Source organism: Xenopus laevis, chromosome 7S, assembly GCF_017654675.1.
Source record: "Xenopus laevis strain J_2021 chromosome 7S, Xenopus_laevis_v10.1, whole genome shotgun sequence".
NCBI lineage: Eukaryota > Metazoa > Chordata > Amphibia > Anura > Pipidae > Xenopus > Xenopus laevis.
This window is the reverse complement of record NC_054384.1, coordinates 49,886,436-49,953,052: the sequence shown is the minus strand read 5'-3', so window position 1 is coordinate 49,953,052 and position 66,617 is coordinate 49,886,436. Positions and strand designations below refer to the sequence as shown.

General features: G+C 42.4%; 1 protein-coding gene across 1 annotated transcript; it reads right to left on the bottom strand.

Annotated features, from left to right (window-relative positions):
- Window positions 1-15,498: 15,498 nt before the first annotated feature.
- Window positions 15,499-35,551, bottom strand: LOC108697536 (pre-mRNA-processing factor 19). Its single transcript, XM_018227666.2, has 16 exons — window positions 35,340-35,551; window positions 34,813-34,962; window positions 34,379-34,455; window positions 33,246-33,387; window positions 32,620-32,693; window positions 32,483-32,545; window positions 32,342-32,383; window positions 32,146-32,220; window positions 30,806-30,881; window positions 30,582-30,691; window positions 30,082-30,237; window positions 29,883-29,952; window positions 28,851-28,936; window positions 28,141-28,311; window positions 17,263-17,368; window positions 15,499-16,626 (listed from the first exon to the last, which is right to left on the bottom strand). The coding sequence occupies exons 1-16, from the start codon at window positions 35,356-35,358 to the stop codon at window positions 16,529-16,531; spliced, it is 1,515 nt and encodes a 504-aa protein (XP_018083155.1). The 5' UTR covers window positions 35,359-35,551; the 3' UTR covers window positions 15,499-16,528.
- Window positions 35,552-66,617: the final 31,066 nt, after the last annotated feature.

Here is a 66,617-nt window from a genome sequence, read left to right as displayed (position 1 = left end):
CCCTGTGAAAAGCATTTCCCACTTAATATGTTGCAGAGATGCCCTTATACTGTCAAAGTTTGCACGTTTGAAATTTAGTGTTTTAGTTACTCCCTTATAGAATTGCTTCTGCAACAGAATCTCAAAGGAGACCATGTTATGATCACTATTCCCCAAATACTCACCTACACAAATGTTAGAGATGAGTTTAGTCTTATATTATTTTAGAACTCTGCTAGTCCTCATCCTAATACTGGGAATAGAAAACTTACCACAAATATTTACGAAATTTATTTGGAACTCCAGTCCCCCCTGGGGTTTTAAAGCAATGATGATAAAAAACTTTCCAGCATTGTATGCTTGACAGTTTGATGCCCAAACATTTGATGTGCATAGGTTTACCAAAATATCTAGTGGGCCTGTGTACAAGTATGTGAACCCTCCTGATCCCCCAAAAATGTTTGTTTGTGTGTGTAAATGTGTAATAGTGCAAAATGTGTGTGTTTATTTGTGTGTGTTACACTAACCTGGGGAAGCCTGGCTGAAGTCCATTGAAGAAGAGGCAGGAGGTTCCCACGATGACCAGGAGTACATCATGCGCATGATCCGGTAAGGAGGGCTTGTGTGGGGGGTCCAGGAAGTAGATGATGCAGCAGCAGGCACGTGGTCCGCACCTATGGTGTCCTTGTGGCGATCTCGCCCAAGGGCACGCTTATTTCCCCTCCTGCTCTTGCCTAGGGATGGGGGAATGAGCAGGGAGAGAAAGCGCAGTTTAAAAAGCCATTCCTTCGCTTCCCCAGAGTGAAATGCTGCAGAACGTAGAATCTATGTTCTGTGGAATTTCAGCACGTAGATTCTACGTTCTGTAGCATTTAAAGGGGTTACATCTTTATTCAAACAGGGTATAAAGTACTATTACATTGGTATGTGGTCCTAACCAGGCGACAAATTAAATAATTAATTAAAATTAATTTTATTATAATCCCTAGTGCTTTAGAGGCTGTGGGAGTGAGAGTACTGACATCAAAAATGTTTCTGAGGCAAAACTAAGAAATGCAGAAGAAATGTAACAGGTGCCAGAAGTTGGTACACAGATGTGCAGCAGTTTTCAGAAACAGTGGTTATACACCTAAATATTAGTTCAGCGATTCAAAGGAAATCATAACCTTGAAACATTGAATGTTTGAGTTTGTAACGAAAAATGCAGAAACGACTATTTTTTGGAACATCCTAATAATTCCCTTTCTTGACTTTCTGTAAAGGAATAAAACAAATTTGATAAAAAGTTCTTCATGTTTTGATTTGGAATAGAATGTTCAGTGTTCCCAATGCACTTGTGTATGGAAATAAAAGCTGTTATAAGGATTTTGAGCTTTATTCACTTTTTTAAACACTGCTATTATTCTAAACACAGCAGACACCTCTGGCCCTGGTTCACTCCCATTGCTGTACATCTAACTGCAAGTAGGGCAGGGCTTTGTTTAGCTGTTATCTATATGGCCCATCTGGTCCCATGTGATCAGTATAAGCCATTAGGCTGCCTATAAAGACCCCAGCCCTGCACTGAAACATTGCCCAATATAGGATATGTTTACTAGTTCCTGGGTGTGATTATTTATATTGATATCTGAGTTTGACTCTCTGCCAAATCTGACTGATGTTTCACTGCCTGTCCTGACCCTGGCCTGTGACCTTGACTACCCTTCTGTTCCTGATTTGGTACCGTTTTGTCTGATCCTTGCTATTGACTCGGCCCGTCCCTTGACTACACTTCTTGCCCTCCATTCCAACCACGCACAGTTTCCGTGCTAAGACCTGGCGGCATCTGAGTAGCTGAGGGCTCCTCCCAAAGGCGGTAGCTACAGGTGGAAGACTGAGCCGTGACCAGGACATTGGGGTTGATCTGGGTTTGCGATACCAATTGTTACATTATATTGGGCCAGAAATGGACGCCGAAGGAGAGGCTGTTACCCCTGCCACCAGAAAAGCAATCCTTGTAAATCTCCTCCAGCGTCTCAGGGAACAAGAGGCAAAGCAAGACCATCTTACCCAGTGCCTGCAACTACTAACTGCCCACCTGGATGAACTGCAACAAGCACCTGCCATTCAAGAAACACAACGTAAGTTTCCCTTTCCTGATTTTCTGGGGATCGAAAACAGTTCTTTTCATTCCGATAAACCTGTAAGATTTATTTTAGTTTGTTGCCACAGTTAAATTTGCAATTACTCTCCTACGGGGGGATTCCCAAATTTGGGCTTTAAATTTACCAGCTTCTGACTCTGCAAGAGTCTCCTTGGAAGCATTTTTAAAGCCATGGCTAAAGACCCTGATCGCTGTGCTTCAGCAGATCCTGCTATCCGCAACCTGCGACATGGTAAGAAATGACAATTCCGAGTGGGGCTCTCTGATGCTATTAGAGATAGTTTATTTAACTTTCCTCCACCTACCTCCTTGAAGCCTTAATGTACCTGGCTATACAGGTGGATTGCAGATTAAGGGAAAGGCATCAGAAAAAAGTCTTGCGATCTGGTTATGCTCCTGCCAGTAAGGTCTTTATTTTCCCTGAATCTTTTTCCCCTGCTCAATCCCCTGAGGAGCCCATGAAGATTGGGACAACTGAATTATCACCTGTAGAATGATTCTGCATACATTCCCAGGGTCTCTGCATGTACTGTGGTGCTAAAGGCCATTTTGCCTGTACCTGCCCAGTAAAAGTGGGAAAACTCCCGAGTTTGAGTGAGGGTGAGGAGATTCATTCAGGGTGTATTTCTGCTTCCTATAACACTAGTTCTAGGATTTGTGTTCCTGTCACTCTGTCCTGGTATAATACACCTTTTTCCTTAAATGGCTTTTATTGATTCTGGGGCTGCTGGGAATTTTCTTGATCCTTCTTTTGCAGCTAAAATGTTTGTCCCTTCCATTCCTCTCCTGCCAGACTCCTGACCATTAATGAAAATCCCCTTGGTAATGGGTTAGTTAAATCAGTAACTCCTAAACTTGAGATGTATGTGGGAGGCACACATTCTGAAGTGATTGATTTCCTCCTTATCCAGTGTGCATGCACTCCTGTGGTGTTAGGCCTGCCCTAGTTAAGGCAACATAACCCACACATTGATTAAAGTACTGGGGAGATTTACAATGGGGTCCTGGCTGTAAGTCAGTCTGCATTAAAAGCCCTTAACATTTTGCTGCCGCTGTCCTTGAGAGTCTGCCTGATTGCTTCGGAGATTTCCCTTATATTACTGAAAAGGCTACTAATGCTCCCAGGTCAGTGATTACTGCAGTCCCAAGTCCTGCCCTGATTTCCAAAAATTCCTGCTCTCTTGTATCGGTGGAGTCTCATGTTTTGGAGAAACCTGGTCATCCTGGTATTAAGAGCGCTAAAGCCATTTCCCTTCCCTGTTCTCCCTCTGAAGCCCCTGTTGTTCAGTCTATCTAGCATATGGCTAATGGTAGGCAAGCGGTACTGTTCCACAGTTTACCTGTTGGTGCCCACCAGAAAACAGCCACTAATAGACATCATAGGACTGCTCATAGGTACCAGATGGGAGACAGGGGTTGGCTGTCTATTATAAATGTCCTATTCCAGGTGCCCTCTGCCCAGTTATAGTCTAGTAGCCCATACAGAATCCTTGAAATTCTAAGTCCTGTTCTGGTTTGTTTAGAGCTAGCAGCATCGGTTAAAATGGGTAATACGTTTCATGTTTCTCTGTTGGGCTGCCCTGGACCACCATTTAGGGGGTGTTTTGCGACCGGAACCTTGGGGTTTGTTCTGGGTTTGGGATACCAATGCACAAATACAAAGCATAATGCCTCTAAACATTTCAAAGAAAAAACAATTAAAATCCTGTAGTAATGATTCTTGTTGGCTGCATTCTACAAGCAGAAAACAGTGGATCTTAAACTTTTCTAAAAGTATGTAAATGATTAAAATCCCACACCCCTGGCTGAACTTACAAACAAGATTCTTATAGTCCCGTATGTGATCAGCAGAACATACAGTATGTGGTAAAAATCCTGTTCTCTAACAAGCATTATTCATTATGAATTTCTGCTGTCATGCCTCAATTCTACCCTGTCAAAGGCCAAACAAGCCTGTTACACTATTCTCATAAATAACAAATCCAACCCAAAATGCCTTTTCTCTATCAGGACTTTATACACGTCACACAAATAGAATCAACTTCTTACACTCTACTTTGTTTCTGAAGAAATCTGAGGAGAGTTTCTGAAGAAATCTGAGGAGAGTCCATCCACAAGCAGATACCCACCTCTACTAAAACATACTCCTTACTGAACCCCCTTCTGGTTACCTTACTCCTTTCTATCCTTTAACAGCCTCCAAAGTCTCTGATTTCTCACCATCCCCACTCACAACTTGTTCTCTTGGCTCTATGCCTTAACTGGGAAACGGAACGGCATATGTCAAGCATATTCTTAAAAAGGCCATGCTTGACTTTTCCTCTCTCTCTAATTATTGCCATTTCTACCTTTTACCAATTGCCTTTTTAATTTTGGAATATATTGTGTTCTCTCAGATTGTTCACTATCTAGATCTCTTAGACCCCTTGCAGTCTGCACACTATACAGAGACTGTCTTGTGTTGAGTTAAAAATGATATTTACTGTTCTGTTTCAACCCACTGTCCTTAGTGATAGTTCCCTTAGAACTGGGCCAGGACCTTTACAGGACACAACTCACTGTTATTAACAGATCTCCACAGACAGTTGAACTCAACCGGACTGACACAAGTATACAGATATTGCTGTAGGTTATTCCAAAACGGTTATAAAATCTCACATACGTTGATCAACCTACTAGGTCAAAGAATATTTTTATCACCAGGGTTTGTTAGGCAGTTAGAGAGCACCTAATATGGCTGCTAACTGTAAACTGGGATCTGTTAAAGAGGGGAGGGGGGTTAATGGTCACAGCAGCTTCCTGGACTACAGGGAAAGGTGTAGGACAAATAGAAAAAGATGCAGCACACAACAAGAACAATAATATAAAGACAAGTTGTGGGTAACATAACATTCTCATTGCCAAAGTTCACTATTTTAATGCTCCTTGACCTACCATCTGCATTTGATGACCCCTTCCGCTTTATGCAAATTCTGAATTTCCTTGGTATCTAATCAGGCTGCATCCTGGCTCTCTTTCTCTGTCTCTTATGCTATAGAGACCTATAATCTTAGGTAGTAAGCCCTCGCAACGGTGTGGGGGCAGGGTTTAGTGCAACTGTAACTGGATCCAGTGTCTGTCACTCCTAGAGTGACCTATAAGGGTGAGTAGCCTATTCTTACTAGACCTGATCTGTCTAGGTTCCACAAAGCTCTACCTGCCTGTTCAGGTTAGAGCCAGCACAAAATGGACCCTGAAAGCATGGCTTCAGAGCCTTTTATATCCTAGCACAATGCCATCTGCTGGTCAGTGTGAGAAACAGCAAGGGCCATATCTTAGAGCAAGAAGAGCAAATTTAATTAAGATTAGAGCAAGATTAAGATTAAGGCCATAGTTTAGAGCAAGAAGAGCAAATTTAATTAAGATTTATTAATCTTAAATTTCCACACAACATGTTTCGGGCACCAAGGCCTAAAGGCCTTGGTGCCCGAAACATGTTGTGTGGAAATTTAATAAATTTTAAATGCAGTTATTCTGCCTACAACGTGTGATTCCCATACTTCGACAAAATTGTATTTTAGGACCCAGTTAGGTGTCTATAACGCCTGCCGATAATACTAGGGGTGGCTATTTTACACATCCCTACACTAACAAAACCTAATTGCACTTCCACTAAATATAGTGGCGCCAGAAGGTTTTGTATTTGGTTTGTTGTTATTCTCCCTAATGTTTTTGTGCCTATATAATAGTCTTTGTAACTTAATACCCGATTATTTGTGTGTTTTGTTTTTATTTTCCCCGGCATTCTGGAAAAGGGTGAAAAAGGAGGGGGGGTTAGGGGTGGGGGGTTTGCATAGCTTTGATTCAGAGCGGGAAGGTGCTCTGATACCCAGGGTGACCATATACATTTTTTTAGGGCAACCTCTCTGCAAATAGAGCAATTGGTAAGTAGGAACCATGCTGTTAACCATTTAAATCTATTTTCTTAGGGGAAATGGTTTAGCTTCCACTGCATGGCAATAAGTATTTTTGGGGGGTTAGTTCAGCAAATGTGGAGGCTGTCTCCTCAACCTGGTTCAGTAATAGAACTTCAGGACTTAAAGGGATGATAAGTGCTAAGGTGTTACTAATTAGGTCTGAAACTTTTTTCCAACATTTTTTAATTACCTGGCCATACTAGGTGCATATAATTTGCTGGGGAGTGGGAACATTTAGGACAGATATCAGGTATAAAAGGATTTATGAGGTGCAGTCTATGGGTGTTAAATAGGTTCTGTGGAGGTAAAGAAGTTGAATCATTTTGTATTAAGCAGTGACCAGTTTAGAGGAATGTTTCTAAAATTTCCATCCACATTTCTGAGGTGAGTTGGGAATATCTAGTAACCATTTCTCAAATAATTTGTTTTGGACAGGGTATTTTGGTGTATTTGTAGCATAGTATTGTGACACTGGTTTAGCCAAGTTTGGTGTAAAGGCCTGGGTGAAGTGTCTGGGTGAATATTATCAAATTGTGTTGTGAGGGCTTGTCTGAGTTGCAAAATTCTAAAAAACTTAGTATAAGGTAGTGTAAATGTAGCTTTTGTCATCAAAGGTAATTAATTTTCCTTTGGTTATTACTTGCCCCAGGTATTTTATCTTGTACTGGGCCCATATGGAAAATCTTTGCTATGAGGAAAGACTGGCCAAATTGGGGGATGTTCATGCTGGAGAAGAGGCACTTAAGGGGAGATATGATAACTATGTATAAATATATAAGGGGATCATATAATAATCTCTCTAATGCTTTATTTACCAGTAGGTCTTTCCAGCTGACACAAGGTCACCCATTACGATTAGAAGAAAAGAGGTTCCGTCTAAATATTCGGAAGGGGATTTTTTATATTGAGAGCTGTGAAGATGTGGAATCCTCTCCCTGAATCAGTTGTACAGGGTGATACATTAGATAGCTCTAAGAAGGGGTTTGATAGCTTTTTAGCAAGTGAGGGAATACAGGGTTATGTAAGATAGCTCATAGTACAAGTTGATCAAGGGACTAGTACGGTTGCCATTTTGGAGTCAGGAAGGAAATTTTTCCCCCTCTGAGGCAAATTGGAGAGGCTTCAGATGGTTTTTTTTGCCTTCCTCTGGATCAACTAGCAGTTAGGCAGATTAAAAAAAAAGAGTAGAAGATTGAACTTGATGGACGTGTGTCTTTTTTCAACCTTACTTACTACTATGTTACTATATTTTTGGATCAGGGATGGTACATAGTTGGGGAGGTTGTGGGTTATGCCAGAGATTAAGTTGAAGTGCTACTTTCCATTTAGACTTTAGTCCCCCGATAAAAGAGAAAATCAATTCATACTTACCGAGATTTTCTTTTCCTGGCCATTCTCCCTCGGCTCGGCTTCACCAGTAGTATGACCACCTTTGGGAGGAGCCCTCAGCTTACTTGGGTGCCACCTGGACTTAACGAGAGGTGCAAGGCGAGATGTTCTGGCTGGCAAAGGGGCACTGCTGTTAGCAGAGTCTTTTGGGCCGAAGGTCACGGTACAAATGGAGCAGGCAAGAGAATCGTCAGACAGGCTGGGTCGTGGCAGGCAGATATCAAGAATCGTCAGGCAGGCAAGGGTCAAACCGGGTTGTCAATCAAGGGGTTAAGCAGGAAGAGTTGTCGTAGGCAGGCAAGGGTCAGGATACAGAATGCAGAATAGTCAGGAACAGGCTGGGTCAAACACGGGTAATCAAACAGACAAGATACAGAACAGATCGGATGCGCAAGGCTCAGGAAACCACTAGAAACAAGTTCTATCACGGGCATCAGTCAGCAGTCAGAATGGGCCTTTTATAGGGGAAGAATTCCACGCCCAAGAACGTGCGTTTTCACACCAAAGCGCGCTGGCACAATCACGCCAGCGCACCTGCGCCTTTAAGAGGCGCACAGGCGCGCCGTAAGAACTCTAATGGCGCCGGGAGGAGGAAGGAGAAGGAGCGCGGCAGCGTGGCAGCCGTCCACGCCGCCGTACCACTAGACCACCAGGTATTTTTATTACAGAAAGGTTAATAAAGCAATGCATTTAATACCCATCCCTTCCTGTCCTCCCCAGCCTTTGCCTGATGTTCTGGACAGACCAGGAAAAGGGGGGGTATGCTGCCGGGGAGGATGGCCAGGAAAAGAAAATCTCGGTAAGAATGAATTGATTTTCTCTTTTTCAGGCCATCCCCCGGCAGCATAACATTTGAGTTCATACCCAAGCAATTAAACTGGGTGGGAATAAAGACAACATTATGCTGATAACAGAAACGTTTATTCAACTCCAGCTACTGCCTGGAGAACCGATCGCCCAAATTGCAATGAAGCAATTGACCTAACGTCTAATTTAATGTCAAATAAAGGTATTAAAGGTTGCCCATGTAGCTGCCCAGCAGATTGCTTCAGGTTAAGCTCCCACTTCTGCTGCCCAAGATAGTAGTTACATAGTTACATAGTTAAATTGGGTTGAAAAAAGACAAAGTCCATCAAGTTCAACCCCTCCAAATGAACACCCAGCATCCATACACACACCCCTCCCTACTTTTAATTAAATTCTTTATACCCATACCTATACTAACTATAGAGCTTAGTATCACAATAGCCTTTGATAGTATGTCTGTCCCAAAAATCATCCAAACCATTCTTAAAGGCATTTACTGAATCAGCCATCACCCGGCAGTGCATTCCTGTCCTGACTGTGAAGAACCACCTACGTTGCTTCAAATGAAAGTTCTTTTCTTCTAAGGGGTGGCCTCTGGTGATGCAATACCCCTCTTCGAATGTGCTTTGATTCCTTGAGTTACTAGCTCCCCCTGCTCTTTGTAAGCTTTCTGATTTGCCAAGACAATCCATCTTCTCAAAGTTGCTGTTTTTGCTGGTTCTCCCTTTCTCGCTCCTGCCGGAATGAGAAATAATCTATCCGTCTTCCTCACACTCTCGATCTTCTGTAGATACATCTGTAAACAAATATGGAGATCCATGTTGCCCCTTCTTGGGTGTTCATATCTGGAACAAATGCTGGCAGAACAATTGGCTCATTTATATGTAATGATGAAACTACTTTAGGCAAAAACTGCATATGGAACCCTCACAGATAATGCAACTCACATACTCTTCTAGCCAATGTTAAGGCCACTAATAGGACAGCTTTGAGTGTCACATCCCAGAACGTAGCCTGGTCTAATGGCTCAAATGTTTTTTCAGTGAGAGCCTTCAGGACTAATGGTAAGTCCCACAGTGGAGATAAGGACCTAATGGGTGGCACTATCCTTACTGCTGTTTTAAAAAAATTAGAAATCAAGGGTTCCTCAATAAGTCTTCTCTCCAGGATAGCAGACAATTCTGACAAGTGTACTCTCAATGTGCTCAGGCTAAGGCCCCTGTCCAGGCCCCTTTGTAGGAACTCAAGAATTTCTGGTGTCTTTGGATTCCAGGGATCTATGCCATCTCTAGTTGCCCAGCCCTGAAACACACTCCATGTGGCATAATATCTCTGAAATGTATTCGGTTTTTCTAGACTTCAATAATGTACTGATGACTGCCTCCGAACATCCCTGCTGTGCTAACCTTCTCCTTTCAGCCGGCAGGCCATCAGATTCAACCCTGAAGGATTTGGATGCCACAGATTCCCCTGGGACAAAAGATACTCCCTGATCGGCAGGGGAATTGGCCTGCTCTGGACCATTCTTCTCAGCAGAGGATACCATGGCCGGCATGGCCAATTTGGCAGAATTACTAAGGCCTCCATCTGAGTGTAAAACATCTTCTGCAACACTCTGAAGATCATTGGGAAGGGGGGAAACACATATGCCCGCAGGCCTGTCCAATCCTGGACTAAGGCATCTGCCGCCTCCGCCTGGGGACAAGGAAACCTGGAGGAGAACGTCTGCACCTTCCAGTTCTGTACCATTGCCATCAAATCTATTGTTGGGCATCCCAACCTGGCAGTGACCCAGCTGAAGACTTGAGGATGGAGACTCCATTCCCCACTGTTGATTCTCCTTCTGCTGAGCTGATCTGCCTGAAGATTTAACTTGCCTGGAACATGAAGAGCTGTAATATCTATAAGATGGGCTTGTGCAAATGTCTTCATCAACTCCGTCATCATAGCATGACTCCTGGTTCCCCCTTGTCTCCTGATGTATGTGACAGCTGCCACATTGTCTGATCGAATCCTGACAGGGAGAGAAAGCAATTCGCTCTGGAAAACCTCCAGTGCACAACTCACTGCCCTCAGCTCAAGTATATTGGATGGCAGATGAGACAGATCCCTGCCCCATTCTCCCTGGGCTGAGAGATTCTCCACATGAGCTCCCCAACCCTGACCTGAGGCATCCGTGTAGAGTTCCACATATTCTGGCTCCTGTAAAGGAAAGCCTTCCTGAGGTTGACCGTTATTGTCCACCACTGCAGAAACACCTGTTGGATTGGGCGACTCTGCCATCTTGCCCACTTGACTAATCCAATTGTGGACGTCAGGGTGCTCAAATATCTCATGAATTGCCTTGCAGACATCTGATTCAATTCGATCATCGATGACATCTCTGTCACCTTCAAAATTCTGAGGAAGAGAGATAATCCCTATGTCCGTATCTATTTCAGCTCCAAGATATACTAGCCACTGCGTTGGTTGTAGATGACTTTTCTCTCTGTTGAGGACCCAACCAAACCGTTGTAGAGTAGCTGCTGCTTTGTCCCTGTGTCTTTCCAAGGTCTCTCTCTCTCTGGCAACTAACAAAAGGTCGTCCAAATACTGATATATTTCTAGACCATCTTCTCTGAGCTTTGCAATGACAACTACCAACACCTTTGTGAATGTCCTGGGGACGTAAACAAATTCGATAGACAGACAGCACCACACTTGAGATATATTCTTAAAAGGCCTTTATCGCCGACACAGCTGCATTCACTTACAATGGTAATAAATGTATACATTGTTGCAACTTAAATATAAAACATTGTATCAAACAAGTCCATCTTGATAAGTTATTGGGACCTGTCCACTGATACATCAATCCAACTGCCTGTAACGAAAAATATATAACAAAAGTTGTTTTTCTTTAAAATTACTATGTACAATAAAATATTTTATCAAAAAATTTTGTGCAATTCATACTCTCTATTGAGTCCACGGGGGGTGAGTGTGCCTAATGTACGAATCCACATGGCTTCCCTTTTAAGAAGTTCTTTTTGTCTATCACCACATCGGTGAAGTCTAGGAACCCCATCTACCACCTGATATTTTAATTGCTGGACCCCATGTCCTTTCTCCACAAAATGACAAGTAACTGCCTGTTCTAACTTTTTGGTCTTAGTAGCGGACTTGTGTTCGCGGATACGATCTTTAACCATGCGGGACGTTTGCCCAACATACTGCAAGCCACACGGGCATTTAATCACGTAAATCACAAATGTGGAAGAACAGGTAAAATGTCCCTTAATTTTTATCAGGGTACCTTTGTGTGAGTGATAAATTACTTCACCACGTTGGCAATTGGAGCAACAATTGCATGCTAAACAGGGGAAAAGTACCATTTTTTACACAGTACCTGCTGTTTCCTTGATATCCCCAATATCAGATCTAACTAAACTCGACCCCACTGTTTTACTCCTTTTACGATATCTTTGCTATATGGACGGGACCACATTGTACTCTGGATAAGTTCTTTGAGGAGATTAACAGTGCATCACCCTATATCAGGTTTACCCTTGATGTTAAAACTGACTGTATTTCCTTTTTGGATACTCTGATAATTTTGAGGGATGGCGTACTTTGGTCAGATCTTTACGTTAAACCGACTGACAAAAATACTATGCTTCATTTTAATTCATTCCATCCGCCGCATATTAAAAAATCCTTACCTAAATCCCAATTTGCTCAGGTAAAGCGCATTGTATCTGACCAAAGTACCCTCAAGGAAAGAATGGATGAGATGACCATTAAATTCCAAGAGACGAAATCCACTAGCCCTATTGAAAAAACAGCGGGCTCAAGTGGAAGCCCGCAATAGGAGTCATGACATCAGGGGTAAGCCTGAAAAGGGTGACCGCTTGACATTTGTTTCTAAATATAATCCCCTGTCCTCACATATCACTAAGATTGTGCAGAAACATTGGGGTTGCTGAGAGATGGTATTCCGAATGTACAGGAATTTAAGTTACCCCCCATTATGGCCTTTAAAAGGAGTAAAACAGTGGGGTTGAGTTTAGTTAGATCTGATATTGGGGATTTCAAGGAAACACAGCAGGTACTTAGACCCATAAAAAATGGTACTTTCCCGTTTAGCATGCAATTGTTGCTCCAATTGCCAACGTGGTGAAGTGATTTATCACTCGCACAAAGGTACCCCGATAAAAATTAAGGGACATTTTACCTGTTCTTCCACATTTGTGATTTACGTGATTAAATGCCGTGTGGCTTGCAGTATGTGGGGCAAACGTCCCGCATGGTTAAAGATCGTATCCGCGAACACAAGTCCGCTATTAAGACCAAAAAGATAGAACAGGCAGTTGCTTGTCATTTTGTGGAGAAAGGACATGGGGTCCAGCAATTAAAATATCAGGTGGTAGATGGGGTTCCTAGACTTCACCGACGGGGTGATAGACAAAAAGAACTTCTTAAAAGGGAAGCCATGTGGATTCGTACATTAGGCACACTCACCCCCTCTGGACTCAATAGAGAGTATGAATTGCACAAAATGTTTCAATAAAATATTTTATTGTACATAGTAATTTTAAAGAAAAACAACTTTTGTTATATATTTTTCGTTACAGGCAGTTGGATTGATGTATCAGTGGACAGGTCCCAATAACTTATCAAGATGGACTTGTTTGATACAATGTTTTATATTTAAGTTGCAACAATGTATATATTTATTACCATTGTAAGTGAATGCAGCTGTGTCAGTGATATTTTGATTAGCCACTAGATGGCAGTGTGACAGAAGATATAAAATGCTTTCACTAATTTGTATCCAGTAGCTTGAAAAAAGGCGATTGTGATCCTGAAACGTCGCTGCTGTTTGTCTGTCCTTAAATAAGCCCTTTTGTAATAAAGGCCTTTTAAGAATATATCTCGTGTGGTGCTGTCTGTCTATCGAATTTGTTTACAGAACGGGTGGAAGCGGCCACCTCAGACCTGCACCTGCATCCAATATACCCTAAGGGTGAGTGCTGACTTCTAATCTCCTGTCCTGGGGGACGTGGAAAATCCAAAAAACAGGCACGTAAATTGCAAAACGCTTCTGGGCTGGTGGAAAGTCTGTATCCCTTTGGAAGAACAGGCCTTTTACAGGATCTAACATCCTTATCTTGTGACCTCTGTCTTTTTCTGGCAGTCTCTTCAACAGGGGTAGTGAGCCTACAATCGATAAAACGCTGTTAGTAACACACTTTTTTCGTTACAGCACAACTGACAACAGGAACAGAACTCACCGAGTAGCCTTTGGAGCAGCACTTTTCTCAGCAGCCGGATCCATCTGGGAGCGTTCCTGCTCAAACTGATCTGCAGGCACATAAGGCAAAGCAGACGCCGGCTGCTGGCAAGAGAAGGCTGCGCTTACTGATGACATCACCTCCTTGCCTGCTTAGAATGGCATCTTTCCCCCGGCTGCAATAGGGGACCCGCTCCTGAGAAAGCTATATAGCAATCACAATGGAGCAGGCATCAGGTGTATGAAAACTGCACCTGGAATCCGGCCCTAAAAAGAGCCGAGTGAGTTCTAAAAAAAAAAAAAAAAAAAAAAAAAAAAAAGAAAAATTATCTGGTCCTGGACAGAACAGAAGAAAAAAAGACTGGGGAGGACAGGAAGGGGTGGATATTAAATGCACTGCTTTATTAACCCTTCTGTGTCCTGACAGTACTGTAGAGAATAAACCCAAATGTTATGCTGCCGGGGAGGATGGCCAGTAAAGCATATTTTTTAAGGGCTACGTAGGATCCAGCAATTTGAGCCTCTAAGGTAGTGGCTGCATTTTGAGTGGAGGGGGCTGCCCACCAACCAGCGATCACCAGTTTGGTGGCCAGGTAATAGTATAGGTTATTCCACCTGCTTCCACCGGGAGTTGCAGATATTGCTATCGGGGGGGGGGGGGTTGTGGCTGCGGGGGGTTATCTACTTGAAAGTATGAAATAGTACAGATTTAGCCCAATTTATCTTGACAATCCACAAGAGGCTGGATCACAGAACTCAGTAGATATATAGTAAATACTATAGCATGTAAGAGACCTCTAGTGACCAGAGGTAAAACTACAAATTCTAAAATTTTTCTATATCCATGCATTTTATATAGAAAAAAGTTTTATTACATCATATTAAAGGCTTCATGTGAGGTGTTTTTTTTTTATTTTTTAATGATGTAATAAAAACTTTTTATATATAAAAAGCATGGAAGATTTTTGCATTTGCAATTTATCTTAAGCCCCGGATATCTAGTTTGGTGGTTTGTTACGGTTAGTGCGGATGTAAGATTTTCCAGGAACAGAATAGTATCATCAGCATACATCGTTACAGTTTCTGTTTTAAGGCCTAGTTTCAAACTTTTGACCCCTTCTGTGGATTTCAGGAGCTCCATTGCAAGTGTAACAAGCAGGGGGGAGAGAGGGCATCCTTGCCTTGTACCTCTAGTAAGCGAGATAGTATAGTGCCCATTTTATGAAATTGGGTCCAATCCCCATTTTTGTCATGGTGGCCCATAAAACATTCCATTAAATTGAATCAAACACTTTTTCATTATAAAGAGACGCTAGGACTCTAGCCAGACTTGTCATGGTGGGTCACTATGTTAGTAAATACTAATAATACTAATACTTATATTTATGTTTGTAGTACGACCTGGGATAAAGCCTGTTTGATCCAGGGATATTAGTTTAGTGATATGTTGGTTAAGACGCCCAGCCATTATTTTGGCTAGAATTTTGGCATCCACATTGATTCATGATATAGGCCTATAAGAGGCACGATTTTGGAATTAAGGTTATTAATGTCTCGCTCATGGATACTGGCAAGTCTGCCCCCTCTAACACATTATTAAATATGGAAGTTAATAATGGAGTTAAAAGTTTAACATGTTTGTAGCTCTTAATTTTTATTGCACCTGTACTTGTAATGACCCCATGTTTGTTCTATTAATTTACAGTATTGTTCTGCTGTGCAGTGCTACATAGAGAAGCAGCACTATACAAATAAAAATATACATACAAGCCCGTACAGTTGTAGGTGCTAAGATGTACAATGTGTGTGCTATGTATGTAAAATAGGTTTGACTACTCAGGCTATAATAACAAAGAACAGACACTTACAATGAAGCAATAAAAAAGGTACACATTTTGTGGAAAGATAATTTGTGTGATAAATTTTACATAATTAACTGGTACTTTCAAATCACCATTTTAAATCACATTTTATTACTTAGAAATACAAAGAAAAACATTACAAAATGCAGAGGTTAAAAGAACAGAATAGAAAGGGAGCTTAAAGAGGAAAATGTATATTGAAAAAAGTGGTGTAGAATTTTAAAATACAAATCAAAGTGTTCACCCAGACTTAAGGCAGCCTATGTGGAAGATTTAATCTGCTGTTTCAGCCCCTTCAGACCAAGATGCCAATTGGCCAGAAAATCCTGTGAGACAAGGACAACAGTTCTCTGTAAGCCCTAATGAATCGTCTTATCGTTGGCAGTATTGGGGGCCCGATTTGTGACAAATGGAGGTAGCTCCAGATACATTTATCCTGCAGTTTTCCAGCTTTCTACTGTCAGGTTGAACCTTATCAGGTCATGACTTTACTGACAGACTGGACTATAAAGGAAAATGCATAAAAATATAGAAAATCTAGTTTGTTCCAAGCAACCTGAAACAGGCTGGAGATGGCAAAACTGAAGAAAATACTATAGATAACTTCCTCTTTAGAAAGGCAACGGTTCTAAATATGAGGCTTGAAGCAAAGGATTGTTGAGTGCCTTTTAAATAACATGAAGATCTATTATATTTGGTACAATCACACTTAACTATTCAGGAACCATGAGACTGAGGATATTTTGACTAAAAAAGTAAGTAGGAGCTCAAGAATAAAGAGGCTGTAGACAACAGATATAGCAGACAACCACTAAGGCTATTGCAAGAAAAGAAGGGAGATTGTTAACCCCAGTGATCAGACTACCAACATGCTACACAGCTGCAGTGCACACTTCTAGCGCCACGCAATATTTGAAGTATATTGTTCTGGCAGTATGTGCATTCATGTAAAAAGCTACAGCTTGAGCTGTTATACAAAGTGCATGTATTGAGTAGCTGCAAAACAAGGATAATACAACCAAAATATTTGACACTGCAGAAATGCTGCAGTACAAGCATGGTGCAAGCTTGTTATACAGATATGCAAATTATAGACTGCAGAAAGTAGACTCTGATCCATTTAAAGACTGTAAAAACGCAGACTCCGATCCATTCCTGTGGAGGCCAAGAACTTGGCATTCTGACCAAATGCAAGGCCAGTTGTAAGAGCGCTGTGATCTAAAAAAAAAAAAGAAAAAGAAATGAATTGTTGTAACGGTTGAAATAAACAGAAAATGTATAGCAGCAGCAAGGATATATAGCGAAGACTGATCAAGGGCTCGCTGTCAGATGGTTCAGTGCAGTGGTTCAGCAAGCCACCAAAAACATATTGAACCAAACCAGAGAGGAGCCAAGATAAAAAGGAGACTGGGGGTGATGGTTGAAGTATGAAGGTAGTTTCATTCTAGCTAAGGGTAAGAAAAGAAGCAGTAGAGAGAAATCACAACAGAGGGAATTATATATATAATATATATGATGAAGATCAGACCAGTGTAGAACAATAGCTGGCTCTCGCACAGCCAATGTATAATGCGATGTCTGGTGCTCAATGGTAGAGGTTCGGCCACCTCACAATTCATTCAAATAGAAAATTATCCACTGCACACAGGCTGCTGCAAGCAAGGAACCCCTTGCACGTTTATTGCGGAAGTGAGCAACGTTTCGGGGTCACGCCCCTTTGTCAAGCCATTCACGTTGCTCACTTCCGCAATAAACGTGCAAGGGGTTCCTTGCTTGCAGCAGCCTGTGAGCCGTGGATAATTTTCTATTTGAAGATCAGACCAGAGCATTGTTGGAAGACGTAAGGAGACTGACCTGTGAAGTGCAGAACTTCAGCCCACTGCTTGCAGATGTAAACCTGAATATCTGTCCCACCAACTGCCAAATATGTACCACTCTGATCAAACACCAGAGAGCACACCTTAAAAAAAAAAAAAAATTTAAATGTAAGAGGAAATGTAAAACATTTTACAAAGAAGAAAGGCTGACTGGCCTTGCTTTACTATAGTTATGTTCATTATCCACAAGAATTTCTAAGTGTGTATAAGGGGGGATCAAGGCACTGGTTTTATTGCTGTTTTGGAAATTAAACGTCTGTAATTTAGTGTTAAAGGTTAAATTACATCAATAAACATTAAAACAATAGGAAGCCTTATCTGTGTCTAGTATAAGTTCTAGGTACACTGTTTTTCTCTTGTCTGCCGGACAAAACATTCAATCTGCTCTCTTCAATCTGCAAATGCACTGGATGTCATTGCCTGTCAGCACACCCCAATGTAGAAAGGGTACAATGTGCTCCTGGCCTAAAGGTCTTCTATTTGAGACTAATTCCTAGAGCTCAGGTTGAGGTATGTACCAAAGAGGATTTGCGTTTGCTATATAGTGCTTATGCATTCAATCTCATAACACAAGGGTTAACTGCTTTTCAGTGGGATACCAGGCCAAATTTATAGGCACAGGTACAGAAATTGTTGAGTGCTCTTACCAGTGTCTATATTGGATACTTCACTACTTATTAGACAGCTAAATAATCAGTCATGCAGCATATAAATATGTGTTTCTGATAAGTAGTGAAGTTGCCAATGTAGACACTGCTAAGAGCACTCAACAATTTCTGTACATGTGCCTCACATATACTCACTGCCTGTTTAAAACAACTATTGTTAAAAAAAGCATGTACTGTAAATTGTAACCCATGTGACATGCTTATTAGCAATATAAAAATAGGTTTTCAAAGATTCTTCAGCTACAGTTTAGTGCTATAGAAGGTAGGCTTTAAAGAATACAGTTTACTATTGTTGTAGTAAGAATAATTTAGCAGTAACAGAAAAAACTCAGTCCATTAAAGAAATAGAGAAGAAAAGAGAAAAGTATGACCCATAGATTTGCACCATCCCACACTGGTTGACTGGATTCCCAAAGTAACAAATTAATGTAATAAAATATAACTTTTATTAAATATATCCTAAAATTGTAATGAGACAAAATAAAGGTAAAGTGTATATTAAAATCAAGGTTAGGTAGGGAAGCTGAAGTAGACTCAAGGTCATCAGCTAATAGACGGTATTTACTTGTCAGAACAGTGCGGTTTACGTTCAAAAGTACGGTGAGTTACCCACGACTTCACTCACAGTCTTGGGGTACTGGTGACCCACCATGTATATATGGATCGGGTGGAAGTAGGGTTAAGTGGTACTATATGTATAACCCAGAACTGGTCCGTGAATAAGCTCCAATTCTACAGACCCCACTATATTTGGGCAGTTTGAAGTCCCTTATTCTTTAATAGCCTTAATAGACTTTGTATGTTTCTAAGCTAAGAGAGACCGAATCCGCCAAGTTGCGAGATCCGTCTGCTCTGTTTAGCTAGACAGAAAATAATTATACTTGGTGTGCGGACCGTCCAGTACATGTAGAGAAACAAACGCCCGCTTACTCCATTACAAATAGCCGTCAGCGCCGGCAAGGAGAGGAGGCTTCTCTAATCAGATTCAACTGTCGGGTTCAACCCGCACCACCCTTCCATTAATGAGACCAAACCGCCGGCTGGAGAGTAACAAAGCCACGGAGCAGCGCAGCTTGTGTCAGTATACCAATATTGCCCACATCACCCTTCCGCCCTTCCACCCTTCCGTTTTTAAGCCCGCAGTTACTCAAGACACCGTCCCTGCCTAGCAGTTTTAAAATTCTAAGAGCGCCTGACGCGCGTTTCGCTTGCTAATCCGCAAGCTTTATCAAAGGCAATTTTTTGGCGCTGAAAAGGTGCAGGTTTAAATAGGGAGAGAGATGTCACTCAAAATTTAAATTAGCCAATCCTGACACAGTGGGTGGGGCTGTATGTTATACATTGTATCTGCCCCATATCCTTGCAAGGCAAAATAGTGTCATTGGCAATAGACAGATTAATAACAAAAGTATCAGAGTGTAAAGTCTTAAGGTAAATTTAGTAACATGTGTAGGAAAGTTACTGAATATATATATATGTTGCAAAAAGCAGCATCTATATCGTAAATCCACTGCTACTAATTCCATATTACATTTTCAGAGCCATCATCCAATGTCGACTAAAAGGGGAATTCCAGTTGGCGAATTTCTAAGATTAAGACGGAACTGTTCGGACATGGCTACTTTTAAACTGCGAGCGAGGGAACTCACTGAGAGACTCAGATCAAGAGGCTACTCTAACTCTATTATCCGAAAAGCATATTCTAGGGCTGTCAATACACAGAGAACTGACTTATTAAATAAGACCAGAAATTCTGCTAATCAAACTGAACAACCAACCAGATTCATTAGCACCTTTTGTAGGCAATGGCCAGAGATAAATTCCATTTTGACAAAACACTGGCATATCCTACACACAGATCCCATCTTAGCTACATCAATAGACTCCCGTCCACAACTGTGTAGCCATAGAGCACCAAATTTACGGGACCGTCTGGTGAGAAGCCATTTTTCAAAACATAAGATAAAACCTGTGAGAACAGGTACATTCCCATGTGGAAAATGTAAAGCATGTAAATACATGCAGAACACAACCAAGGTGTTGGATAGATTTGGCAGACCATTTAAGGTTGTACATCACTTTTCTTGTAACACGATAAATGTGATTTATCTGTTAATCTGCCCATGCAATAAAATGTATGTTGGCAAGACCAATCGAGCTTTTAAGAGGAGAATCCTTGAGCATGTGGCAAGTATTGATAATGCCTTAGATTGGGTCAAAGCCAATAAGAAGCTTCCACCAGTAAGCAGACATTTCATGGAGAATCATAATAGCATAAGTAAGGGATTACAGGTGGTAGGTTTATTTAATATTAACCTGGGGATTCGAGGAGGAGATTTGGAGACATCTCTCCTCTCCAAGGAGAGTGAATTAATTTTCCTACTAAATACCCTGAGCCCGCAAGGTCTCAATGAAAGTATCACCATGAATATTTTTATTTAATCATACTATGTTTATGACACTTTCCACACCTACATCTCCACATTTATTTAAAACCTAACTATAAACTGATTGCAACAAGGGGATTTTCCCCACATTATGCTGCTTTTTGCAACATATATATATTCAGTATCTTTCCTACACATGTTACTAAATTTACCTTAAGACTTTACACTCTGATACTTTTGTTATTAATCTGTCTATTGCCAATGACACTTACTATTTTGCCTTGCAAGGATATGGGGCAGATACAATGTATAACATACAGCCCCACCCACTGTGTCAGGATTGGCTAATTTAAATTTTGAGTGACATCTCTCTCCCTATTTAAACCTGCACCTTTTCAGCGCCAAAAAATTGCCTTTGATAAAGCTTGCGGATTAGCAAGCGAAACGCGCGTCAGGCGCTCTTAGAATTTTAAAACTGCTAGGCAGGGACGGTGTCTTGAGTAACTGCGGGCTTAAAAACGGAAGGGTGGAAGGGTGATGTGGGCAATATTGGTATACTGACACAAGCCGCGCTGCTCCGTGGCTTTGTTACTCTCCAGCCGGCGGTTTGGTCTCATTAATGGAAGGGTGGTGCGGGTTGAAGCCGACAGTTGAATCTGATTAGAGAAGCCTCCTCTCCTTGCCGGCGCTGACGGCTATTTGTAATGGAGTAAGCGGGCGTTTGTTTCTCTACATGTACTGGACGGTCCGCACACCAAGTATAATTATTTTCTGTCTAGCTAAACAGAGCAGACGGATCTCGCAACTTGGCGGATTCGGTCTCTCTTAGCTTAGAAACATACAAAGTCTATTAAGGCTATTAAAGGATAAGGGACTTCAAACTGCCCAAATATAGTGGGGTCTGTAGAATTGGAGCTTATTCACGGACCAGTTCTGGGTTATACATATAGTACCACTTAACCCTACTTCCACCCGATCCATATATACATGGTGGGTCACCAGTACCCCAAGACTGTGAGTGAAGTCGTGGGTAACTCACCGTACTTTTGAACGTAAACCGCACTGTTCTGACAAGTAAATACCGTCTATTAGCTGATGACCTTGAGTCTACTTCAGCTTCCCTACCTAACCTTGATTTTAATATACACTTTACCTTTATTTTGTCTCATTACAATTTTAGGATATATTTAATAAAAGTTATATTTTATTACATTAATTTGTTACTTTGGGAATCCAGTCAACCAGTGTGGGATGGTGCAAATCTATGGGTCATACTTTTCTCTTTTCTTCTCTATATTTAACTATTAATGACCTTGCACACCACTATTTTTGTTTCAAATCATTATCAATGGGAGGTGCTACCTACTAAACTACCATACATTAAAGAAATAGGTTGCCAGCTCACTCCTTAAAAACTTGAGCAGTAGTTAATTAACATATACAAAATATATATTTATTGGTTTATGCAGCTTTGGATGACTGAATAGCTAACTCTGATGAAAGCTGGTTAGGCGTGCCTATTTCTGTCACGACATCTACTTTTTAGGTAGTTGCTCTTTTCGAGCCACTTTAGCGCATTTAATGTTCATTTATTATCAGTCAAAGCAAATGGAAAAAAAAATAGATTTTTGTACTTACCGTTAAATCCTTTTCTCTTGTCCTACATTGGGGGACACAGGCACCATGGGGATGAAGATCCTGTTGCTTGGAGAAAGGACACTAAAAGGTTAAAGTGGCTCCTCCTCCTCCTGCTCTGGGCTTCATCCCCGCCTACCTCCTCAATCCTCAGTTTTCTGACCGAAGAAGAGATGACGAGCCCTACCAATTGCCCATGTGAAGGAGCTCCTCCCCAATGCAAGCTAAGCACGGTATGAACCACCTGCTGTTTGAAATTGTTGGTATTTGAACAACAAAAATTATATAAGATATTACCTGATCAATATTAACATGAACTAATACAGGGAGGGAAGGCCTGTGTCCCCCAATGTAGGACAAGAGAAAAGGATTTAACGGTAAGTACAAAAATCTATTTTTCTCTTGCCTAGATTGGGGGACACAGGCACCATGGGGACGTCCCAAAGCTACCCATGAGGGCGGGACTTTTTACCCCTAGTGTTCAGGGAATAACCACCTGCAACACTTTCCTGCCGAAGCTCGTTTGGCTGAGACGAATGTATGCACCTTGTAGAATTTGGAAAAGGTGTGTGTGGATGACCACACTGCAGCCCTACAGACCTGTTCTGCTGAAGCCTGGAGAGGAACCACCCAAGAAGTGCTGAGTGAAGAAGTAGAATGAGCTGAACCCGGAAGGGTGTGGCCTTACCTCGTACCTCATAGGCCTTCAAGATTGTTGACCTAATCCATCTTGCATTGGTGGCCTTAGATGCCTTAAGGCTTTTCCGTGGTCCTTCTGGTAAGACAAAGAGGTTGTCTAGCTTCCTTCTACTCTTGGTAGCCCTGGTGTATGTTCTGAGAGAACGAACCACATCTACGTATGTAACTGTTCCAAATTTGTCTTTTGTTCAGGACAAAATGAAGGAACCAGCAGGTCCTGGTTAAGATGGAACTCCTTAGGAAGAAATCCAAGGTAGGTCTCAACACCGCCTTGTCCTTGTAAAAAATCAAAAATGGTGGACGACAAGATAGAGCTGCTAGTTTTGAAACTAGTCTAGCCAAAGTGATGGCTAATAGAAAACTACCTGAAGAGTCAGCAGAGTTAATGGAATTGAGCCAATGGCTCGAACGGTTGCTCCTGCAATACAGAAGGTACCATATTGAGATCCCAGGGAGGGATTGTATGACGGTATGGAGGTATCATCCTCAATGCTCCCTGTAGGAAGGTCTTGATGTTGGGCAGCATTGCAAGCTGCTGCTGCTGAAAAAGGATAGATAAGGCTGATACCTGAACATTCAGTGAGCTGAGTGCCAGCCCTTATTTCTAAACCCTCCTGAAGGAATAACAATAGGCTACTTTCGTCCCAGGACTGTGGGTCTTTGGCTTTAGATTTACACCAGGATATGAATGTCCTCCATACCCTGTGGTACATGCGTGCGAAGACGGGCTTTCTGGCCCTTAGTAAGGTCGGTATGGCCTTTTTTGGAACTCCTGATCTGGCTAGGATTATGGCTGCAAGTGTCATGCCGTTAAATCCAACCATGGTGAACTCAGGTGGAGGATCAGTCCCTGAGATAACAGATCCATTCTGTCTGGAAGGTGGAATGGTGCGTCCACTGATGAACTTATGAGCTCTTCGAACCAAGTGTGGTGTGGCCAGTAGGGTGCCACTACAACTGTTTCTACCCTTCTTGATTACCCTTGGCAGAAGTGCCAGTGGTGGGAAGACATATGCTAGGTGAAACTGCCACGGAACCACCAGTGTGTCCATGCTAGGGCCAGAGGGTCATTGCTTCTTGTGAAGAACCTCGTAAGCTTGTTTTTGTACCTGGATGCCATTAAGTCTACTTCCGGAGTGCCCCGCCTTGCCAGAATCAGTTGAAAAAACCTCTGGGTGTAGGCTCCACTCTCCCTGATCTAAGGTCTCTCGGCTGAGAAAATCTGCTATCCAGTTGTCCACTCCAGGGATACTGCGGAGATAGCTGGTAGGGCAGCTTGACTCCTTGTGCCTCCTTGGTGGTTGATGTAAGCCAACGCTGTCACATTGCCCGACTGTATTCTTACAGGTAGGTCTTGAAGTCTGCCTGACCATTGGAGCAATGACAGGTAGATTGCTCTTAATTCCAGGATGTTGATGGGGAGTAGTTCTTTCTGTGACCAACGTCCCTGTACGGTTAGGTCTCCCAATACTTCTCCCCAACCTTGTAGACTGGCAACTGTTGTGATGACTGTCCACTGGTGATTGGGGAAGGGTTTTCCTGACAGAAGTGTTGTTGGTCAAAGCCACCAACTGATAGAGGTTCAAACTAGATCTGATAGGGGAATCCTGCAGTTTAGGTTCGCTCAGTTCCTCCTCTGGTGTTGGAGTAAGGCTCTGCATGGCTCTGGTGTGGAGCTGCGCATATGGAATCGCAGGATGACACTATAGTCCCTAGCACTCTCATGGCAACCTTAAAGGTACCTGATCCATTTTCTGCAGAGATGACAGGAGCCCATGCATGGAGGTGATCTTGGATTGGGGAAGGAAGGCTCTTCCCAATGAAGAATCAAGCCCTAAATATTCTGTACTCTGGGAAGGTATGAATCGAGATTTTTGGAAGTTTATCTGCCAACCTAACAGCATTAGTGTCTGGAGATGAGTTGTGGCCAGTGCCATGGAACTGGCCTTTACAAGTTGGTCGTCCAGGTATGGTATGACACTCACTCCCTGCAGTCGCAGGTCCTCTAGAGCCGCAGCCATGACCTTTGTGAATAGCCTTTGCGCGGAGGATAGTCTGAAGGGGAGTGCCAGGGATTGCCAATGTTCTCCTGCCACTGAAAAGTGAAGGACCCAGTGGTGGTTGGGATGTATGGGGACATGCAGGTATGCATCTTTGATGTCGATCACCGCCCTGAAATCCTCTATGTCCAGGGACATTAGGACTGACTGGATGGATTCCATCTTGAAGTGGTGCTTCTTTACATGGTCGTTTAGTGCCTTTAGGTCTAGCACCAGGTGAAAAGATCCATCCTTTTTGGGTACTATAAACAGGTTTAAGTAGAAACCGAAGCCCCTTTTACCCTTGAGGGACCGCCATTACTCCCGCGGAGGCAGTCAGGGCGTGTGGAACCCCATGGAAAGCTGAGTGCCTGGGTTCTGTGGTAGGGAGCCTTGAGATGGAAAATCACCTCGGAGGTAGCTGAGCGAATTCTATGAGATAGAAATGATCTGTAGGACCCAGGGTTCCAGTACTCTATGCCGTCACACCTCCCGAAAGTGACTTAAGCGTCCGCCAAAGGGTTTAGCTTTCAGGGGTGGGCACCTCCTCATGCGGAGGCTGTTTGTCCCGTGCGGGCTTAGGTGCTGCTCTGCTTCCTGACCAAGAAGTGCTCTGCCTTGACTGGAATCTGGGGCGGGTCGGAGCTTGTTGCTTTTCATGTTGGGACCTCTGGCTCTGTAGCTTGAGAATTTTCCTTCTCTGTTCAGCACCAAAAAGTTTTTTTTTTTTTTTTCCGAGAATGGGAGACCAAGCAGAGACCACTTCAAGGTAAGATCTGTTGACCAGTTTTTTAGCCAAAGGAAACGTCTGGCTGCAATGGATTATGCCGAAGCCCTTGTGACGAGCTTAGCCGCGTCCAGGACTGCTATGCAAATTTATGTATTTGTGTCCGCTATCGGAGCTAGAGGTATGTGGAGGGGTCTTCTGAGCCATGAGTTGGGCCACCTGTTCCACCCAAACTTCCATTGACCTGGATACCCATGGGGTGGCAATAATAGGTCGTAGAGTTCTGCCTGCTGCTGTAAAAATCGACTTGCAGAAACCCTCAAGACGTTTGTCGATAGGATCGTTAAAGGAAGCTGCATCGACTACTGGAATGGTGGTGGTCTTTGACAATTTAGAGACCGGTGGGTCCACTGCTGGGGGTGAAGACCAAGGTCTGTAAAGTAAAAGGATAAGTTTGAGTAAAGCGATGGAAAATTGGACTCTATGGTCAGGCGTTTTCCATTGTGCTTTAACAATGTCACCCAGCTGTTCATAGGCTGGAAAGACACAAGAAGACTTCTTTTGCCTCTTGAAAATGTTATTGGTTCGCTCTGCTAAAGGTGGGGTGTGCCTGAATCAGGCTCTCGACCTCTCATTGTGATCTAGGGGTATCCTGATCCTATTCATCTGCGGATAGGATCTGTCCCTCTTCCCAATGCCTCTTCCTGTTCATCAGGCAAAACAGGTGGGGAAAGGGGAGGTCGCTTTGTGGCCGACTGCTGAGTGACCGGTCTGTGAGGCTCTGTAGATAGATGTTGTAGGACCTTATCTAGAGTCTCTGGAACTCTGGCTAGGTTTTGTAGACCCGCTAGAGATAGAGCGCACACCAATTCAGAATCCAAGCTCGTTTGATTAGCCGTAGCTGTCGCAGAGCTGGCTGGTAGGGCTGTGTGGGATTGTAATTGTGCAGTGACTGCTGCAGTCTTACAGGCTTCACATATTGGCTCAGCCAAAACACTAGCAAATTTAGGTCTGCAAGTAGCCCATGCCAAATACTAAATTGCATTGGTGGTACATGCAGTTGCCTGCTTGGGAAGGGACTGGTCATCTGCCCTGCCTGCATGGCTATACTATGTAGTGCAACCCAGTAAGTAAGATATTGGGGAATATTAGGAGAGTCCAGGAGTGAACCACTTCTCCCTTAGAGTGCGATCTGTGGAGACAGAGGGAAGTAGTGAAAAACCCCACAGTAGGTCCCATAGAGAGAGGGAAGTGTTAATCCCCTAGAGAAAGAGTAAGGGAAGCGTAACTACCTATTCACCAAGGTAGGAAGGAATGGTGCCTTGTTCTTCTCTGTGAGAGACAGTGAGGCTGGAAACGCTCAGTACTGGAGAGAGAGATGCGGATCCAAAATGGCCACCAGAGAGGTTTCCCGGGCTTTGGTATAGTACCTTAGTAAGATGGCGCCCGTGAGGCGCGTGTGCAGCGACTCGTGCACAATGAAATAGAGGCAGCGCCAGATGGTGGCGCGAAAGCTCGCTGGGAATGGCACTGAGTTACCAATGCAGGGACTACTTTTAGTGCTGTTGTCCCATTATGATCTACATATATAAAAGCATTGTTAGAATTCTGTTCCATGGAAAATATTACTTAATATTGATTCATGAGAAAATGTATATTGTAACCTTAACATAAATATCAAATAAAAAGCATGAAACAGGAGGGTGATTTAGACAAACTGTGTGTTGACAGTGTCTTTATATCTACTGATGACCAGCTAAAGGTCTACTGGTAGATCCCATCTACCTTTTGGACATCCCTGGCCTAGGGAAATCTTTGTCAGAGAATAGCAGTGAAAGTGAAACTAAATGCCTAGGAAAATCTGTGTGAGAGAATAGCAGTGAAAGTGAAACTAAATGCCTAGGGAAATCTCTGTGAGAGAATAGCAGTGAAAGTGAAACTAAATGCCTTTCTGCAGAGCTGACAGGCAGCATGTAATGGGGGGAGGGAGGAGGGAATTGACTTACCTCCTTGTGCCAGCCAGGAATGCTCAATAAAAGATATACCCTCCGTCGTGGCTACTGGTGCAGCCTCCGGAGAGCGGGAACCAGTGCCCAGGGTAGTGTGGGGGGGGAGCTCCCCAGCCTGCAGCCTCCGTAGAGCGGGAAGGCTATAGAGCATCTTCAGATCAGAAGTCCTTGGCTGGAGGGGTTCTGGAAGAGAAACACTGACCCCTAGTAGTGGCATGATACTGAATAAATCTGTACCATTGCTCCCAGCCACGAAGTGTCCATCCTCCTTCTGAGGACACTAAAGAAAACTGAGGATTGAGGAGGTAGGCGGGGATGAAGCCCAGAGCAGGAGGAGGAGGAGCCACTTTAACCTTTTAGTGTCCTTTCTCCAAGCAACAGGATCTTCATCCCCATGGTGCCTGTGTCCCCCAATCTAGGCAAGAGAAATAAAGGATTGCATATCCTGGATAATGACTTGCAAGTGCTTTTTCTTTTTTATACGTAAACTGTACCTTTACTAGAAAGTAAGAAGCAAAACGTCACAGATGACAACGTACTAATATTAATTACAGCTACTATTATTTAAGTATGATGGTGTTGACACCCAAAAAATATATTCACTTCTATTGTCTTAAGGCAAGATCCACATGGCACCGTTCCTGTTGATAAATATTTGTAACTCATAATGTCTTCTCTTTTGCCACTCTACCTGATATCCTTCTTCAAGTTGCAGTGTTTTGAAGTTCTTCAGTTTTCGCAGATCCCACAGTTTGACACTGGAGTCATCAGCAGCTGTAGCCAGATAATAACCATTCTCAGAGAAAGCTATGCATGATACAGGACCTGAGTGTCCAGGGAAATTAGCCACATTTGAGCGTTCCTAGAAGTAAGAGTAGATAAATGTGAAAGTTCAAACTCAGGTTTTTAAGCACAAGTGACAAATGAAAAAGAAAATGTTCTAAGAAAATTATGGGCTTATTTATCAAACCTCAAATTTGTGAGGTTTTAGAGTTTTTTCTGCTTAAAATAAACTCACAATTTAAAAAAAATCAAACGTCTATTATAAAATCCGAATATAAAAATCTCAAATGAATACAATCATGAAAAAACTAGAAACATTTGAATTTGTGAGTTTGCAAGCTCAAAAAAAACCCTCAGATTTTGTGAGTTTATACCGTAAGCTTAAAAAAAAAAAAACTAAACTAAAAAAAAGTAGCTTGAACTCTCATCGACTTCTACATGAACACCTAAACTTTTAGATGCCAAAGCTTTACATTTGAGTTTTTTGTGCTTAATAAATACCAAACATTTGAGTTTTTGAAAATATAATTCAAATTTGTAAGTTCGAATTGTGGGCAAAATTCAAATTCGAACATTATAAATCACCCCCTTAATGTCAGGATATAAATTTAGAGTCACCTTAAGATCCCAGATCTTAATTTGGGAGTCCATTGTTCCAGTGCCAAAAATGAGACCATCAGGGTGAAACTGGGCACAAGTGAGAGCTGCAGAAACAAACTGTGGTTAGAATTTAAGGGAAGGGGGCAGAAATATGTGCATGCACACTTTCCTGTGATAAAAGTCTGGCAGGGCAATTTAAAGGACAAGGAAAGGCTTATCCACTGTGGGTGTCAATAGTCAAGAATGCCCAGTGCATTCAATTGTGTATGAAAGTTTATTTACTGAATATGCCTAACATTTTGGTCCCCCAAATTAATTTGCCTTAACTTATCCTTATAGTGCAATATACAACTTTTGTTCAAAATGATTAGAATAAATATGACTTGTATGAAAATGTATTCTGTTTACTCTTCGTTAATTAAAAAAAATAATAATAATATAATAGATATAGTTGTAATATAGTTTGGTTTCTCCCACATCTCGCAGGGTAATTTGTTTAAAGAGAGAATCAATTCTGTATAAACAAACCCTGTCTCTTCCCTAAGCTGCAGCCTTTGTTATGCTTTAGGATAAATGCAGTGTATTATTCAGAGAGCTTATTTGTGAACTGGTAAAAATGTTCCAGATGCTTCTTCCAATACTTTTAGACTACTAGATACTGTATATCATAGCTTCGATGTATGAAAATCTTTAATCAGAGACTTGATAGAACCAGGAAGTTGGCTAGTGGTTGCTACTTTAAGTATATCTGTAAATAGCAAAAAATAAATACCATAAATGTCTTAATTAAAACAACTGGCAAAAAGTATAACCTATTCTTGAGCCCAGATTGACGAGACGCTATACTGCACCTATTGTCTGAAAATTGTGCATATGTGTGAAGTAGGATTAGGGGAGGTCTTCTGTAAACCAGGGATTGCATTATGTGAAGGTGTATTGATCTCTATATACTGCACTTCTTTTAATCTGTCACCATATGTAAGTAACTAGAAGCATCATGAGAATAACTGCAATTCAACTAGTTAGACCACACAAGAAATGCTTGCTTACCACACCCAGAAGATTCATCTGTCACTTTGGTGAGTACACGGCCCACATGTATATCAGAGAATGCCCAGTACTAAAAAAGAAAGTTACTGTACGTTAAAGAGACATCACTGCTTATATCCATTTTTTTACAATTCAGAACTTTTCCTATCTTTTGAAATAACTTTAGGCATTGTTTAGAAATAAGTAATTTTCTAAATACCTGATCATCAGAACAGCTGAGTAAGTAATCTCCAGTCGCATGTAAACTCAGACCAGTCACTGCCCCTTCATGAGCTCGTAACACTTGAGCACAGGATGAATCAGGAACAGACCAGACACGTATTGTGGAGTCCGGAGAAGAAGAAAACACTAGCTCCTAAAAAATAAAAAGAACTGAGGTATAAACAGATGGACAAAGACATATTAAACAGACATAAGGCAAAACTTCCCAGTCAATAACTGACACAAGTAACTCAACACAGCAAATGGGAAGGAAACAAATAAAAATTTGTTAGGGGAAAAAAGTTGGAATAACAGTGGCTTTAAATGAATATATAAAACTTTTTTTTCAGTAATGGCTGGTAAACAGTCATTCAATCCAGTTTTGTATAAATGTATACAATTTCTTGGTGTTTATTGTAACTGCAATAATTGCAGTGTCTGTAAGATCCAGGGGAACCACCTCTTTATCAGTGTTTTCTCATGTGGACTATATCATACCTGAGAGGGGTGGAAAACAACACTGGTAACTTTCTTTGTATGACCTTTAAGTGTAGCAAGGATCTGTTGTGACAGGGCATCAAACACAACAACACTCTTGTCTGCCCCACCTACAAGACAAACAAACAAATAAATAAATGGGAAAAATTTTAAACATTGATCTCTATGTTTTGTTACAATTAAAAGATACAAATGAAAAGCAGAAAAGTGGTTGAAATCCTTACCAGTAAGAGTTTTGTTTGTGTCAGTTGGACACAAATCCAGTGCCAAAATACCAGGGACACTTGCACTGTGTAGCCCCTAAACAGATGCACAGTAGTAATGAGTGACAGGTTTATTTATTTTTTTACACAAATGAGTTTGTATGTGGCCTCATGTTAAAATTATTATCGAAATAGGTCTAGATGATATAAATGGCTTCCAGACCAATTTTAATGTGACCAAAAACAAATTTGTGATGACAACTATATCTCAAGGATGGTTTGCCTAAAATGTGAAACGGTTCAATCATAGTTAATAACACTTAAACATGCCGAAGCGAACAGTTTAACAATCCTTGGTATTACATTGCTGCATTAGGAGTTTTCTGGCATTTTACTTTTTTTTCTTGAAATCCAATCAGTTTATAATTCAATCCAAAACAAGTTATGTTTGTGAAATTAAGCCGTTTAAAATACTAAATACATGCATATTTTGTTTTCTGTCCTTCTGTAAACTGTGAATTCCGATTAGTTTGCACCTTCTATGGACATCCACAAATCACTTAGTGTTAAAAATTGTGCATTTGACTTTAAAGTGACAGACACTAAACATTTTATTTTTAAAATATGTACATTAAAAGTTACCTATAAGTCATGCTGATTGTTTTTTGCTGAGAGGTTTGTTTTTGCAAATAATTATTGTCCCATCTCAGTCTTTCAGTTAGTTAGTTTCTAATGCTAGCTGACCACTACTGCACAAATATGGCAGCCCCCTCATAGAGGAACATGGGAGTGCAAATACTTTTATGGCAAAATTATAAAATAGCATTCATTCAAGGATAATGTTATAATAGATATAAAAAATGTGTCAGTATATCCAAGTTGTCTTGCAAATGCTGTCCCATTGTGTAATGTTAATGCTGCACTACTACACAAGGAAGCTTCAGTTGCTTTATTTTACATTTTCCTGCTCCTCTGAAGAACCTAAAATGGGGGTTCTACTGTAATTATATTACCATGCATAATGCTATCCCAGACATCCCATGAAGTGCCATTTTTACAAGTATTTGACAGGGGCCTCCAGCTTGACTGCATTGATCAAAGTCATCAATTATTTATATATAAAGTGATGAGAGGTTTTAGCAAGAGAAACGTTGTCAATTTCTTGAGCGAGAGCAATTACTTTTGGTTTTAAACCCCCCCGACATAGGTAGTGTTGAGGTGGACGTCTACACTAATTAAAAGTAAACACTGTCCTGGCCTGATAATACCAATATCACTGCATTTAATTTTATGCAAGACCTAAGGTGTTTTAAATGGCGATCAGGCTTCTCCATGGAACGAAGTACTAAGAACACACTTACCATATGAGAGGAAACCTGGTGATATTTGCTGAGTTCTTCAGGCTTAACCAGATCTTCTGGGACAGTTTTACCACGCTAAACAGAGGAGGAAGAGACATTACATAAAGAGAGTACAGTGAATAAACCAACATTAGATAACATTAGATAGATAAAGAAATAAAATGCAACAAAAACTAGAGTCAGAAATTCTTCTTACCTTCTTACGTTCTGTAGTAAGCACAGTTGCTTTGTCTTGAAGCTGTAAGAAAAAAGTATATTATCACATCTGTATTGGAGCTTTAGAGAAACAACTCAAAAACACTATTAAACTACTGTACCTCAGCAATGAAATATTTACCTTTTGAATAATTTCTGCTGACATTCCAACCAATTCACCAAGTTCCATGGCTTCTGCAGAGCCCTGCCAGACGAATTATACAATTCATTAACCATTGCTAAACACACATGCAGTGAATTGTAAAATAGATTACTCACAGCGGCTCCAGTCTGTGGCATAGGGATGGCTTGAGGCACAGATATTCCAGCCTGAGGCTTCAACGTAGCAAGAGCTGAAAAGAGGATTGCAAAATATTTAAATTATATTACTAGCTATAAAGAGGCATTCAAGAAACATTTGTTATTGTCAAATATAAGGTCTAAAGGTTAAGGCCTCAAATAAAATGTATATTTTTATTAATTTTGCAGAGGCTGAGGACTTTTTTCCTGCCCTGCAGAGATGCTGGCTTATTACTAAGCACCCCTGGGGCAAGTGGAAAGCGAAAGATGAAAAATATCCGTAAAGAGGACTTTAAAGACATATTTTTTTTTTATGTGACAGACCACTATGTGTACCAAGAGTAATGTAATGTTAACTGGTAAAATTGTTATAAATGTTATTAATGTAAGACAGGTGTATGTTAAGAATAAGGCTTAAACTCTAAACTGCCATACTCTAGATGTAATGTCCATGTAGTAAAATACAAATCTGACTATCTTAATCAAAGCAACAACACGGGATAATAGAGTTATTAATTCCACCCTGGGCCAAACAAAATAGTTTTCCTCTAAAGACATCTTACTTTAATACTCCCTTTACACTAACACTCTTATGTACTTTATACCTTCACGGGCAGCTGTCACTTCCTTTGTAAGACGAGCAATGACACGACAAGCAGCATCATGCTGGTAGAGTGCATGAGATAGCTCCTGGCGAGTGGTCTGTAGTTGTTGACGCAATGTAAAGCTGTGGAGCATTACTGCATCCTGAAATTAAGAAATTCTTTTGCATAAATGAAATTCAGTATAACATATCCAGCAGAAACAATTATTTACCTTGTACAGAGTTAAAGACGTAAAGGATAAAAACCTGGTATTAATACAGTGTTTATGCAGTGTTTTCATTAGCCCTCTAGAAAGTCAAAAATAGCATCTGACCTTTTTATCCTTTAGTGGAATAATTAAATAAATTCTGAAGAATACAATTTTATCTGCTATTTAATACAAGTGCCCTATTCAACTTAAATAGTAACCACCATGTACACATAGCAGCTTATTTGAACAAAAACACAATTTTGACAAGTGCAGTGTAACAGTAAATTTTAATAAAAAAACATAAGCCCTAATTATTTAGGAATACGGATTCTTTAAAGGGGTAAACTAGCAGTTTTGGACAATGCATTAACACTGTATCCAAAAAGAATGTGAGGACCTCCAATAATAAAGAAACAAAATATATAAAAAGTAGAAAAATTTATGAAGACACAAGACCTAACGCGTTTCGTGCCTATTGGGGCACTTACTCATAAGGCATGAGCCTACGAGTAAGTGCCCCAATAGGCACGAAACGCGTTAGGTATTATGTCTTCATAAATTTTTCTACTTTTTATATATATTTTTTTCTTTATTATTGGAGGTCCTCATATTCTTTTTGGATAAAGTGTTTTGGACTTTGCACCTTGGGACTGAGGTGAACTGTGAGTGAATCCTCCGTTACTAACTTAAAAACAATTTTGTATTTTTGACTTGGTAATTACTTTTTGAGTGGTACTATTTACATTTTCTTTAATGTGGCAGTAGCACAAACTCTGTCTTTATAGACAATGCATTAACCCCAGGTTACAATTCAACATCGTAACCTTACCATTTCATGGTTTCAAATCATGTACATCAATCTTTCTGACACTGATGATCTTTTGACTATTAAATTACATCTTGCAAGGGGAGAAAGTCCAAAGAGAAGGATCCAGATACTTACCCACTCATCTTGTAATGACTTTAGGATTGCTGGAATACTGGTTGCAGAAGGTGGTTTGGGACGAATTGGATGGGCTACTGTAGGAAACGTAATTTGAGACCCTTCAATAAACTGCTCAAAAATGTACAAGTAAAAACATAAAAAATACATATCAGTCCATTCTCTGCTGTGATTAACCCTTAAAATATGGGGTTATATTTTCTGTTTAGTGTAACAGTTCACTCAAGTTTGGGGGACATATAATTAAAATATCAATGATGTTTTGGAAACAATGTGCCATCTATTGCTACAATTCACATTACTCAGCAGTGTGCTTAAATAAAGAATACTGACCTTTCAAGTACATTCGAGAAAAATTATTTTGGGGTGGGTGGTGGCCATGTCACTGAATACATAGGAAAAGAAGCACTAGACATTTTCAGGGCTCTACTGACCTTTGATGTCAATCAACTGGTCCTCACTTAAGGGCTGATTCGTTACTGGATCGGTCCCATTCTCAGCCAAATACTTTTCAATAAGGCGTCGATCAAAAATATGACCCGACACCGGGGAAATGCAGGGACGGTCTGTGACCTCATTACTGACTAAAAGCAAAGGGGGTGGGGGGATAAAAAAAATGACAGTTTTAATATAAACATAATATAAATATGACATGATTTTCTAAAATATTGCAATGCAAAAATTGGTTTCAAATACACATGTACGGTCGAATAATATCACGACCTAAAATGTTGTAAGGTTGTAGCAACTTTACATGAGAAATACCACACATAAAAAGAAATTTAGGAATACACCTATTCTAGTAATAAATGATAATTTGTTTTAAATCCCAATTTACAAGACATATACAAGTTATTAAACGAAGGCGCTGCGTCCACACATTTGTAGAAAAACGATGATCAACAATTGTACACAAGCATATTATGTATGGTATTCTAATGAGATTTTCCGTTGCACTCACTATAACAAGTCAAAGACATCGTTCAATACTCTCTTTCTACAATACAATTGCGTCGCGATCTCTGCGAGCGATGTTCACTGTGGGATCCTTTGATTGGGCAGTCCCTTTGGCGGGCTATCTCCGTTCTACAAGGTAAACTTGGAGACAGCGTGTAACAAGCGTCGGCAAACTACTTCCGGCTACCTTCACTTCTACTTCCGTTCAACGTTGGATGTTTCCGTAAAGCAATGAAATACATCAAGCCTCGGTGTAGTTTAACCGGAAGTGAATAGCTGCCATGCATGACAGCGTTGGAATATTTGATAGCTATTTAATAATGACCATACGCCTCAGTTCATTCATTTGTTGCCTTCGTTATCTAAATCGCATACATGCACGTTTGCTGCGATTTACATTAATTTATTATTTACTTTATCTTAAAGTGCGTGTGAGATTCAACAACCTGAGGGTAAGCTGACTATGGGACATGCTGCTGCAGGGTACCTGATAAGCTGTTTAGCCTGCAGCGTAAAACAGAATTTCAGAATTCAAGTTTGATTTGCAAACGTGCTCTGAGGACTGTGTATGTATAAAACTTTATAAAGCATTATTGAGGAGCTGCAGCACCTTACAATGCATAAAAGTACAAGGGAGTACACACGGAGGATGCCACATGATAAATACAGAGTAAATATTCACAAAGTAAATATACACAAAGTACTTAAGCAAAAAAATAAAAAAAATATATATATGTAGTATATATATATATACACACACACACACACACACACACACACACACACACACACACAGAGCTTAAGTTATACGTGGTAAGAGACACAGTTGAAATGAAGTAGTTGCCCCATGGCGCTAACAGTCTATGTGGTGGGTAGGGTTGGCAACTTTTGTTCAAAAAAATACCGGCCTTCCTATATTTTTCTGCATCAATAACATTGGGATCAAGCTTAATTTTTACAGGCCGGGTGGCAACCCTAGTGGTGGGTGGCTAACAAGTAGGCACAATTTGGAGTGGGAATGTGCTCAAGGTAAAGGCATTGTCCAATAGGTGTTGTTATATCTCAGTAATGCAGGCAGGCTATAAATTCACCATCTTTATTTTCACACTCACACAGACTAGCTTCCCAGTCCCCTACCACTATTCCCAGGACTACAACATTCTGACAGCCTTCAACAGCAATTAATTTAACACAAATGCAAACACATAGGTGCCAGGACTAGATTAATGTGTTAGTGCTCAAAAGGCAGACTCTTATTTTTTTTTTCTTGAAAAAACTGAGCAAGCACTCCTTAAAGTAACAGTTCAGTGTAAAAATAAAAACTAGGTAAATAGAAAGCCTGTGCAAAATATAGTTAGCCAAAAATGTAATCTATAAAGGCTGGAGTGACTGGATGTCTAACGGAACAGAACACAACTTCCTGCTTTTCAGCTCTCTAACTCTTAGTTAGTCAGTGACTTTAAGGGTGGTCACGTGGGACATAACTGTGTTTGCAATTGATCCTTAGCATGCAGCTCAGATTCAAAAGCAACAGCTATGGTCCATGTACCCCCCCCCCTCAATCACTGATTGGTTACTGCCTGGTAACCAATGGGTGGGAACCAAGAAAGCTGAAAAGCAGGAAGTAGTGTTCTGGCTATTATGCTAGACATCCAGTCACTCCAGCCTTTATTACTTTTTTGGCTAATTAACTATATTAGGAACATTTTTTATTTTGCACATACTATCTATTAACCCAGTTTTTATACTGAAGAGTTCCTCTAAGGAGGAACTCGGATGGAAATCCAGAGATATAAGGAGCAGTAAGGTAGAAAGGTTTAAGACAAGAGGTGGCAGTGAATGTGGATGTGTGAGAAGAAGGTGGCTCTGAGAGGAGTGGAGGAACATACAGTGAGACAAGTGAAGAAAAGTGGGGAGGAGTGGAAGGCTTTGAATGTTAGAAGGATTTTATATGCTATCCTTTGCTTTAGTATTAATATGATTAGAAAAGGAGAGAGACTGGCCAAAGATGGACCCCAAGTAGTGTGCTGAATTTACAGAGTTAATGGTCATGCTGCCAATAGTAATGATGTAAGGAAAGATGGGCTAGGTTTAGGTGGTAAGACAATGAGCTCAGTTTTGGCCAGGTTGAGTTTGGGGTGTCATTACATCATTCAACCTCTCTATACAATTGTAACAGCTTTTTGTTCCCAAAGTGAGATTTCAATAGACGCCATATCATCAAGGGTAATATATATCAACTCACTTACTTAAGCTGCATTGTTGAGAGCTTGTATAATGTATTGCCTACCCTAACAAAATCTATTTAAAAGCGATATATTTTGTTGTCTACAGGACTTGTATTTTGCATTTTATTTCAAAATGTCACTTTAAATATGTTTGCAAGTTATCATTATTTTGCCAAAATTACAAATAACCTGTATAATATATCATAGTATATATGATAAATAAATATTATTATAAATCCATATAGATGGTGCTTAGTGATGTCATCAGTTATTATCAGTGAGTGATTTAATAAATATTACTTTACGCTAGCAGTACTAAATAAGAGACTGGTCCAGCACGTAGCAATGATGTAAATTTTCTAGTGCAGACGTCAGGGTTTCCACAGGAAGTCAGTGCTCCTTAGTGGCGCAAAAATGATAATTTAAAAGGCCACTGATGTCAATGATATTTTCCAGTTTGTTGGTCAACTTTTTTCAAAGTCAGTGCTCCTTAGTGGCGCAAAAATGATAATTTAAAAGGCCACTGATGTCAATGATATTTTCCAGTTTGTTGGTCAACTTGACAGTGGCCTTTTAAAATGATAATTTAAAAGGCCACTGATGTCAATGATATTTTCCAGTTTGTTGGTCAACTTTTTTCAAAGTAAATTTTCTAGTGCAGACGTCAGGGTTTCCACAGGAAGTCAGTGCTCCTTAGTGGCGCAAAAATGATAATTTAAAAGGCCACTGATGTCAATGATATTTTCCAGTTTGTTGGTCAACTTTTTTCAAAGTCAGTGCTCCTTAGTGGCGCAAAAATGATAATTTAAAAGGCCACTGATGTCAATGATATTTTCCATTTTGTTGGAATGAAGGCAATAACATTGCTTGTGTGATATACCACTAGAGGAAATTTACACATTGCTTGTGAGACAGACAGATGGAAGCAATTGCAAACTACTTGTAACAAAGTAACTTAGATTTAAAAAAGACACGTCAAGTTCAAGCTTTCTTGGCTATATAAAACCTACTTACCTCCTGTGCCTGTGCCAACTTTGTACTAAGAGTTATTTTCAATAACCCTGACATTCTGAAATTATGTATTTCATGGTAAAAGGATAGATATTTTTAATATATGCTGGACATCTCTATGCATTATGCCATGTGTATCTGTAGTGTTAAATGTTGTAAGTGTAATTAAGGGACACCTCCAAGAATGTTTTTATGAGTGGGTATTTTTGGTGTGCCTAAATATTTATTTTTTAAAAGGTAATATTTTATTGTATTTCAACCAAGACAAAACAATAAACATATTCATTGAGTCTTCAATAGTGCTCCATGTCAAGCGCCAGGGGGAACCGTGCTTCAGGTCAGGCTGTGGTCCAGGTTCGCAATCAAGCAAGTCCCTGGCATTGCAAGCTCTACTAGGCTGCCGTTGGAACTCAGGCCTGGATGAAGCTATAGGGCTCGTTTCAGCCTGAATCGACAGCAGGACTTCCCCCTTCACATCCCGGAGAGAAGTGATAGGTGATGGGCACACTATGGGTGATGGATGGAGGGAGATTTGGCCCAGGGGTCAGCCATTCCCCCAAATAAATTAGTGTTTTTACTTTATTATATATTTCAAAATGTTGATCATAGAGACTTGTGGAATTATAGTTTTGTTTGCGGTCAGGTACTGACTCAAACAGGTTAAACAGGTAGGCAAAGCAAGGTAGAAACAAATGCAAGTTAATTTGTTTCCTATAGTCTGCATGATAGTAATGGGGTAGGGTAGGCAGACTACAAGCAGGGTCTGCAAAGGAGTCAGGCAAAGGGTCAATACTGGATCTGATCAGCGTAACAAGTAAACAAGAGTGGCAACCAGGAGCAAAGTGACACCGTTAAGTATTGTGTGCTAAGGGTGGTTTTTAATTGTGCATTCTCTACTTGGAGAAGAGTTCTCAGTAGTGTTGCTGTCTGGGTCAAAACTTCCTGCCCAGTTTTCCAAGTAAGGAAATCTAGGAAGGAGCCAGAACCCCAACCCCTCAGCATCACTCATTTAGCATCACTTTTATCACAAGTGAGAGGTATACTTATTTAATAATTTTGTGTATCAAGCACATTCCATTGCTCCCTGTTAAACTTGATAAGGTACATATGATGGAAACTTTGGGCATGTTGCAGTATAGTACCCAGGGAATCCGTGTACATTTTATATGTTGCGTACGAAAAATATGCAGATTTAATAATATTGTGTACTAAGTACATTAATCTATTCAATTCATGTGTGCTTCAAGAGTAGGAATGGCTCTTTGCAGCCCCAGGTGCACGCTGTACCCCCTGCCAGGGCAATTAGACACAATTTCAACAAAGTATAGTAGACTGTCTACTGCTCAACCACCTCTTCACTTTCCTGCAATGGTGGTGCTGGTTCTCCGTCGGCCCCGGCCGAAGGACCCCTTGGCTTTAATGGATTTCTATGCAAAGGACTTATTGAAATTAAGGAATGAACATACCTAAGGGGTTAAAAATGTGGTATAGCACTGAATTGTGGGGAAAAGGGTGGGGCTTTGCACTTATAGGTGTGTGTAGGGTGTGCGATGAAGGGAGGTTGAACCCCCCGAAACGTTGATCTTTGTAGTGATACATTAATAAAAAGAGGGGCCACGTCCCCGACTGCAGATATATAGAGTGAACCAGGACCACCATTGCAGGAAAGTGAAGAGGCGGTTGAGCGGTAGATATAACACATTCTAGTATACTTTTTTTGGCACTTAATACTACCAACACCCCGCTGAAAAATGTCGTTTGAAGACATAAATCAAATCACTACTAATTCTAGGCACAGAACATAACGTTCCTGTGTTAACCTCTTCGATGTCAGAGAAAAGTTTGCTGAAACACTATGAACATACCAGTAAAAAGGAATTAAGCCTTACCCTATATCTTTCAACCCTTGTTGAATATGTGAAGGTATCCAGAATCCCAAGAGGGTTACATATACATCTTGAGCCTATATTCTGCAAAGAAAACTCTGATTTTAAGGATAAATGGCACCAAATACTCGACAGGTGTAGCCTGGACCTAATGACTCTGACAATACAGGCACTGCACAAAGAGATACGTGAAACAACACAGGAGGTGCACAAACTTACAGCAGAGGTGAAAGGGTTAATGACAGTGGAGAAAGCGATCGAAGCAATAAACAACATGGAGATCGAGTTGGAGAAATTAAGAGAAATTATCCTGCAGGAGAAACTAAAGAAATTTAAAAGAGATACGCAGGATTACCAGCTAGGGCAGGTCTACATATGGGCACAGTGGAGAGTAGGCGATCGACGCATCGCTGAACAAGGATGCCATTGGTCACGTGGACTGCACAACTTGATGACGTCATCAGAGCGACGGGGAGACCGCAGCCGGATGGATTCAGCATCTTCTGGATCACAGGAGCGCACCTTTGATTCCCACACGGGGAGATAATGCGACTGCCTCCACCCCACCTACTCCTTTATTTTTGGGCACAGACGCACGAGGAGGGGAAGGAAGAGCGGAACCGGCAACAAGACCAGGGGACACCCACCAGAAATCACAGGCCAATATAACAAGGAACCAGGGACCCAAGGATTACCAATTGCAAAGGAGGAGGTAAATAACCTGGTTATAAACTTATCATCAAAGATTTAACCCCAGAGGAAATTACTGTACTAAATAAGGGTTTAGGGTATGTACCTACATCTAAGTGTGACCCATTTGTTGTACAGGATGAAATGTTTAAGTTTCTGAGGTCACTGAGGTTGAAAATGTTTTTTTATGGACAAAAATAAGGGAATTTGGCCACAAAATAAAAAAGAAGTTTTATATGGCAAATCAAAAAAACGCAATACATATAACCCTACGGTTATCAATTCATCCCTAGAAACACTTGGTGCTCAGTGACATTGAGTCCAATTTAAATTAATTTTTGGTGTCTAAGGGAAATAATCTCACATTTAAAGAAAGGGAAGCATTATCCAGATTACAGGGCGAGAAGGAAATTACTATTAAAAAAGCCGATAAGGGCGGGAATATAGTGATTCTAAACATGGAGGATTATTTAGGAGAGGTAAAAAGCCAACTCTCAAATACTGAGCATTATTGTGAATTAAGTAATGACCCTACTGAAAGGTTGAAAACTGACATAAAAGTGTTTCTGAATGATGCATGTGTAGCTGGAAGCATCACACCAGAGATAGAGGCCCTATTGCTGAAGGAAAATCCAAGGGTACCAATTTTTTATCTTCTCCCCAAAATTCATAAAACCCTTATTAATCCCCCGGGAAGACCGATTGTGTCAGGGGTGGATTCTTTGTTACAACCTTTGGCCATATATGTTGACACTTACTTACAAGAAATAATACCGAAACTGGACACATGCCTTAAGGACACCACACATTTTATGAATTCCCTAAATGAGCTACAAATATTGTCGTCATCCCCTATTGTCTGCACTATTGATGTTAAGGACCTGTATACCTCCATAATACATGACGAAGGTATAGAGTGCTGCAGGGAATATTTGCTGAGAGAGAAATTATCGCTATAGGAAGTGTATTTCTTATGTGACTGTTTGGATTTTATATTGAAGAACTATTTCCGCTTTGATTCCAATTTTTACTTGCAGGTACAGGGCACCAGTATGGGTGCTAATATGGCTCCTGCTTATGCAAATATTTATATGCATCATTTCGAAAATGCGTTTATATTGAATCATCCAGTTTACAAACAACACATAGCAAAGTGGAGACGATATGTGGATGATATGTTTATGGTATGGACAGGTCCTCCCGACACATTGACAGAATTTTATACATATCTTAACAGCATGCATGACACTATAAAATTCACCCATTTGACAGTAAATTATCTCGATGTACAGGTCACACTGTCCAATGGGATGTTTTACAAGGATCTATATAAAAAGCCCACAGACAGAAGACAGTTTTCATCCAACAGGGGTCACACAAGGACTACCAAGAAGTCAGTTTTGTAAGGGCCCAGCGAATTACCTGATCTGACGATCTGTATGAACAACAGGAAGAGGACTTGGTGAATAAATTTCATGAAAGGGGATATAACAAATGTGAATTATAGGAGATTAAGGAGGATGTATTGAATATCAGGAGGGAAGATCTGTTAAAAACAAAGGATAGACCCCCAGAAAAACACAACGTGGTGTGTGTAACTACATATGGTCCACATTCGGCCCTTCTCAAAAAGGTGATTACAAAGCATTGGCCTATCTTGCAAAAATATAGAATGTATGGGAAATTATTTACAGAAAGGCCCCTGTTTAGTTATAGAAGAGGTATATCAGATGGTATAGAACCGATTTCAAGGGGAAACAGCCCAAAAGGGTAACATACAATAGGGTGGGCAACTATCCATGCCATAACTGTGGACATTGTGACAGTGTTTTTAAAGGGGACATATGTAAACACCCAAGCCAGGGACATGATATTAAACTTAAACTCTTTGCAACCTATGATTCGGAGGGTGTTACATAATTGTTGAAGTGTCCATGTGGACTTGCGTATGTTGGCCAGACATCCAGGACTGTCAATATACAACTAAACAAGCATAAAAGTGTAATAAGGAATTATAAGACCAAAATTAGTATAGCTAATACTGGTACCGACAGAAAAAAGGAAAGGAGAAATATAAAAAAATAAACTTTATTGGCGAAACACTTCTTTGAAACAAAATGTAATATCTCACAATTGAGATGGCAGATATTGGAAGTGGTGCAGAAGGATGTGGGTAAAGATGTAAAGAAGTCTCTGTTAAGATGTGAGGCCTTTTGGATTTGGCAACTCAAAACGCTTTTTCCCAAGGGTCTCAATGAGAATTTTAGTCTAACGTGTTTTTTATAATGGCATGTTTTTAAATATATTGTGATACCAATTCTTTTCCCATTTTTTTACAGATGAAAATTACCCAGGGTATTACACAATCAGGTGGTAGCAAAAATTCACCTGTAGTGAGTATTGTTATAATGCACTTTAATACATTTTAATATTTGTATACATAATTTATTGCACTATTTATTGCACTATTTTTTATGGAATCTTGTGAATGTACACTTTTGAATATGAAGGACCCATTGGCTTTAATAGATTTCTATGCAAAGGACTTATTGCAATAAAGGAATGAACATACCTAAGGGGTTAAAAATTTGACATGTGGTATAGCACTGAATTGTGGGGAAAAGGGTGGGCCTTTGCACTTATAGGTGTGTGTAACACTTTGGAATTTTGTGAATACTTTGTAACAATCGTTTATAAGTTGCAAATAGTGTCATTTAAAGACAGTGTCATTTCAAAGTTACAAACTAACATTGTGGCTATAGAAAACGGACAGTACTATAAACGTCTTACTTTACTGTTGCTTTATATTAATGATCTTAAAAAATGCTTTATTTTCTGCTCCGATGGTGAATTTAGGGGACAAATACCCCAGAACTACCTTGGATCTGGAGCTTCCATATCTTTAAATCTTACTGTCCTAAAATATAGCCAGATAAAAAGTCAGATTACAAATACAGAAACACAGGTACATGTTAAAAACAAGCACTTAAATTAAAGTTAAATTATTCATGAACACTTACTCATATAAACAACATAGGAGTGTATTCCCTATTCAAACCACCCGGCGATAAAGTACCCAATGTGTTAATCCAGCGCATCTCTAATTTCTTAAGTGTTAGATGCGTATCACCACCTCGCCTAAGTAGTTCTACATTGTCAATGACCTGATAACGCAGTTGTGCAAAGTCATGAAAATGTGCAGGTATAGGTAAATGTAATTGTTTACAGCGTATGTTCGATTTATGCTGTTTAATCCCATCCTTTACCTTCTGTGTAGTTTCGCCTGCAAAGGCCACAGGGGCACTTGATCAGGTACACTACATGTCTGGAATCGCAGGTATAATATTTATTAATCGGGAAATCTTTACCCGTATGAGGGTGTGTAAAAAAATTACCTTTTGTGACATTATTACAATGCACACATGATAAACATGAATGTCCCCTATTGGGGGGTTCCCAAAAATTGTTGTTTCTGTTTCTTTTGTGGACCTATGTCAGCCCTTACCAGAAGATCCTTTAAGTTTTTGTTTTGTTTAAACGCCATTAGCGGGGGTGATGAGAATTCCTTAATATGTGAAGCACCTGTCTGTAATATCTGCCAGTGTTTCCTTATGATCTTCCTGACACAATCACTAGCTACTGAGTATTGGCTAACAAAAGCCAGGGCATTACCCTTATCTTTAGTGTCGATATTTTCAGGGGTTCTGAGTTGCGTGGAGGTTACATTTTGAATCGTTGTCAAATTCTCTTCCAACATAATTTACGAAATCCCCCCGCTCTATAAACCGTTCAGACATTTCTTTCAACCGCAGATCACATTGCTGCTCACTAGAGACAATCCTTTTAAACGGTGTCATTGGTAAAGATTTTAGTAGAGCCCGTGGGTGGAAACTGGTATTATGTAATAGATTCTTTCAATCAGTATCTTTTTTATATAAATCCGTCTCTATTCGAGTACCCCTCTTATGAATCATGACATCCAAAAAATTCAATTTTTCTTTAATGAATCTTGTAAATTTTAAAGTGGGCACTACTGAGTTTAACACCTGATGAAATTCAGTTAATGTATCCACTGACCCCTCCAAAAACATGATGATGTCATCAATATACCGATAATAAAGGAAGCAATGTTGCTGAAACAATGTATTGGTGTAAACAAAGCTATTTTCAAAATCTGCCATATATAGGTTGAAATATGTGGGCGCAACATTGCTCCCCATTGCCGTCCATTGTAACTGTTTGTAAAAAATGTCACCGAACAAAAAATAGCTATCATATAGGATTATCTCCAATAGTAAAATTGACTTTCCCCCTCACTATGCACCTTTCCACTGCAGCCAAACCTGCTATGTGTGTTATAGAAGTATATATATATATGTATATAGGCTAGTGACGTCCAAGCTAGTTAAAATTGTCTGGTCAGTAATATGGCAGGCATCCAAAACATGTAGTAATTGGTTAGTATCTTTGAGAAACGATCTGGTATCATGGACTATAGGTTGTAAAACCTTGTCTAAATATAATGATAATGTAGAAAAGACAGAGTCAGTGTTAGCATCTATAGGTCGTCCCGGAGCAGTTCCAGGAGCTCCGGGCAGCGTGTCCTCCCCTGCCGGCGTCGCTCCAAAAATGGCGGCGCCCATGGCCGCCACGTGGGTAGCGGCGCTGGCGCAATGACGTCAGCGCATCGGCACAAGGACGCCGATGACGTCACTTTGGCGCCAAATTCAAATATAAAAACCCTACCAAGACGCCAGAATGGCGCCCAAGTATAGGATTCATTACAGTGTGTTTCCTGGGTTTCCTGTCTGCTATTTTGAGACTAAATCTTGTTCCCGTTTGTTGCCTGACCTCTTGCCTGGACTTTGGACTTTGCTTATTATTCTGCCTGCCCTAGAACGCTTGCCTGGACTCTGATAAATCTTCTGGTTAACCCCTTTTGGACAACCTTGATTCCCTTGTGGGCTTCCTCCTTGATCCTGACAACCTCCCTGGTGGAAGCATCCCGGCTCACTGACATTATACTTGGGCCATGGATCCCACTGAGGAAGCTCAGACAGATTTCGGCAGGGCCTTTCGAGGTCTGCATACTCGCATGGAGGCGTACCAAACTCGGCAAAATTATGTCGGACGCACGCTGGAGGCGATTTTGGAAAAGTTATCTATGCTCACGCCGACTACTCCAACGCCGACAACGCCCACGCTAGTTGCTGCTGACATGGCTACACAATCCTCCACTTCTGGTCAACGTATTCCTGCACCGCCTCTACAGTGGCTATCCTCAAGCATGTCGTGGTTTTGTGAATCAGTGCCAGATTCGGTTCGCCCTGCAACCTGCTGAATTTAACTCTGATCGAGCTAAGGTTGGTTTCGTGATCACTCGTCTGGCAGGGAAAGCGCTCGAATGGGCATCTCCGCACTGGGAGAAGGAGTCTCCTTTAATTGATGATTCCAAAGCCTTCCTTCAAGAATTCCGGACTGTGTTCGATGCTCCCGGTCGGGTGGCGACCGCTGCTTTTCGTCTGTTCCAGATCCGCCAAGGAAATCGCAGTGTAGCAGAATATGCCATTGAATTCCGTACTCTCGCTGCAGAGACTTGTTGGAACAATGATGCCTATCATGCTGCCTTCTACAATGGTCTCTCTATCTGCCTCAAAGATGACCTGGTCTCCCGTGAATTACCCACGCTGGTTGAAGACCTCATTGCTTTGTCTGTCAAGGTGGACACTCGTCAGAGAGAACATCAAGCTGATAGGGACCGAGTCAAGAAATTTCAACCCATGTTGGCTCCTCGCTTTCAAAGACCTCTATTACCTCCTACCCCCCAGCAGCATTCTGTTATTCCTCCGGAGGAACCTATGCAAGTCGGAAGAGCTCGTCTCTCTGAACAGGAGAAACTCCGGAGACGTACGGCTGGACTTTGTCTCTACTGTGGGGGTCAATCTCACTTTGCCAACTCCTGTCCTGTGAAGCCTCAGAGTTCCCCCCTTCAAGGTAACCTTGGAAAGACTCATGTAGGGGGTGTTACTCCCAAGTCACAAGAGAACTCTCACAGGTTTCTTCTGCCTTTACAGATCCGTCTGTCCACTAAGACCATTGTTGGCTCAGCTTTTATTGACTCTGGAGCTTCCGGGAATTTCATGGACGCTCTCTTTGCCAAGCATATGAATGTTCCCCTGTTTCCATTGACTCCTCCACTTCGAGTAACCGCCATTGATAACCGACCCCTTGAATCCGAGTTTATCTCTATGATGACTGGGGAATTGCCTGTGCAGGTTGGGACTTTACACAAAGAAAAGTTATCGTTCCTGATTATTTCCTGTCCTTCTGTTCCAGTCGTCTTGGGGCTTCCTTGGTTACGCCTGCATAACCCTATCATTGATTGGTCCTCGGGGCAGGTTTCCCGTTGGAGTCCATACTGCCAACAGCACTGCCTTCCTGCTGAACCCATCCAGAGGGTGAATATTTTTACTTCTGATTTGAAGACGCTTTTACAAGGAATTTTCGGATGTCTTCTGTAAAAAGTCTGCAGAATTTCTCCCTCCTCATCATCTCTACGATTGCCCAGTTGATCTCCTGCCTGGAACCATGCCTCCTAGAGGTCGCACTTATCCTCTCTCCCCAGGAGAGACCTCTGCTATGAAGGAATATATCCAAGAAAATCTCCAGCGGGGGTTTATTCGCCCTTCTACTTCTCCTGCAGGGGCTGGATTCTTCTTTGTGGAGAAGAAGGATGGACGCCTACGTCCTTGTATTGACTACCGGGGTCTTAATAAAATCACCATTAAGAACCGGTATCCCTTGCCTCTGATTGCAGAACTTTTCGACCAACTGAAGGGGGCTAAAATCTTCACTAAGTTGGATCTCCGTGGGGCATATAACCTCATCCGCATCCGAGAAGGTGACGAATGGAAGACAGCATTCAACACTCGTGATGGGCACTATGAATACCTCGTGATGCCCATTGGTCTCTGCAATGCCCCCGCTGTCTTTCAAGAATTCGTGAATGACATTTTCCGGGATCTCTTGGGAAGGTTTGTGGTCGTGTACCTTGATGACATCCTGATTTTCTCTAAGGACCTTGCAAGCCATCGCTCCCAGGTGAAGGAAGTGTTCTCTCGTTTGAGGAAGAACTCCCTCTTTGCCTAGCTGGAGAAATACGTGTTTGAAGCATCGAAGATTCCTTTTCTGGGTTATATCATCTCCCCAGAGGGTTTCGAGATGGATCCTGTGAAAGTATCTGCAATCCAGGAATGGCCACTACCGCTGAGCACCAAGGCTATCCAGAGATTCCTTGGTTTTGCCAATTACTACCGGCAATTCATTAAGGGGTTCTCTTCTCGTATAGCTCCTATCCTGGCCCTCATCCGAAAAGGGGGTAAACCCAGCTCGTGGCCCCCATCTGCTATTAAAGCCTTTCAATCCTTGAAGGATGCCTTCACTTCGGCTTCGGTTCTCCGCCATCCTGATCCGGAGTTACCCTTCTTCAACGAGGTGGACGCTTCTGAGGTTGGAGCTGGAGCCATTCTATCCCAAAGACATCCTGCTGATGGGAAATTGCATCCATGTGCCTATTTCTCTAAGAAGTTCTCTCCTGCCGAACTGAATTATGATGTAGGTAATCGAGAACTCCTGGCTGTCAAGCTTGCTCTAGAAGAGTGGCGTCATCTTCTTGAAGGTTCCTTGATTCCAGTCTCAATATACACTGATCATAAGAATCTCGAGTTCATTCAATCTCTCAAGAGGCTGAATCCCAGACAAGCAAGGTGGGCTCTCTTCTTCTCTCGATTTAACTTTGTCTTGACTTATCGCCCAGGCTCCAAGAACCGGAAGGCTGATGCTCTGTCTCGAAGTTTCACTCCAGTGGATCGTTCTCCTGAAAGACAAGAGCCAATTATTCCTCCTGTCAAGATCATCGCTTCCTTGTACCCTCAATTCGCTGATCAAATTCTGGCTGGTCAATCTTCTGCCCCTCCTGATACCCCCATTGGGATGGCGTTTGTTCCCTCCGAGCTACGTCTGCCTATTCTTCAACAGACCCACTGTTCCAAGCAAGCAGGACATCCTGGTCCTGAAAAGACTCTTGAACTCCTTCGATGTTTAATCTGGTGGCCGACTATCCGAAAATATGTCAAAGACTTTGTTGCTGCTTGTACCGTTTGTGCCACATCCAAGCCTAGCCATTCCCGCCCCAGTGGGTTTTTGCAACCTTTGCCTATTCCTTCTCGTCCATGGACTCATTTAGCAATGGACTTCATAGTCGAGCTTCCTCCCTCTAGTGGGAACACTGTGATCTGGGTTGTGATAGACCGCTTTAGCAAGATGGCCCATTTCATTCCCCTGCGGAAGCTTGCCTCTGCTATGGAGTTGTCTCAGCTCTTCATCCAGTATATTTTCCGCTTCCATGGTTTTCCTGTGGAAGTTGTCTGCGACAGAGGTTCCCAGTTTGCAGCTAAGTTTTGGCATTCCCTGTGCAAAGATCTGGGTATTACTCTCCAGTTCTCCTCAGCTTATCATCCCCAGACAAATGGAGCAGCTGAACAAGTGAACCAAGCTTTGGAACAGTTCTTGAGGAACCACGTCTCCCTTTGTCAAGATGACTGGTCTGATCTCCTCCCGTGGGCGGAATTCGCTCATAACAATGCATGCCACGCTTCCACTGGAAGGTCTCCATTCATGTCGGTGTACGGTCAGCATCCTCAAGCCTTCCCACAGGACTTTGTGTTGTCTGACGTCCCGGCTGCAGATGACCATGCAGCCCACATGTCTGCTATTTGGGCTGCAACCAAGTCGAACTTGGAGAAGAGCACTCTGGTTCACAAGACGTTTGCAGATCGTAGACGTAGACCCTCTCCTCCCTACAAGGTTGGTGATAAAGTCTGGTTGTCTTCTAGGAACATTCGGTTGAAGGTGCCATCTCCTAAGTTGGGTCCAAAGTTTGTGGGTCCATTTTCCATCTCGGAGGTGATCAATCCTGTGGCTGTCAGACTTCAGCTTCCCCCTGAGATGCGAATTCCCAACGTGTTTCATGTCTCCTTGGTGAAACCCGCTACCTCCAACCGCTTTTCTGTGAACCAGTCTCCCCCTCCTACTATCTCTGTGGATGGTCAACAAGAATATGAGGTGGAAAAGATCCTTGACTCCAGAATCTCCAGGGGCTCTCTTCAGTACCTAATCAAGTGGAAGGGCTTTGGCCCTGAAGAATGCTCCTGGGAAGGACACTCTGATGTTCATGCTCCTCGTCTTGTGAGGGATTTCCACTCCAAATTTCCCCAGAAGCCAAGTCCTGGTGGTCCGGAGGCCCCCCGTGAGGGGGGGGTACTGTCACGATTGCCGCCCGGAGCAGTTCCAGGAGCTCTGGGCGGCGTGTCCTCCCCTGCCGGCGTCGCTCCAAAAATGGCGGCGCCCATGGCCGCCACGTGGGTAGCGGCGATGGCGCGATGACGTCAGCGCGTCCGCGCAAGGACGCCGATGACGTCACTATGGCGCCAAATTCAAATATAAAAACCCTACCAAGACGCCAGAATGGCGCCCAAGTATAGGATTCATTACAGTGTGTTTCCTGGGTTTCCTGTCTGCTATTTTGAGACTAAATCTTGTTCCCGTTTGTTGCCTGACCTCTTGCCTGGACTTTGGACTTTGCTTATTATTCTGCCTGCCCTAGAACTCTTGCCTGGACTCTGATAAATCTTCTGGTTAACCCCTTTTGGACACCGCGACCTTGATTCCCTTGTGGGCTTCCTCCTTGATCCCGACAACCTCCCTGGTGGGAGCATCCCGGCTCCCTGACAGAATCTTTGTGGATCTTCGGAATAGTATAAAATACAGGTGTTATAGGATTAACCTTATACAAAAACTCCATTAAGCTGGTCATAGACGCAAAGATCTGATCGTACGAATCGAGGATTCGTACGATTTTCGAATCGTGTGTGGAGAGTCCCGACATTTTTCGTCCGGCGGAGATCGGTCGTTTGGTCGATCGGACAGGTTAGAAAATTTCTGTCGGCTGCCGATAATATCTCTGCGTGTATTGCCGATTGTATGATTTTCAGTGGGAGACTGTCACTAGCTTTGGTTGGACATAGATATCTTACGATTGCTGTCAGGGGCAGAACATTGCTGATCTGTTCTTTAACTAATCTGACTGGTAAGACTTTGATCTGAATGGTTAGTGGCGGGTCGGGAGATGGGAAAGTACGATCGTCGATGATTCGTACGATCGGATCGAACGAATCAGAGATATTATCGGCAGCCGACAGAAATTTTCTAACCTGTCCGATCGACCAAACAAAACGAAAAATGTCGGGACTCTCCACACACGGTTCGAAAATCATACGAATCCTCGTTTCGTACGATCAGATCTTTGCGTCTATGGCCAGCTTTAGGCAGTCCTGTTGACCTTCACTAGGTACTTGCCGTTTGAGTTCACTCTCAATTTTCTGTAGTCGCTGTTTTGTCTCAGTTATCTCTCTGTGCAGAAATTCAATGTTTAGCAATATAATGTCAAACGAACATTTGTTAACGATTTGTTCATACGTGAACTCCGCATTATCACTGAATCCGCATTATCACTGAATATTGTTGGGCACAGATTCACTCTTTTTCATATTCCTTAATTACATCCGAATTTGATAAGGAAAGTAAAAATGCATTGCTACCTGTACTTGATTCAATAATCCGGGCAGCCTCCTCCTCATTGTAAGTAAACATAAGTGATTGATGTTCAGGTCGTGTTCGTTGAGACATCCTGTGAAATCCACTTGAGCACCACCAGCAGTGAAATTACAATCGATTTAATTCATGTGTGCTTCAAGAGTAGGAAATACTCTTTGCAGCCCCAGGTGCACGCTGTACCCCCTGCCAGGGCAATTAGACACAATTTTAGTGCATTAGTGCATTAATCTGTTACCTGCTGTAGTTGACTTGGTATATTTGGAACTGGAACTGTAGGTAGGTGGCTAGGGTTAAATGAGGGATATGAGGAGCACTACTTACACTCTTCAGGTGTTGTTGGATATGGTGGTGCTATTCTTTAGACGTACGGGCACATCAACACTTGGCAAAATATTCTTCACCATTTCTTGCTGTGCAATAAAATAAAAATAAAGGATTAATTGCACAGCAAGAAGTGGTGAAGTGCTTGCCTTTCCTGCGAATATGTGGCTAGGGTTGCCGCATTTTCAAAAAATTCTACTGGCCGGTGGAGGAGGGCCCTATCAGTTGCTGGACTGGGAACATACCGTTTCTGGGGATTTGAACAATACATATGCAGACCCTGGGATCGCTTTCGAGCCTTTTCCTCAGGGGATAAATGAGTGACCCCCAATTGCATGGGTTCCTCCTGAAGAATAGGTAATGAGGGAGTTGGTGATTTGTCAGTACTACATACTGTAGGAAAATATGTACCTCTTTCAGCCAGCCTTTCTCTTTGTTTCCTATCAATCTGGATGGCTAACCTCCTAAGGTCATCCAGAGTGGACGGAGGAGGATAGTTAACCAGGCTGTCTTTGACAGAGTCAGAAAGCCCCACACGGAATTGGCTATGAAGAGCATTAACGTTCCACCCTGTCTCAACTGACCAGTGGTGGAATTTCATACAATACTTCTCAATTACTCTTTTCCCCTGGCAGAGTTTACGAATAGTAGTATTGGCAGAGGTAGCACGATCTGGGTCATCGTATAGTATTGTAATGGTCCTCTAGGGAAAAATGGGCAGGATCAGAGAGAGGTAACCTTAGTGCCCAAACTTGTGGGTCACCTTGTAGTAAGGTCATAACAAACCTTACTTTCTCCTTACCACTAGAAAAAGTGTGAGGGAAAAAACTGAGATATAATTTGCATGCCTCTTGAAAAATAAAAAAACTTCTCTCCCCATTAAATTTATTAGGGAAGTAGATTTCAGGTTCATGGGTTTACTCCTACCCAGAGCAGAGGCAGAAGGAGGTCCCATAGGCATTGCAGGAGGTGGTTGAACCACAGGAATGGGTAATTGTTGAACAGTGTCCAACCTGACCGAGAGATTATGAATTCCTTGGACCATAGTCCTCTTTCCTCTCTTGTTCCTCCAGGTCGCTGTAGGAGGGTGGAGAGGAGCATCTCTGTGAAAAAAAAGTTGTAGTGACAGCATATCCATCTTTAGGGCTGTTGTACTGTCATGTACAGCTCCCTAAATTCAGAACAAGTGCTGAGCTCCCGGCCATGGCTCAACCTTCCACCTGTAGCAGCCGCCTTTGGGTTCAGGAGGAACCCTCAGCTACTCAGATGCTGCCAAGTCTTAACTTGAGAGGAGCACGTTCGTTACCAAGTTTTAGGACATAAGGCAACAACAGATGATAAAGTGTAGTCAGGCAGGCTGGGGTCAGTATGGGCAGAGTTCAAGAATAGTTAAGCAGACCGGGGTCAGTACAGGCAGAGTTCACAGAATAGTCAGGCAGGCAAAGGTCATGATTGGGAGAATCAGATTAGACTTAACAACAGGCATCTATTTCTAGCACGAAAGCCCTTTAAATACTTTGAATTTCGCGCCAAAGACGTCACGGCGTGTAACACCTGGAAGTGCGTGACAGTCGCACCCTAGGAGAACCATCACCAAAAGGAAGAGGATCACCACAGCGGGCGTCCCCTGCCTATCCACTAGACCACCAGAGTGAGTCCTCTATGCAAAAAAAGCACAATAGAATATTGTTTTAGTCTATCCACGAATGGTGCACTGACTTGGAAGTTAAAGAAGTCTTCCTGTGAGGCTGAATATATAGCACTGGCTGCTACCACACAGGAGAGTTTATACCTTGTGCAGTTACTCAAAGAAATGGACAATAAATGTCAATATGAGAGAGTAACATTTTTTGAAGATAATCAAGGTGCAAACATGTTGATATCAAATACTATTTTATTAGATCTGTACTAACAAGGTAACTCTTGAGTATTGTCCCACAAACAAAATGTTATGACTAAGCCAGTAACAGTTTAAACAGGGAGAATTTGTACATTACATATTTGGATTATAAACCAGTGTACTATACATTAATGCTAGATATGTATTTCTGTAATATGAGAGCAAGTGGGGGTGTTAAGATATGCATTAGTGGGTGTGCTCTCATACAGATCCCATAGTAATCTGTTACTGATACAGTGTAGTGATGCAAATTCGCTGGGGAATTGCCGTGTTTCGCCGACGACGAGAATTCGTCTGCGTCAAAATTTTTTGGATGCCCATTGACTTTAACGCCAGCATCAAAATTGACACAAGCAACTTTTCGGATGCGCGTCCAAAATTGATGCGGGAGTCCATTTTTCACCTACACAAATTTTTCGACGTTTTGCAAATAATGCTCATTTTTCAGTGAGGTGAAACGGGAGAAATTCGCCCATCGCTAATTAGTGTCATGTAACATGATCTTTGTCTGCTACTGCACGAGTGTTAATAAAGTTTTATCTTCTTGAAGCAAGTGAAGCATGGTGTCTGTGCACAGTTTCTCCTCTGTCTAAAAGAAAGCTTCAGGCTCACATGAGAGTTAACCCATCTCTTAAGCAGAACGGCAACAGAAGTAAAAAAAAACACTCCTCTTTCCATTTATTGTCTCATATCTAGCATTTATATGTGCCAAATGTGTGCCCTTGGTCTGTGTGTGAACACCCTGCCTCATGCTAGCCAGAGGGACAGTGTTTAGTAAGGGACTATCCAATTGTACAAGCTATTAGCAAAATGTATCCTTATGAACAGGCTTTTTTTTATATGAAACAGTGTTTTACAAATAGGCTGTTTTATGTGATATATTGTTATGGAAACCTGAAACATTCAGGGGAATAAAAACCATGTTCCTTATTAACGAATAAAATTCAGTATATGCATGTATATTAATTGTATGCAACTGAAAAGTCTGTATGCAACTTGCCATGTATTTTTCCAAATTGCAACCTTTTTACTAGCATCATTGTCGACAACGTAGCATCGGCTGCAGCCATCAAATACAGGTGCAGTTGTAGCCAAGTAACGCACTCCCACTCCCACAGGTTCTAAGGTACTATACTGTTTGCCTTTTAAAAACTGCCTCACTTGCCGGAATTTGTCACTTTTGTCACCTAGTAATATTAAAACAAATTGTGCTTTTTGTTATTGTTTTTTTTGTTTTTTTATACTTATTACTGTTTAACTATTTTTTATTATTATACTTTATACTGTTTAACTATTTTTTTTCTTACTTTTGTCATTGTTTTGTTCATTTTTGATTAGTTAAGGCAGAGTTCTTATGAAACTGCATGGCTGGAATATAAACCTATGTTGTTTCAGTGTAGTGTGACAGCGTGTGTGTGTGGGGGGTGTCTGAATGTCTGGCATCAGTACTCACTTTATACAGCGTTGGAATGGGGGGGTCTGGGCCCACCGGGGATGCCCCCTTCAGGCCCCCCTCCTGAGCTGCAAATCCCCCCAGCTCCACCTACCTGTGCCTGCCATTTCTTCGATCATGCGGGTTGGTGGAGGTCAGGAGCATAGGAGTAGTCAGGATCGCTGGCGGATCAAGGCTCTTGACCCCCTTCCCACTAGTAAATCATTCTCTGCATCCCCTACTGCCTCCCCCACCAGCTGGAACCAGTGCTTGTCAGACGGGGGTGGAGTTTTCGGAGCACAGACTGTGTGGAACGGGTCTGGGCCAGCAGGGCCCACAAGGGTGGGGGCCCACCGGGTTTTTTCCCGGTCTGCTGCCAGCCCAGTCCGACCCTGACTATATATATGTCTGGGGACCCAGCACCTACTGCTTTTCACTGTATAAAATGTGCTTGTTTTGTAAATATAGACTGCATCTCACTGCATATAATGTATGGGGTGTCACTGTCCACTGCATCTCACTGCATATAATGTTCCTGGAGTGTCAGTACCCACTGTCTTCCTCTCACATTTAAACTGACTTACCTAGAACACAATGCAGGGCCGGACTGGGAGTAAAAAGCAGCCCTGGCAAAAAATCGAAGCAGCCCACATAGAAATGTGCAACTTTTGCGGCCAGTTGCCCCCCCCCCCCCATCAAGTTAAAAAATAAAAATTGGTGGTCGGCCCCCCCATAAAACAAAACAAAATATGGTGGTCAGGGGAAAAAAGACCATTGGCCAAAGCTGCACATCCGTGAGTGAGAGAGGCGGCTAAAGCTACTCACCCCCACTGCTGCTGCCGCTATTCTCCTCCCCGAAGGCGGGCGGCCCAGCGTTACTATCAGCTCCATACTGAGGGCTTTTCTCTCTCCGGTGAAGGTTGCGGCTGCCCGGGATATCAGGAGGAGAGGTTACCCACTGCTGTGACAGGTCCCCGGCAAAAAGTTATCTAAAAGTACTAAAAGTTATCTTAACCTTTTGGTGAACTTTTAGTATGATGTAGAGAGTGATATTCTGAGACAATTTGTAATTGGTTTTCATTTTTTTTTATTATTTGTGTTTTTTTTTTTTTAATTATTTAGCTTTTTTATCCAGCAGCTCTCCAGTTTGCAGCTTCAGCAATCTAGTTGCTACGGTCCAAAATACCATTGCAACATGCACTGATTTGAATAAGAGGCTGGATTATGAATAGGAGAGGCCTGAATAGAAAGATGAGTAATAAAAAGTAGCAATAACAATACATTTTTAGCCTTACAGAGCATTTGTTTTTTCAATGGGGTCAGTGACCCCCTTTGAAAGCTGGAAAGAGTCAGAAGAAGAAGTAATACAACTATAAGAAAATAATGAAGACCAATTGAGAAGTTGCTTTGAATTGGACATTCTTTAAACAACTAAAAGTTAACTCAAAGGTGAACCACCCGTTTAACCCTTATTTATCCTTCTGCTTTTATCCCATCCTTTTCCTCTGCCTTCCTGCACCGCTTTTATATCAAAGCCTTTATTATTCCCTCTTTTATGTACAATGCGCGACTAAACAATTACTTGAATCTCCCTGTTCTCTTTGCCTCATATGTGCGCTATCATCAGAGCTGTTAGCGAAGCAGGATAAACAGTGAAGCATGACAAGCGGCTTTTGTTCAAAGGTCCCGAAAATGATCCGTGGGATTGGGATAAAATTGAGGACAGTATCTTACCAGGAATGGGCTGGAAACAGACGCTCCATAATGTGCGTACAGAGCTGTCGCTGCCCCTCCAGCCAATCAGCTAAAGCTATTTTGGGCAACACCTTTCCAGAAGCTGAATGTGGTTGGTCAATACGCTTGCCAATTGAGTCTTCCTTTTTTTTTTTTTTTTTTTTATTATTACTTTGCAACACGCGGCCGTGTAACGTTAGAGCCATATTTCCCTTCTAGGAAGCCGTGTAGTGACGTACTGCGCCCGGGGACCTTATCTGCTGTTTTGACAGCTAAGGTTCTGGCGCTGGGGGTCGGGAGCGAGGGACGATGAGCAGCATGCAGCCACGGCGGCCCGATTGGTTTGACGGCCTAGAATACCGCGGGACGTCGTGGGGCAGAGGAGATGGAGTCTGTATCACTGTGTGTCCGGCTTCAGTGGCTCTCAGCTTCTATTTGCAGGCTCCCCGGCCCACTTTACTCAAACTGGAGCGGCCCATCGGGCAAATGCCCGATCGGACAGATTATCAGTCCGGGCCTGACACAATGCTTTAATGTTCCAACAGTTTATACTGTTAGCCCTTAGCATTGTAAATATAGTATTTGTTGTAGTGTTTGATTTAGGTTAAGAACCATACAAACCAACCAAATTTCAGTCTACAGCACATTTTCAATTTAGAAAATATGAAGAATAAAACTCCCACTTAACATTTCACAAAATTATGTCCCCTTTTATTTGAATTAAGGGGAATAACTGTGAATGTAGATGGATGGATAACCCCTCTTATGTGACCTCAGTTGCATTTAAAGGAGAAGGAAAGGAAACAATCAACGGAAGTGCCAAAAGTTAGGTACCCCCCCCCCAGTGATTGTATTTGCTTACCTGATACTATGGGCTGACACTCCTATCAGCAGAAAACTTGAACTGCCCTATCTCAGTGGTTTTACAGCAAGCACCATAGTAGCTTTTTAACAGCTGCCCAAAGCACACTGAACAAGTGACATAAGGATAGCAAGCTCTGCGGACAACATTGATGGCCTGGATCATTACTTTTTAAAGGGCGCTCATAGCACAGATAAATAGTTACATGACCACACAGAATGCACATTTTTTTACTTCAATACATTTTTATTGTTTTATAATCTTTTGTGTAAAGAACATTGTTTACATCAGATAACATGAGCATAAATGTTTCAGCATAAATGTTGATTTTACATCAGTGGAAATGTAAGCAGATCAATTTAGTTGTGAAGCATAGCTTGTAACACATAATATCACAATCATATTCAACCATTTAAAATATAATTGTATCCAAAACCACCGGGCATTAGGACACAACCACCAGGTGTGGAACATTGTCCCTATCTCACCACAACCTCTAAAGCATTCAGGATTAGCTGAAGGAGAGAATTTTGCGATGGGAGCTGGAACCAGGTACCACCTGAAGAGAACTTTATAATTAGTTTCTTGCAAAGAAACATTATTGGAAGATTTTTTAGCTGTATTGCAGATTTGATCCCATTCCTTAGGTTCAATTTATCTGTTTAAGACCCTGTGCCATGCTAACATACATGGTAAACTCTGGGTTAAAGGAAGGTCGAAGAACTTACTGTATAAATAAGATACCAATTTCTGAAGGCTAGGAGAGCAAAGGCACCATCTCTCAAAAAATGTTTCAGATTTATCTGTATTGTTTACAGGGTGAAATTGAGACTGAACAAAGTGAAATATTTGCTGCAAACGAAATATTTCGTATTGCGGGATGGAGAATTTCTCTCTGAGTTGTTGTAGGGAAAAAGGCCAGGAGGCTAAGCAAAGCTGGCTTATCGTCAAGATAAAAAAGCCATCTGTATGGGATTTTATGTTGTTGTAAGATAGTGGTAATTGGACCCATATTTCTCCTCTGTTGGAGTGTAGTAGGGGACAGGTCAGCGTAAATCTGGTATGGATGGGTTTGGTAAATTAACTTGCCCTTGGTCCGTACCTGTCAGGGAGCCGGGATGCTCCCACCAGGGAGGTTGTCAAGATCAAGGAGGAAGCCCACAAGGGAGTTAAGGTCGCGGTGTCCAACAAGGGGTAAATCAGGAGAATAACCAAAGTCCAGGCAAGGGTTCAAGGGCAGGCAGAATATCAGCAAAGTCCAAAAGTCCAGGTAAGAGGTCAGCAACAAACAGGAACAAGATAAATCTTCAGAAAAGCAGACAGGAAACCCAGGAAACTCACAGGAATGAATCCTATACTTGGGCGCCATTCTGGCGTCTTGGTATGGCTTTTATATTTGAATTTGGCGCCATTCTGACGTCATCGGCCTCCTTGCGCCGACGTCGACGCGCTGACGTCATCGCGCCAGCTCCGCTACCCACGTGGCGGCCATGGGCGCCGCCATTTTGGGAGCGACGCCGGCAGGGGAGGACGCGCCGCCCGGAGCTCCTGGACCTGCTCCAGGCGGCGATCGTGACAGTACCCCCCCCCCTCACGGGGGGCCTCCGGACCACCAGGACTTGGCTTCTGGGGAAATTTGGAGTGGAACTCCCTCACAAGACGAGGAGCTTGGACATCAGAGCGTCCTTCACAGGAGGAGCTTCTTCAGGGCCAAAGCCTTTCCACTTGGTGAGGTACTGAAGAGAGCCCCTGGAGATTCTGGAGTCAAGGATCTTTTCCACCTCATATTCTTGTTGACCATCCACAGAGATAGTAGGAGGAGGAGGGTGGACAATAGAAAAGCGGTTGGAAGTGGCGGGTTTCACCAAGGAGACATGAAACACATTGGGAATTCGCATCTCAGGAGGAAGCTGAAGTCTGACAGCCACAGGATTGATCACCTCCGAGATGGAAAATGGACCTACGAACTTCGGACCCAACTTAGGAGATGGTACCTTCAAGCGAATGTTCCTGGAAGACAACCAGACTTTATCACCGATAAGTGACTTTATCACTGTAGGGAGGAGAGGGTCTACGATCTGCAAAAGTCTTATGAACCAGAGCGGTCTTCTCCAAGTTTGACTTGGTTGCAGCCCAAATAGCAGACATGTGGGCTGCATGGTCATCAGCGGCCGGGACATCAGACAGCACAAAGTCTTGTGGGAAGGCTTGAGGATGTTGACCATACACCGACATAAATGGGGACCTTCCAGTGGAAGTGTGGCAGGCATTGTTATGAGCAAATTCCGCCCACGGGAGGAGATCAGACCAATCATCTTGACAAAGGGAAATGTGGTTCCTCAAGAACTGTTCCAAGGCTTGGTTCACTCGCTCAGCTGCTCCATTTGTCTGGGGATGATAAGCTGAGGAGAACTGAAGATTAATACCCAGACCTTTGCACAGGGAACGCCAGAACTTTGCCGTGAATTGGGACCCTCTGTCAGAAACGATCTCGGCCGGGAAACCATGCAGGCGAAAAATGAACTGGATGAACAACTGTGACAACTCCACTGCAGATGGAAGCTTCCGTAGAGGGATGAAGTGGGCCATCTTGCTGAAGTGGTCAATGACAACCCAGATCACGGTGTTCCCACTGGAGGGAGGAAGTTCAACAATGAAGTCCATTGCCAAATGCGTCCAAGGACGAGAGGGAACAGGCAACGGCTGTAGTAACCCACTGGGGCGAGAATGGCTGGACTTGGAAGTGGCACAAACGGTACAGGCAGAAACAAAGTCTTTGACATCTTTACGGATTGTCGGCCACCAGACTAGACGCCGTAAAAGTTCAAGAGTTTTAACGGGACCAGGATGTCCCGCTTGTTTGGAACTATGAGTCTGTTGCAGGATAGGCAGACGAAGCTCAGGAGGTACAAAAGCCATTCCGATGGGGGTATCAGGAGGGGCAGAAGACTGACCAGCCAGGATTTGATCAGCAAACTGAGGGTACAATGAAGCAATGATCTTGACAGGAGGAATAATTGGCTCTTGTCTTTCAGGAGAACGATCCACCGGAGAGAAACTTCGCAACAGAGCATCGGCCTTCCGATTCCTGGAGCCAGGGCGATAAGTCAAGATAAAGTTAAATCGGGAAAAGAAGAGAGCCCACCTTGCCTGCCTGGGGTTCAGCCTCTTGAGAGATTGAATGAATTCGAGATTCTTATGATCGGTGAAGATCGTGACTGGAATCAAGGAACCTTCAAGGAGTTGACGCCACTCTTCTAAGGCGAGCTTGACAGCCAGGAGTTCTCGATTTCCTACATCATAGTTATGTTCAGCAGGAGAGAACTTTTTAGAGAAATATGCACATGGGTGCAGCTTTCCATCAGAGGGATGCCTTTGGGACAAGATAGCTCCAGCTCCAACTTCAGAAGCATCCACCTCAATGAAGAAAGGTAACCCCGGATCAGGATGGCGGAGAACCGAAGTGGAAGTGAAGGCATCCTTCAGGGATTGAAAGGCTTCAATTGCAGATGGGGGCCAAGAGCTGAGTTTACCCCCTTTTCGAATGAGGGCCAGGATAGGAGCTATACAAGAAGAGAACCCCTTAATGAATTGCCGGTAGTAATTGGCAAAACCAATGAATCTCTGGATCGCCTTGGTGCTCAGCAGAAGGGGCCACTCTTGGATTGTGGACACTTTAACGGGATCCATCTCGAAACCCTCTGGGGAAATGATATAGCCCAGAAAAGGAATCTTGGACACTTCAAATACACATTTCTCCAGCTTGGTAAAGAGAGAGTTCTTCCTCAAACAAGAGAGTACTTCCTTCACCTGGGAGCGATGGCTTGCAAGGTCCTTGGAGAAAATCAGGATGTCGTCTAGGTATACGACCACAAACTTTCCCAAGAGATCCCGGAAAATGTCGTTCACGAATTCCTGAAAGACAGCGGGGGCATTGCAGAGACCAAAGGGCATTACGAGGTACTCATAGTGCCCATCACGATTGTGTTGAATGCTGTCTTCCATTCGTCACCTTCCCGGATGCGGATAAGGTTGTACGCCCCACGGAGATCCAACTTAGAGACGATTTTAGCCCCCTTCAGTTGGTCGAAAAGTTCTGCGATCAGCGGCAAGGGATACCGGTTCTTAACGGTGATTTATTTAGACCCCAGTAGTCAATACAAGGACGTAGGCCTCCATCCTTCTTCTCCACGAAGAAGTATCCAGCCCCTGCAGGAGAAGTGGAAGGGCGAATAAACCCTCGCTGTAGATTTTCTTGAATATATTCTTTCATGGCAGAGGTCTCTGCTGGGGAGAGAGGATAAGTGCGACCTCTAGGAGGCATGGTTCCAGGCAGGAGATCAACTGGACAATCGTAGAGACGATGAGGAGGGAGAAATTCTGCAGACTTTTTACAGAAGACATCAGCGAACTCCTTGTAGAAGGAGGGAAGCGTCTTCAAATCTGACGAAGAAATATTCACCCTCTGGATGGGTTCAGCAGGAAGGCAGTGCTGTTGACAGTATGGACTCCAACGGGAAACCTGCCCCGAGGACCAATCAATAATAGGGTTGTGCAGGCGTAACCAAGGAAGCCCCAAGACGACTGGAACAGAAGGACAGGAAATAATCAGGAACGATAACCTTTCTTTGTGTAAAGTCCCAACCTGTACAGGCAATTCCCCAGTCGTCATAGAGATAAACTCGGATTCAAGGGGTCGATCATCAATGGCGGTTACACGAAGTGGAGGAGTCAATGGAAACAGGGGAACATTCATATGTTTGGCAAAGAGAGCGTCCATGAAATTACCGGGAGGTCCAGAGTCAATAAAAGCAGAGCCAACAATGGTCTTAGAGGACAGACGGATCTGTAAAGGCAGAAGAAACCTATGAGAGTTCTCTTGTGACTTGGGAGTAACACCCCCTACATGAGTCTTTGCAAGGTTACCTTGAAGAGGGGAACTCAGAGGCTTCACAGGACAGGAGTTGGCAAAGTGAGATTGACCCCCACAGTAGAGACAAAGTCCAGCCGTACGTCTCCGGAGTTTCTCCTGTTCAGAGAGACGAGCTCTTCCGACTTGCATAGGTTCCTCTGGAGGAATAACAGAATGCTGCTGGGGGGTAGGAGGTAATAGAGGTCTTTGAAAGCGGGGTGCTACAAGGGTTGAAATTTTTTACTGCGCTCCTTCTCTACTAGATGCTCTCTGAGACGAGTGTCCACCTTAATGGATAGCGCAATAAGATCTTCCAGCAGGTCAGGGAACTCCCTGGAGACAAGATCATCTTTAATACGAATAGACAGACCTTGATAGAATACGGCCTTATAGGCATCGTCGTTCCAGGAAGTCTCAGCCATCAAAGTTCTAACATCAATAGCATAGTCACTGACACTGCGGTTTCCCTGTCGGAGTTGCAGAAGACGAGCAGGGGCATTAGTGACCTGACCCGGGGCATCAAACACAGTACGAAATGCTTGAAGAAAAAACCTTGGCATCAAAAGTCAGCGGAGAATTCTTCTCCCAAAGAGATGTTGCCCACTCAAGCGGTTTGCCCACCAAACGAGACATCACATACCCCACCTTGGAACGTTCATTGGGGAAGTGCGAGGGTTGGAACTCGAACTGGATCTGACACTGAGTAGCGAAACCTCTGCAGGCTTGTGGGTCCCCACTGAAGCGAGGAGGAGGTGGAATGCGAGGCTCACTCGACGAGGAACCTGCGGTAGACGAGACGGCTGCCATGGGAGGATTTACCGCAGCTTGGGAAGCAGGGGGCGCTGGAGGCATATGAGAGAGAAGGGTATTGAGTGCCTGCCCTATGCGGTACTGCTGGGCTTCATAATCCTCCATGCGGGACGCCAGTCCGCGGAGCGCTCGTCCGACATCAGGCGTATCTTCCTCAGTAGGATCCATGGCCCAAGTATAATGTCAGGGAGCCGGGATGCTCCCACCAGGGAGGTTGTCAGGATCAAGGAGGAAGCCCACAGGAGTTAAGGTCGCGGTGTCCAATAAGGGGTAAATCAGGAGAATAACCAAAGTCCAGGCAAGGGTTCAAGGGCAGGCAGAATATCAGCAAAGTCCAAAAGTCAGCAACAAACAGGAACAAGATAAATCTTCAGAAAAGCAGACAGGAAACCCAGGAAACTCACAGGAATGAATCCTATACTTGGGCGCCATTCTGGCATCTTGGTATGGCTTTTATATTTGAATTTGGCGCCATTCTGACGTCATCGGCGTCCTTGCGCCGACGTCGAGGCGCTGACATCATCGCACCGGCGCCACTACCCACGTGGCGGCCATGGGCGCCGCCATTTTGGGAGCGACGCCGGCAGGGGAGGACGCGCCGCCCGGAGCTCCTGGACCTGCTCCGGGCGGCGATCGTGACAGTACCGATGTCACTATTACTTGTACTTGTTGAGTAAAATACTCTAGTTACTGACTAACAATCCTTATTGGGTAGCTTTTGCGTATGCATCTGTGTACTGGCAAAGAAGATTACCGTGCATGCACAGTAGTGATCTAGGGCAAGTGAGGGCAAAAGTATCCGGCAACAACCGGAAACGGATTGTGTCAACTGCGGCACAACCAGAAACGATGCATACACTATGCGCCACCACGAGAAACGCTACCGGATGCCTATTTAAACCTGAAGGTAACACAGGACCAGCATCTATGGCCCTGAGGAAGCTGTAGAGATGGCGAAATGCGTCGGGCAGCATAGGTGGAGGTCGAGGGAGGAGCTCCCATCCGTTTCCAATGTAGGTAGGCAGAATTGGCTTCGAGGGAATTGGGGAAATGAAGGGAAGGGAAATTGATTATTATAATCTCTAAAAGTATTCAAACTTTACTAGAACAGTCCGCAATACTCAGCGGTAACTTGATACCCTCACCCACCACCTTATCCGGTTTCTAATATTTCTGTTTTTTAAAGCTAAAGTCCTGCACTGCTTGTACTCGTATTAGGCAGTGGTATTTGGCAGAAGGCGCACTGGCTTCTTGAGGAAGTGACTAGTTTGAGTCACGAAATGCGTCAAGCCATGCTCTCACCCTGCCTGCAACATATTCGTGTTTGCACTATGTTTTTATTGCAACATTTTTGAATAAAATTGGAATTTTTAACTATTTTGGCCTATGGATCCCATGTCTACGGCAGCCTGTCTATGTGCCTTTTCGTTTGTAGTCTGTATATACTTGGTCTTGTGTGCTGTGTGGGCATTGCCCAATGTATTATTGGTTTAAAATAGTAATTATTAAAGGTGAAGTTTTATGAGTCAGTTTACTTTATATCGTGATTTGGCTGTTTACCTGAACTGGTTTGCAAGAGGGTGGAGGGATGTACCGTGTATTACCAGGGCCAACAACCTCTAGTGCAGGCATGTCCAAAGTCAGGCTTGGGGGCATATTGCGGTCCATTTTCAAATTTACAGCGGCCCTCAGCCTCCATCATGAAATTAGTAATAATGTGGCCCCCCTAGCACAGTGCGAACAGGAATCGCGTATCTGTAGCAGTAATATTTCAGCACATTAGTGAAATTAATGGTCTGTACTGCTGCCTGTGTGCTGAATATGTTGGCAAAAGACACGTATTGGCATGTAATGATGCACTGCTCTCACATAGTTCTATAGGGCTAAAGGTGCAATAGACGTACTGACGTGCCAGTACAGTAAAATACAGAAGTATGCGAGAGCGGCGCGTCACTACGTGCCAATACATGTCTTTTGCCAACACCTTCAGCACACAGGCAGCAGTATAGATCAAGTAGCAGATCATTTCACTAATGTGCCCAAATATTACTGCTACAGCTACGTGATTCCTTGTTTAAATGAGTTAAATGATGTTAATGTTTCAAAGAATGTCAGTCTGAATGGTCGGCCCTCACACATTTTCACCTCACCAAATCTGGCCCTTGTTGCAAAAAGTTTGGACACCCCTGTCTAGTGCCTAATTGGTTTGTTTGTAGTAGGTTAAATAAGACCCTAGCAACCAGATTGCAGCTTAAAATTCCAAACAGGAGATCTGCTGTACAAAACAATAAAACATTCAAAAACCACATTGATACAAAAATAAGACTAACTACAAATAGTCTCAGTATAATATTTGCTTACATAATACTAAAAGTTAATGTAATGGTTTACTACCCCTTCATTTGCAGATACATTTTTATTCAGTGTGCATTGTCTGGTATGTTTTATTAGCCAAAAGGCTCTGCTCCTCCCATGCTCGTTATAATACAAAAGGGTTCTTTAGAAAAGCCAATAGAACTGCATGATGTATTTAGTTCCATTGGCTGCTGTTAAAAGTGGGGGTAGACTTTGAGATTCAATTTTTTTACCCAACTCTTCTACTTTTTTTTTATGTTTAATTTTTTTTAGCTCATCAGCAGCATTTTTATGATCACAAATTGATATTTATGAAGAGGTTAACGATGGAAAGAGAGCATAAATAACAATATCATTTAGGATATTAATTACAAAATATGATATAAAATAAAATATTAATTTGTTGAAAATTATGGCATAACAATATTTGATGCTAGTGTCGAACTGGATTAGAACTTCTTTTTGCT

Excerpts from the sequence above, each read along its gene's own strand:
- LOC108697536 (XM_018227666.2), bottom strand. Across the intron at positions 30,882-32,145 it reads ACCAGGTTTCCTCTCATATG|GGGCTACACAGTGCAAGTGT; the intron begins GTAAGTGTGTTC and ends GCATCTGTTTAG. Across the intron at positions 28,312-28,850 it reads TTAAGATCTGGGATCTTAAG|GAACGCTCAAATGTGGCTAA; the intron begins GTGACTCTAAAT and ends TCTTACTTCTAG.